The sequence below is a fragment of the Macrosteles quadrilineatus genome, unplaced genomic scaffold (assembly GCF_028750875.1).
Source record: "Macrosteles quadrilineatus isolate MER2022 unplaced genomic scaffold, UCM_ALF_1.0 Scaffold_9__3_contigs__length_116548681, whole genome shotgun sequence".
NCBI lineage: Eukaryota > Metazoa > Arthropoda > Insecta > Hemiptera > Cicadellidae > Macrosteles > Macrosteles quadrilineatus.
The window spans coordinates 103,385,848-103,457,936 of NW_026542602.1; the positions used below are offsets into that span (position 1 = coordinate 103,385,848).

General features: G+C 35.4%; 4 protein-coding genes across 4 annotated transcripts in view; 1 reads left to right on the forward strand and 3 right to left on the reverse strand.

The window, feature by feature from the left end:
- The first annotated feature begins 9,795 nt into the window (after positions 1-9,795).
- On the forward strand, positions 9,796-26,583 carry LOC129002895 (peroxisomal biogenesis factor 19-like). The gene is made up of 7 exons (XM_054431007.1): positions 9,796-9,958; positions 11,097-11,206; positions 13,147-13,311; positions 16,401-16,549; positions 19,764-19,940; positions 21,291-21,467; positions 26,191-26,583. The coding sequence occupies exons 2-7, from the start codon at positions 11,122-11,124 to the stop codon at positions 26,311-26,313; spliced, it is 876 nt and encodes a 291-aa protein (XP_054286982.1). The 5' UTR covers positions 9,796-9,958; positions 11,097-11,121; the 3' UTR covers positions 26,314-26,583.
- Positions 26,584-27,045: 462 nt separating this feature from the next.
- LOC129003871 (26S proteasome regulatory subunit 8) lies at positions 27,046-50,795 on the reverse strand. Its single transcript, XM_054432197.1, has 8 exons — positions 50,671-50,795; positions 47,088-47,232; positions 45,693-45,916; positions 44,630-44,822; positions 34,718-34,850; positions 33,753-33,906; positions 32,594-32,803; positions 27,046-27,282 (listed from the first exon to the last, which is right to left on the reverse strand). Exons 1-8 carry the CDS (start codon positions 50,689-50,691, stop codon positions 27,142-27,144), a joined length of 1,221 nt encoding a protein of 406 aa, XP_054288172.1. The 5' UTR covers positions 50,692-50,795; the 3' UTR covers positions 27,046-27,141.
- A 2,026-nt stretch (positions 50,796-52,821) lies between these two features.
- LOC129003992 (uncharacterized) lies at positions 52,822-55,873 on the reverse strand. The gene is made up of 2 exons (XM_054432359.1): positions 54,523-55,873; positions 52,822-53,465 (listed from the first exon to the last, which is right to left on the reverse strand). Exons 1-2 carry the CDS (start codon positions 55,837-55,839, stop codon positions 53,301-53,303), a joined length of 1,482 nt encoding a protein of 493 aa, XP_054288334.1. The 5' UTR covers positions 55,840-55,873; the 3' UTR covers positions 52,822-53,300.
- A 6,835-nt stretch (positions 55,874-62,708) lies between these two features.
- LOC129002639 (DET1 homolog) overlaps positions 62,709-72,089 on the reverse strand; it is a 17,196-nt gene continuing 7,815 nt past the window's right edge. The window contains exons 2-5 of the mRNA XM_054430588.1: positions 70,778-70,927; positions 69,328-69,461; positions 68,975-69,181; positions 62,709-63,565 (exon numbers count right to left, since the gene is read on the reverse strand). Coding sequence (XP_054286563.1) covers positions 63,382-63,565; positions 68,975-69,181; positions 69,328-69,461; positions 70,778-70,927 — 675 coding nt within the window. The 3' untranslated portion in view covers positions 62,709-63,381. The remainder of the gene's footprint in view (positions 63,566-68,974; positions 69,182-69,327; positions 69,462-70,777; positions 70,928-72,089) is intronic.

Here is a 72,089-nt window from a genome sequence, read left to right on the forward strand (position 1 = left end):
GTTATGCATGTTTACTAGCGCTACTCAGCAACAAAAACCATTTAATTTATCTCTAAAATATATTCTTAAGGTGCCCTGAGCAGCAGCCTAAAAATTCGATGTAACTTACCCATATAGGCCTAATATAGTTACAAAATGCTCATACTCGCATTGTGACATTTATAATTCGGCTTATAATTCTCCAACAGAAAATTCATCTGCAGAAGAATTTTATTGTACTCTTACCGTTTCTAATAACATCCAAACACAGAAACCTTGCCTAAAATGGTACCTGTCTTGACAAATTATTTTCAGTGGCCTATATTACGGACCGTGGCCCACTGGGTTGGTAACATTATTGAAAATAACACGTCGATTTTGGCTGTAAAATAGCCCATTGAGTAAATACTATTCAAGCAGCTACTGTCATGACAGAAAGGTCATATTCCTTTTAAACTAGATCACACCATCCTTTATAAGATACGTTGATTAACAATGCATGTAAACGTAAATATTTACGTAACAGCCAATTATCATTATTTTTGCTTTTTGGAAATGCCACATTACTGTGTCATTCGCATTATTTGTTGCCAATGAAGCTGCACGACCATATAAATGAGGAGGCTCCTAACAATCCGTAGAGAGATTATATTGACAACTTTATGTAACTGATAAGGCTGAGACAACTAACTATGACATCCCCCATGTCAAGGAATTCCAGCTTTAACAGTTACCTCACAACCAATTTCTCAAAACTGTGCTAGAGGGTTATTCATTGGCACAGAAGTACGATATGAACTGACGCGACGTGACAAAGGAAAAATCAAACTTAACACTGTAACGGATATACCTCCATTTGGAGTTCAGAAAGTGTCTTCCCAACAAACAGATATTTTTTCAAATAAAATCGTAGATTAATCTGCATTATACTGAAATCACGGAAGTGTTTGAAAAGAAAAGATTCACCAATACGATTTTAATACTATTTAAACGTTCTCCCAAAGGAAGAGATACCAGATAGCTTAATAACAACTCCGATGACGTAATGTATGGGAAATAATTTATTCATTAAATGATCGACCATATCTAACGCAATTAATATCATTATTGTTTTTACACTTACTAATCTTTAAACAATGCTAAATGCTCGAAATATGTATAATTTCACTCAATTTTTCGCAGTTAGATAAATTAGCGTAAGCCTTGAAAGTAAGTAACCGTCGATTTCGACGGGTTTCACCTAGTTTATAATATTAGTAAGATATACTGTATTTAATGATAAATGTCCTTGCCGTACCAGTTTAATTCAGACTTAGAGGGGTTTCCTTTGCCAATCATCATAAAGTTTAGTCCATGTTTCCTACAAAATAGTAGCACTTCGTCTAACAATCTTGTTCATTGTTTGTGGAAATCTTCATATTGGTGCTGTAGGTGTTCCTCATTATATAGGTTGATAACGATAGTACTTTTTTATCTCTGTTTCTTCTACTTGGTGGCGTTCTATGATTTTGCTATGTTTCCATGGTTAACAAATCGGTTCTTTCAATGATTTCTCAAGAAATGCAGTAGTATGTCATTTCATTTTTCTTATTTCGTAAAATAAATCAAATTGTCCAGGCTTTCTCGGTTTTTTACATTGTAATATGTACGAATGTAAATTTAAATAGTAAATATTTAATTTCAACAAAATCAGTAAATGTACCCAATGCGTTTCATTGAATTGAAAACTAAATAACAGCAATTAAATTATACAGCTGATCAAAATGTAAACAATTATGTTCTTCAAAAGGATAACATGGGATCCTTAACAGCCATTTGGGCAGAGCCCAAGAGACTTTTTCAAAAATGTAAGGCCAGTTTGCAAATCTACGTGACACGCTCTTTCCAATGAGACGTCAATGGATAAAATCGGTTAAGAAATGGCGGAGAAGTTCAACCGACAAAGTTTCATGTAGCGTATTAATTATTTAGATTTTAAATCCATTTTGTGCTTATTTTTGAACCTATTTTAATTTATAAATACCTTCTTTTTTAAGCTCTACAAAACGGTTTAAAAATAAATTGCAAACTTTTTGTTTTAGGGGAAAAAACTGAAAACCCCCATTTTTTACCCATAAAACCCCCGTAAACCCCTGTTCCCATGGTCCGATTATGCTGGTTCGCGAACTCGTTAGAATAAACGTAGGTTTACACGTTTTTACCAAATTTCATCAAAATGGGATCATTTTTGCTCGAGTTATCGCGCTAACGGATACACATATACAGGGTGATCAACTCAAGTAGGCCACCATTGGGATATCGGAAACGGTGAATTAGTGAAAACTTTAAATGGGGGACATTCCTTTATTTTTTGTGGCAGTTCAAAATATGAGTTAATATTTTGAAAATGGCGGGCAACTTTGAAATTTCTTATGGAACACCCTATATTTTATCATGTTTTCGGATAGAACATGCAATTTAAAAACTTTTTTATTATTGATATTTTTTCGATAAACCCACTCGTTTAAGAGTTACAGCCTATGGAAAAAGACATCCGGTGTACATTTTACATCATATAGCTCCTAAACAAGTAGGCTTATGCCTTATGCCTCTTTAGCGAGAATGCGAAGAGTAAATAAGTCAAATAAGTCTTAAAATTGCATCCACATTCCAAAAAGACCATAAAATTAGTTAAAAATATTAATTCTAATATTTCAAAAATTGCGGCCATTTTCCAAAATGGCGACAAACTTGAAAAGTGGAAAACTGTGCATTTTATGGTCTTTATGGAATGTGGATGCAACTTTTTATTCTGTGTTCGCTGGTATTAACAGGAAAAAGTTGGATCAACAATTAAAATTGTCAACTGATCAGCTGATTAGTTGACGTTCGAAGCATTACAATTTTACTTCTTTTCTCTCAATCCTTGAACCTCATTGGTCCGTTGCCTGTGTTGTTATGAGAAAAACTATGCTGTTGTGAAATGAAACTATGCTGTTATGAAAGTAAACAGCTGTTAAGTGAAACTTTTCAATTCTAAGAACTAAACTGAAATGGCTACTTTAAAAAACTGTCGTATTTAAAACGGTAGTAGGTAATAGTATATTTCATTACTAGGACCGAAAGTAGCATTTTCCGTCGCGCGCTCAAGTTTTTGTGTGAGGCGAAGCCGAACACAGGGAACCCCAATTTCACCTGCGAGGCGAAGCCGAGTATGTGAGAGCTATTTTCACGTACGAGGCGAAGCCGAGGTCGGAAATAATGGAGCAAGTGCCGGATAATAACTTTCGGTACGAGTTATGAACGATACTTTTCATCACGACGCAAAAATACACAAACACAGATTAGCAGACCTCAGTAATATTACAACTATTCTATTTCTCAATTAATTTGATTGAACATCAAAATAAAATAAAATCTTCTAAAAGAAAACCTACGTATATTTCTCAATAAATTTTGTTTAAACATGAAAATAAAAGAATAAAACATCTTTTAACAATACATACAGCTGATTCAAATCATTAAATACCGTAACAAAACACTAGCGCGCGTAGTGAATAAATGGAGAACTAATTGAGAGCGAGGGAAAGTAAATTTAGAGCGAGGGAAAATCAGCTGATCGATTTTCCCTCGCCCTAAATTTGAGCTTGCGAAATGATTACTTTCATTGATGTCAGCCGTTATCGAAAATAGTTACTTTCGTTACGGAGTGACGAAAAAACATTTTGGTGAATGTTCCATATAGGTAATACGCGTATGCAAAAAAATCTCTCATGGCCTCATGGCAAAAATAATACGATCCTGATGAAATTTGTAAAAACGTGTCGTGTAAACCTACAACGAATGAGTCCGCGAACCAACACAATTGGAATACACGAAAATGAGTTTATGAGGGTAATAAGAATAAGGTAAAGACTTTTACATGGGCATAATGAGTGAATTTCCAAACAAAATTTAAAATGTTTTACCAATTTCACCAAATTACCAATTGTTTTTGAACCAATTTCAAATAGCTTATGTATGGCATGCAGGATAAGGAATTTTGTATATATTTTATGTATTTCTGTAATTGACGTAACCAATGCATAACTTATGTAAATCTAGATAAATAAATGACTTATGACTTTAGAGTAAAATACTCCCGCCGCAGTAAACCTGCAGACTAAGCGAATTTCCATTTGCCTAACTGGATTTACACTAAAATGTCTCCTTTAAAATATCTCATTTATTCCCTATTTAAATAAAATTAGTTTAACGAGTACTTAAGTTTGCTGCAACAGGGAGGGTAAAAAGGTATTTGTTGTAAAATGTAATTGTTTAGTATGAAATGAATGCATTTTCCAAATTTGATCAAAATATGCTCATAAACAAGCAAACTACAACAGTTTACTTATCTATATACTATTATAAAGAAGAGGTGGTGTCTGTGTGCGTGTGTGTGTGTGTGTGTTTGTATGAGCTAATCTCAAAAACTACTGAACCTATTGGGCTCAAATTGCACACACATGAAGCTACAGTTCCGAGGATACATATAGAACTATTCCCGCTTCAATATTGTCCTAGGGCTATGCCCCGTGGGCTTTCAAAAATCGGAGGTGAGAGATTTCAAAGTAAATTTTGATTGATGGTATCCATGACAACAAAGAACAAACCTACAAAGTTTAAAAATGTAAACAAGCAATACTAACTGTCAAATTAATTTTGATTTCACAATTCCATACAGCTGGTTCAAACATTCATTTAAATACTGCATGAATATTAGAACAGAGAGGGTAAGGATCATATTTAAAATAATTATGTCACTATCCTGAATGTAAACATTATTTAACATTACTTAAATGGAGCTGTCAAACCATACGCTAATGTCATTTCATTATTTATTATTATTTATTATTTATTATTTATGTCATGAGAGCCAAAGCCCCCTGACTGCATACCCGGTACCTATCCGTTAGGACATACCCGGGCCCCATGATGTAGGCCGAAGCTTACGCATCAACCTTTAGCACATCATGGGCGGATGACTTAAGGTCATCAGGCTCGCCGGCTGCCGAAGCAGACCCTTCGGAAGGAGGGTTGCCCCTCAATCCTAACCAGGGATTCCGGCTGCTTGTTTAAGCGTCACTCCACCTGGGTTCCACTAGGTCAGGACCTAGAGGTCCATGGTAGAGCGCCCCGACGCATTTAGTGCAAGCAACACTCGGGACCTATCTAATCCCTGACAGGCAGAACCCGCCATCGATAGCCAGGAGGAAGGGGACCGTCAGCACGCTGACGGGGGGAACCCCAACCTCCCATTTACACTACTGCCCGATCGAGGCCTTACCCATTGCTGGGAAACCAGAGATAACCAGAGCGATAGATCCCCAGATACCCCTGGCGGGCTCGGACCCAGGACCCGATCTACTTCGTTTGCCCGTCAGACCCAACATCACTGCCAGGCCATCAGGGTTTCCCAAAAGGAGGCAGGTATAGAAGTGGGACCCACCCGGATGAACCTATCCACCAGAGGTGGCGACACCCTTGACTCAATTGAGGTTCCGGGAAGAACCCCCCACACTCAAGATAACCATACCGTCCGTGCTCAGAGACAGGGATTGGTTTGCATAAGTGCCTACAAACCGATGCCCTCACACTGCGGAAAGTTACGTTGCCCTTGAGTGTCCCCGTGAGCTACGGGTACTTGCCCGTTTTCACCTCCAGGAAAGGTTACTTCCAAAGTCGAGGATTTGCCCACTGAATGCTGGTCGCACACAACAAGCAGGCCGAAGCCCAAAGAACCACAGACACAGGTAGGTTAGAGATTATGATGCACTTCCATCTCTCCTAGAGCTAAACACCCCTCCATCCTGGATAAAGGAATGTCACTGGGACCCAATGCCCAGTCGTCCATGTCTGTGGCCAACTTGAAAATGCCGATACCAACACGGAGCATTTACCTCCCCTCTGGGGGCTAGGTATTTCACCTCCCAGGTCGAGGCTACTTCCAAAGTCGAGGATATGCCTCACAAAATGTCAGTCGTACACAACAGGTAGGACTCAGTCACAACCACATTATATTATAGTCATTTCATTATAATAGAATTCTTTCAGTTACATAATTACAGGGTGCAGCACTATTATTTTTTTGCATTTATGACAACAGCTAATTTGAACCAACTAGCCACAAAAAGCTGTGGTACACAATGAGACCTTTACTTTTTTCTATGGTTCAGGGGCAGTGGTAGAACAAAAGAACCAAACTTTCTTAAACCATGTCCTCACCCATAACTGCAATAAGCATTTTATACTAATAAGTATTTTATATGCCAACCCCGTACGAAGGACGGGTACTTTGCTAGTTCTCCATAAGAATAACATAGGAATTTAAAATTTACAGATTTTTGGAGTTTTCTCTGTAACCATTAGGCACATAATAACGCTTCAATATACTAAATTATTTGTTTTTTTAAGCTCTACATAATGGTTTGGAAAGAAATTGCTAAATTTTAAGTTTTTAGGGTCAACAATAGGAAAAACCTATTTTTACCCCATAAACCCCTGTTCCCATAGTCCATGCTGGTTCGCAAACTCGTTCGAATAAACGTGGGTTTACACGTTTGTACCAAATTTCATCAAAATCGGATGATTTTTGCTCGAGTTATCGCGCTATTGGACACATATATAAATATAAATATAAATATTTATATTTATATGTGTGTCCAATAGCGCGATCTATATATATATATAAATTTGAACGGATGGTGTTTTTGGTCTCTAGGGACCTCAAAACAAAAAAGTAAATCGGTCCCGGGTCCAGGTCTTACGATGAGTACTACGGTAATAGCTTATTCCCTATATGGGAAATTCGCTAAAAAAGAAATAATTTAGTTTATTGTTGCATGCCTACCGGTTGAGGATGTATATAAGTAGTTCCCAAGTTCTTAAGGATAATAACAAAACTTTTTTAGTGTTCTTGTTCTTGGATTTTACTTAATCAAATTTGGTAATCTTTGTTTATTTCATTTTATTTAACAAAGAAATAATCTGACATTTTTAAGAAAATACGAGCTGCTATAAGCAGGTTGTTTTGTTCGTGGTATGTCTATATAGTAACCGAGCTTCACAACGGGAGGAGAACGTGGTTAGAGTTGCAAGTTTACATATCTAGGCCTGTTATGGATCTAAGATTAAAAACTTAATTTTAACACCTATCCTTGTGTGTAATAAAATTCTTTACATCTTACTACACAGAAACAGGTACTTTTCCTATTCCATCCATAGGATGGGAATGGGAAGTTACCCTTTGCCATGCCTAAACACGGAAAAGTAACGTAATGTACTTTTACGCCACACTACATTATTTTGACGAACTTCCCACGCAAGGATTTAGTCAAGAAAACAGCTGTTTGCCGCCAGCTTATTCAATTGGGGTTTCATTGCGTACTGTACTACTATACTGTAATGAGTGTTACCGGACACCAATCAGCTGATTATACTGTATTTAGGTGGCAATGAATGGTTATAAACAAAAACGTAATGAGGAGTGATTTTTAGTCCTTTAGTTGGTGGGAATATATAAGGATTTGTACAGATTTATTAGTATGGCGTAAACTAACGTACGTAACTCTTCCAAAATGTGTGTACCGGACTCGTATGGTAATCCCGTACTCGACTTCGTCTCGCACGAGAACGACCACACTCGTCCGGTAAACACACTTATTTTCAGGACTAGTAACGTAATATACTATTACAGTGTACTTAGTCAGCTGTTGAAATTAACAGCTAATTTCAGCGGCCTATTTTATTTTCAGAAAAAAAATCTAATTTATGTTCTGTCCTAAATAAATTGTGTCGCACGAAAATCCCGTACTCGGCTACGCCTTCTATAAAACACCTTACCGCTTACCTGGCTAGTAACCTAATACAGTAGGCATATACTATTTTTTTATACCTACTGCATTTTTAGATAAGGTGTTTAAGTTTCTTAAGCAGCCATTACAGTTTACAGGTGGTTCTGATGTGTGTTTGTAAACACTGTAACAACTCTATGATTTATTTTAAATACCCCCCGCAGCAAACCTGCAGACTAAACGAATTTCCATTTGCTTGATTGGATTTTCACTATCTCCTTAAAATATCACAATATTATTCCCTATTTCAATATAGCATTAGTTTAACAAGTACTTAGGTATGTTGTAACAGGGAGGGTTTTAAAGGTTTTTTTTTAAATATTATTACATGTAGGTAGTTTAGTATGAAATAAATGCATTTTCAAATTTTGATCAAAAGATAACGTAATATACCTTATATATATACCTTATAAACAAGCTAACTAAAACAGTTTACTTATTCTCCATAAGAATATCATTGGGATTTTAAATTGAAAACAGTTTGAGTTTTCTCCGTAACCATTAGGCGCATAATAATGCTTCAATATACTAAATAATTTGTTATTAAGCTCTACAAAATAGTTTGGAAAGAAATTATTGCAAAATGTTATGTTGTCATTGCTTTTTATGGATCGCCATATTGGCAATGGAAAGGTTAACAAAAGAATCAAAGCATCTGCAGTTTGTTTAGGCAAATTAACGCAGTTGTTTAATTTCCTCATTTCCGGTGTAAGTTGCTGATACAAATGTACTACAACTCATTTAATATTTCAAAGTGTAACAATGAACAACGTAAATTTGTTATTTGGATTAATCTGTTTTAACATTAAGCTAGCAAGTTAAATGAAAAAACTATGTACACCCCTACAATGTCATTATATAAACATATATTTCAAATAAATGTATGATTGAAAAAACTTTGATGGATACCATAATCATCCTCTAGCAAAGTTTGGCCTAGGTAGCAAGTTTTAACTACCTTCTTACACGAAAAAAAAACAGTTAATAAATCATAATACAAGTGCGACAAATAAATGTCAAATTATTTTAAGCCTTCAAACGGCAGAACACATATTATATACACAAGATAGTTGAGATAGCATTGACAAATTTGAAGGAGACTGCAAGCTACAAGCGCCGTGAATAGAAGTCGTTCGGAGTTAAAAAAAGAACGACTCTCATTATACTCAACCGATCTGTTCAGCAAGAGCTGTTCACCTTCAATTTGAATCTCCCGCTCTTTGTCGATCTGTTTTGCTTGTCGACATTTTGCGTGTCGATAAAGTGGGAAAATTTACACAACCGTCCCACATAACAGACATCCCACATAACCGACATCCCACTTTACAGACATCCCATATTACCGACACTGTCGACATTTTGAGTTGTCGACATAGTGGGACTATTTCAGTGTCGATCTTTTGGGATGTCGATAAACTGGGACCCCACGAATGAAATAAGGGGGATCCATTCACGGCCACCTTTACCGTGATCAATTGCATGGTTCCACCATGGATCCGTTAAGATTAATTAAGCCAGAATAATAAATTTAAATATAGTGGGAAGTGCCTTAAGTGGTAGAATGACGTGAATACCCTTACCGCAGAGCAAAAAATATTGTATTCCTTTACAAAAACAGCACAACGTTCAACTTTGCTAATATTATTTTTTTAAGGACATTTTAAAACAAAAACGGAAAAAATATAATCATAATTATTTAAGTTTATTTCTAATTTAAACCGTGAATAATTTAATCTAATACCCTTGAGAGATGTATAATCAATAGTCCATACTTCCAAAGTACATGTTCCAAGTAAAAGTAAAAGCAATGGCTAATAGCACTAGTGTTAGTGGTGTTATATAGTCAATGGTAAGGCTGTTGTTTTTTTTTTACGTCAACTGTCTTTCATCATATGTTATGCTGGATTTGTCAGTCAACTCTTCTTTCTTAAAATTGTAAGTTAGGTTAGGCTTAGGAATTTCTGTGGATGACTCACGGTTTTAATTGTGAATAACAAATACAAAGTTGTGCAATTAATTAACCAATATTACAATTTAAAAAAAGTCGCTTCCTCTATGATAAAAGGGATGATAAATTAGAGAAATTTAATATCTAACTTTTACCAAAAGTGAGTAATTTAAGTTAGTACCTTCTGTTATTAGGCCTAGTCTTAAGTGTTATTTTTTTCAAGATTAGTAGAAAAAAACAAATAGGTCATTAAAACAAATAGGCCTGAGGGCTATGAAATTGTTGTAGGACTAAACTAAGCAATATCAGGCCTATCCTTTAAAGAGTACTAGCCTAACTTAGGCCTAATGCTAAAATAATATAAACCTAGCACATCTGTGTGTTAGATTCAGGTGCCACTAAGCAAAATTTTTATTTTCATATTGTATATGGCCTAGTTGTACAAATAATAACACCGTTGGGCTGCACTTTACTTTAGGTCCTACACTAATTCGATTGAAAATATCGATCGATATATCGATTACCTAATCGATTGTTTCATTCGATATATCGTTTGGTTAGTTAGGTAAGTTAACCTAACCAAACGATATATCGAATGAAACAATCAAATAATTGATATTTTCATTCGAATGAGTGTAGGACCTAAAGTAAAGTGCAGCCCATCGTACAACTGACCATTGTCGGCCAATTTTCAAGGAGCTTGGTATCCGGACCATACATAGCCAATAGGCCTATGTGCTTAACATCCTAGCCCACCTGAAAGAAAATGAGTCATCCTTCATGACAAGAAGAATGCTGCATGATTACGGGTGGTATAGAGCATTTGATCTTGACCTGCCCCGCTGCCGACACAGTCTCACTAAACTCTCCTACCCATTGCCTGCTATTCGGCTTTTCAATACGCTGCTGACAGGAATTTGTGCTCTTGACAAAAAGCGAGAGTCAAGTTAACGCTACGCCAGTGTTTAATCTTTGTACTCCTGGCAAGAGTTTTTTACGTGCCTCTTGTATTTGTAATTAATACACCTGCCATTGTTGCTTAATTGTATATAACTTATGTAAGTTACCTATTATAGTGTTTTAGCAAATTTCCCTATAGGGAAGTGGCTATTAAAATGATGTGCATATTGTTGTAACATCATCAGCGTTAGCATCATAAGTGACATATGGCTGAAAAAATCCCTTAACGTTTGAAAAGCCTACTCAAATCACTGAGTTCACAAGAAGTCCTACAGCAGCAACGTTAATTAAGTAAGAAATATCTATATATATATATAAAACAAGCCATATATTTACAGGCACTAAGATCTTTAACCTTGTATCATGGCAGAGAGTAATGACAGTGAAAATCAAGCAATAGCCGCAGAGGTTCAACAGCCAGAAGAAGACATAGATTCCTTGCTGGATAGTAAGTAATGTACAGTAGCTGATTTAGCTTTTAAAATAAATTATGCTTTCTAAAACCATCGTGATGACAACAGTCACAAGACAAGTGTATTTAAATATATGATATTAGGGAAAATCACAAAAGATGCAATAACCTTTTTCATACAGTCACCTGACAAAGTGGGCTTCGATCCTTGCACATATTGTACAGAAAGCCTTACTTTGTGTGCACACCAGTGTTCCAACCAAACAACGCAAAACGCATATGATCCATCGATGAGATAATTTTTTGTACGCTGGAATCTCCCTGTAAATCTAAATAAAATCTACAGTTATGGTTTTTTTGTAAATGGTGCAACTTGGGTCTTTCGATCGTTGATGGTACAGGGGCAGCGTATTGAAGTTGTGAATGAATATATATGATATTTTAACTCCTTTATTATCATGGGAAAAAATTTCAAAGCAAAATAGAAAGTAGCCTATAGAAGTTAGCTATTGAATTACTGTGGCAAAATCTCATAAATGGCAATCAATTCCTACTCAGTGCCAAGCAGTTGTGTTGTGTTTCAACTCAGTCATACTATCAATTATTTCTCATGCGCAAGTGTGGGGTTTTATTGATAGCGATGCAGTAGAGTCTGTTAACAAGTTTTTTATCAAGATATTATTTAGACTTCCAAAAAACATACAGTACTGAAATATTTAATTTACGTCAAATCATTAACAAATAAAATATACTTTATTCAAGCGAGTTACATCTGAACTATCTATTAACTAATAAACAAGAACTAGTGGCTTGTAGGGACATAAGTCCCTAAAAAGCTCAAATGTAAATCAAATTATTCTAATATTCAAACATACTTTATAATCCAATTATCTATGTGTCAGGATATATATCCTAGTACAACATATATTTTGTTCAAAAAACAATTTGTTGTTTGCTTTTGTTGCTTGATGTTATTTTAAATAAAATTGCAATAACTCCAGAGGTTTAACTCTGCTAAAGGCAGCAAACATGTTTGTGAATAAAAAATTGGCTTACTAAGGTAGCTTTGGTCTTTTGGTTAGTGATGCAAAGACTTCCCAGATTGAAATATTAGAAATTGTCTTCGTCAAGTATGAGAAGGCAAATGAAGGTGTGTTGAGATAAGCTTAGCTGTTGGTCAAACCGCTAAATTAGCACCCTGACCCAGTTATTATTTCTAAGTTTATACTCCTTTTGTAAAAGGTTAGAAAAATTAGTGTAAAATAAAGGAATCCTATTGACCAAACTTAACCCTAGATTTGTTTCTGATCAACATTAAAAAGATATTATTAGCCTGGTGTAAAACATTCCTCCTAAAGGTGCGATTGATTTTACATATTCTATGAAAAAAGGGCCTAATCGAAGCCTGATTACTAACTATTTTGCGAATGGTTATGTTTCCATTACCAAGTTATCGAAACCAATCACGAAATGACTTTTCATTAGCATCTTCAACATGCATATTTTTGGATTTTTTATGAAACGGAAAATACCTCTACGTTTTACCGTTATATATGGATGGTCTAATTAGACCTTTTGGGATTTCGACCTTCAGCAACACTCCCATACCCACCAAAGAGAATGTTGTCAGTCATTGCTGGTGACACATAATAGGTGACTTACCTTCCTCCAGTGTTGTATTCCATGTTGTAATAATTTAAACAGTGACCTATAAAACATTTAGTCTGTGTTGGTAGTTTGAGTCTTGTTTTTAATTTAAAACTGTGAATATGTCCACACAACTTATGACATCACATTTCAGCTATAGTTTTATGCAACCACAATGGATTCATTACACAGTTTTGTTAATTATGATGACTATTATCAATAATAAAACTTAATTGTGAACTGCAGAACTTGTCTGTAGAATATCTCAAGACTAAATTTATCTGTACGGTAAGCTTATCATGTGTAAAGGACTACTTGCCTGTTTTTAGGTGCCCTTGATGACTTTTCTAAAGTATCTCTGGAAACATCTACGCCCGCAGTAAAGCCAGAAGAAACTGCGGTGTCCCAGGAAGCAGAAACGGAAAGTATGTGGGCCAACATGTTGAAAGAAGCAATGCAGGCCGACCCGAGCATGAAGGAGATGTTTGGAGAAGGTAAGCGTCAGTTGTTCCAAGATATTATTTTTTTGTTACACTTTTAAAAATAAAAACCTCAACTGTCCATTACAGACTACTTTAGGTCTGTGCTGTGACGTAAAGTCAGTTAAGTATTGTTATATTATAAGTCATATTGACAGGCCAGTGGTGAAAAAAAGTAATAACATAGTTCAAGCTGATGGTCTTGAACCAGCAGTGTCTGGCCTATCAACCCAAGCTGCTACCACTGAGATACCATGTTCGGTCAGACCAGAAAGTCTTTTCATAGTTGCAAAATAGAGGTTGTTTCAGGGTGTCTACCAACCGGCAAATCCGGGAAAACCGGGAATTGTACTTAAATTTTTACTGGCCATGAAATGTACGGGAATTGTCCTTAAATGCCAGACAATGTCCTTAAATTTTTGATGGGCCATAATTTTATTGATCGCTAGTTGGTTAGGAGCACATAAAAGGTTTATCAGATGTTTGTTTACATTTTTATAATTTATTACTAGAGTAATTATGCAATAAAAATCCCATTAACAATCTCAAACCCATTAATATTTTATCACGACAATCAAGTGTCAAGTCAAGTACTTCCAAGAACTGTTGACTCAGCAGCTAGCTCATAAAAGTTGTATCACTTTTATTCCTTTACAACTTCTTTTTTTATTACTAGGGTAATTATTATTACATCCCAAACCTATTTTATCTTGAAAATAATAGCTTTATAATGGCTGTTAAATTTAACTTCTTACTTGTACTTTCGGCTTGAAGATTCAATTTGGCGACCAGTGCCTAGTGCCATAAAACTGTTTATGGTTTCATATTAAACATGTAAATAATCTACAGTCTTATTATGTAAGTTAACCCTTTTTTATGGACATTTTATCTTTCAATTGACAAAACCACAAGCATTGTTGTTTGCATTGTTTTATCACTATGTAGGCCTGCTTGGTTTCAAATTATGTCATTGCATTTTCTGTATCTTTGTCTTATATTGTTGGCTATTCAGGTTTCAATGTTTTTTGTTTCCCATATATTTATTTATTGAGTTGTATGCTTTAAGCAATCAAAATCTTATGAACTAGAATGATGATAGTAACTTTGCTGCTATTATAACCTCATTGTTTGTTACTCAGTTTATATAGGCCCTCCTAAATAATTAGGTCTAGGCCTGGGTATTTTGATTCTTGAAAGAGCTGTATAATATATTAAGAAAATGTAATTGAGCCTAAGATAAACAACTAATGATAGCTATGTGTCGATATTAACTTTACAAATGAAAATACAATAATCTTACTCTGTGCTTATTGCTTATTAATAGCCGCTTACCATACCTTGATTTTGTACTAAGAATTGAGTAACAATATGCATTAAAGATTTTTTTTTTCAAAAGTAGTCGAGATCCTAACGTTGTGCCAGGGCGAATCATGCCAAATTAATCCGCCTGGATCGGATAAGCTATGTTATGAAGTTTACGTGATGGATGGAGATATTTGTCGCTATCGCAGGAGACAATGATTGCGTTTCTCTGTTACACTATAAAAGCTTTACCTAAAGTATAGGTAGGCCTATGTTTGTTTACTTTCAATAAATTTCTATTTTGTAATTTTTAACTCTTATCTATTATTATTTACTTTTCTCTCTGGTACAACTACAGTGAATAACAAGATTAATACAGTTTGACAAATCAGGAAAATTATTCGGTAGGCCTAATGACACCGACAAAGGTTACGGCAAAGTGTCCTTAAATGTACGGGAATTGTCCATGAATTTTTTATCCAGAATGTAGTAGACACCCTGTTGTTTGAACCAGTGTCCACAATTTGTCCTTTATTTTTGTTCTAAAAAAAATACAAACATATTGCATGTAGGAGAAAGGAAATGGACTCGTATTCATTGACAGATCTTTAATTCATAACTATAGTAGGCTATACGAAACAAGCATATCCTAAATTAACCTCAAATTAGACTTAATAATTCAATCACGGGTAGGTAGGCCTACAGCAACTAGTATAATAATATTATGAATGTGAAAGTGTATGGATGTTTATGTATAATTCTGAAGTTCCATCACACAAAAACTACTGGACCGATTTATATGACCGACACGAGCTGATCAAATTTCTCAAACCGTGTCCTCCTCCATTGCAAACGCAGAGCACAAGTATAACTGAAATAAGCATTTTATACTTATACGCCAACCCTGTATGAAAGATGGAAGGTACTCTGGTAGTATTTTATAATTGTATAAAGAATTTATGAGATTAGACTCCTGGGTACCTATACTTAAAAAAACAGTTTTTTTTATATATTGCAGGTTTGGAATGGTCTGATATATTTAGGTCTTAATATCTATGATCTTGTAAGATTGTTGGGGATAAATTTATCTTTTTATTTACAATTCTTTCTTTTAATGAATTTGATTAATTTGTCTATAATATTATTCTTTTCTTTTTTTTAAGTTTATTTTTGGCGAAAGTGGATTTATGGAGATTAAGGGATTATTGTGAAAATTGTTTTCCATCATTATTATTAAAAAAACGGGATCATATTCCAAACTCCCAAACGTCAAGAAAACACTTTTTTACTAATTGTGTTGGAATATGTCTTCAATAATCCCTCAAACACAATCGTAATATTGTTAGTATTACGTCGCCTCTGTAGGACTTTGATGCAATATGAATAGGCCTAAATGACTACCGTATAGTCCGTTCACAAAATTTAGTCGGTTTGAGACAGTTTTGTGGATCCCCCCCCCCTTTTTAATGCATGTTACAGCTGATTGATGGTTTGAGCTTATTAACAGCTAACCAGCTGCTGTTTCATATGTTTGTAGATGGTGGAGGGGATGGAATTGCTTTCCCTTCCCTACAACCATGTAATTTTTTGAACAGAGTTTAATAATGTAGACACATAAGAAAAACCAATCAGAGGTTCCTCTTACATCTGTATCAAAAATTATCCATCCACCAGCAAATTTATCATGATATAGCCTATGTAAATTTAAGAACAGACATTGGCCTATGATTGGTTTTTCTATATTACACATCATTGCAATACATTAGGGGAAATTAGTTAACACATTTGTATTATGTCACCAGGTGGTCCAACTGAGAACGACTTTTTCCAAGATTTTTCAAAAATCGCCGAGGCGGCAGTTAAAGCGATTGAAGGTGACTCATCCAGCAACTTTGCAGACATAGTATCAGAAACTCTGAAAAGCCTTCAAGACAACAGTGAATTATCAAGGGTGAGTAGTGGTGAACTGTTTGTGAACTAATGTCTGGTACGGTAATGTTGAAGGTGTACATTTTATTTAGGCCAACATTAGGATTATACAAAACAAGCAACAGGTTGAAGTTATTACTACAAGAAGGTTTGTTTAAATGGATAGTTAGGATTTAGTCTACATAAGAAACGGCGTATCGAGTATGTATGAGAAAATAAAACTGAAACTGAGACATCTCACCTACTATTTATACAATTCATAAATACAATTTTTTGTGATGTAATTATCACACATCTTGCAAACTTCAAAACTAATTATGAACCCATCATTATTTATGTCATGGGGTTTAATATATATTATTTCTAAATAAATATCAATGTTTTGGGAGTACGGAGTTTGACAAATATATTTTTTGTCATACTGCAGCAAAAGCAGCCGTTTTTTATCCATGCACTGCTGGTCTAAAATAGCATTTTTACTCCCTATAGAGTAAAAACCAGCTATTGTAAACAGTTGTAAATTTCAATTTTAGCAATCGCATGGATCAAAATATTTATCGATTGATTTATTAGGTAAGCTTATTGTTGCATTTTTGTCATTAGTTCGATTTATCGATGGTATAATGCACAATAACACAATCGTAACAGACAAAATGATTGAATCACTTACTAAACAGCTGCTTATTTACATTAGCAGAATTGAAAACAAGCTGGAAGTCGTTTGAGAGGTTATCTTTACATGAAAGTATTTTAGTTTTCTAGCTTAGTTTGGCAGTTAATGATGCAATATGACAAAAAATATAGTTCATCACACGGGCAAAACGTGTCTTTTCAACCCTCGCTCATTTTCCGACCTGGGCTTTGCCTCAATCGTAATACTTGAGCTCGGGCCGAGAATAGTCACTTTAAGCCCTAGTGATAAAATATTCTATTCTTACCAGCAAATGAGTGGAACTACATTGGAAAAAACCCATTCTCAATCAATTGAATGGTTTATTAAAAATACATAGGGACCGAGCTTTGCTCGGAGAATATCATTAGTTTACTGTATAGTCTGGAGCAGTCTTTGCTCAATGTAATTCATCAAAATCTTCTTTATAACCTTTAGTCTGTTAGCATAAATAAAATTAGTAAACAAATTAGACCTACTAAGCCTATATAACTAAACCTTCTGACACATCTGTTTGTTTTTACAATTTAATTTTTACCAAGTTGATAAGACTTCTCTTTATAAATTGTTTAAATCCTTTAATCCTTTTTTCACAAAATTTATTCTGGAAATATTTTTCTAGCATCTGTTAGATAGCCTACCTCTAATTCAATCTTTTAGATGTAAAAAATTTTGAAATCTTGATTAGATCGTATTTATTAAAACAAACAATTTTAATTCAATTTTTTTTTTTAATGTAACATGATTTTGGTCACATTTTTAAAATATTAAGTTAACTATATAAACTAAGCTACCAATGGTTCACCCACTCTAGGAACCCACCAAACCTTAATATAAGATAATCCCCATTCCTCATCTTCCATAGCAGGCTAGGTACATACATTTTTTATATGTGTGTGTATATACATGTGTAAATATAGAACAGTGCATGTATAGAATATAGCATGTACACGACAGAAACATTATTGCATGTCAAACAAATAATCTTCCTGTTTTAATTATTCTTAGTTTATACTTGTTTTCATGAGGATGTTTTCAGTTTTATTCCTAAGCTACATTATCAATAGTAAGTTTGGGTAAACCTCCAATTAGCCTCAAAGTGTTCCAGTGTTACGATTAGTTCATTGCTTAAAACTATTATATTTACTTTCAGGTCAGCTTCTCCTTAGCTGAAATAAAGTTGTTCACATTCTTGTAGGATACGGATAAGTCACCATTTATTTTTTCTAAAAGTTCATGAAAAGAACATTTTGAGAGCAACTATCTAGGTAAACACTTTATTATGGTCCGTTCACAAAATGTAGGCGGTTGACATTTTTTTGCGCAATGTTCGTTTTGCACCTGATTGACGTTTCGGCAAACCCCAGTTGTTGAGCTATTGTTTTAAAGGAAGGATCAAGTGGAGGGTATAGATTTTTCCCCTAAAACCACCTAAATTTTGTGAACTGAGTATAGTTAATTTCTAATATATAATATATAATTAACAGGAATATTCATCTGTTTATGTTTCTAAAGTCACCCACCTAATTAACAATGATTGAATTCCCAACACTGTAATTGATTTAGTTGAGCAATGCATGTATTGATAACATTATTTTTCCAATAACTGATTAAGACTGGTCAATGAAAACAATAATGTCCGACACACAATCTGAAATGATCTCATAATTTTGATATCTTAAATTATCTACAGGCATTATCCTAAATAACCTACTTTAAATCTAATGGGTTTTGATATGGAGCGTGTGCTTTAGTCATTGTTAGATTTTAACATGGGGAACAATATGACTAAGGAACGGCTAATGTACTTAGTCCGAACGGTATGAATTTAAAATTATTGTTGCAACTAAAAATAAACATTATAGTTTTTAGTGATCATATCTAGCAGCATTTTGATCCTAGATGTAAAAGAGACATATTTCATAATTCTGTAATATAGAAGTTTTTTTTTTATATAGTATTGGCTTGTCTCAAGATTTAGGCTAGTAGAAAAAATTTAACTTTTGATTCCTGAATAACAAAATCTTAACCTGTTTTTGACTTATACTCCTAATCGGTAACAAGGGGTGGTTCACAAGATGATTTGAGGATTTTGTGTTGGTGGTAGAAAGAGAAAACAATGTTACATTTCTTTTGGATGTACTGTACAATAATTTCAATTACGACCAATAATAAAATTACAGTCACAATAATCTGACACTTATCTAAATTTAACAGTTAGCTGTTAACAATAAACTCACTAAACATTGTGTGATAATGGGAGGGATCAAATAGTAAAAAGTAAGTGGATGGTACATGACATTGTTGTGCAAGAAGGTTCAAAGTGTTGTAATATAATATCTTGCTTTGCTGATTTTAGCCAAGGGTTCAGGGAAAGTATATATTTTTTATACTTGGAATTTAGATTCTTTTTTTTTAAATAGGGATTTTATCAAACAAAATTAGTTGATACATTTCTTGCAGGTTACTCAATATTCTTGTTTCCAAAGTGTTCCAGTGTTACGATTAGTTCATTGCTTTAGTATTGTTATGATTTCTCCTAATGATTGCTACTGTTGTTTTATAGAACCAGTTTGGTGACCCAGAGCAGATGGCGAGCCTGTTTCAAGACATGGGGTTGAACAGTGAAGCGCTGGGCCAGGATGGTAGTGTAGAGGACATTCCACCCTTCCTGCAGAACATCATGCAACAGTTCCTATCTAAAGATGTCCTCTATCCTTCCATCAAAGACTTTGTTGACAGGGTAAGAGATTGTGTTTAACTTAATTATAATCCAGTAATTTATTACAGTATGAGGAAATGTAAATTGTGTAAATCCGTGGGATCGTCAAACAACACGCCCATTCCAGAGGCGCATAGTCGAAAACTACAAAACGTCCTTGGCTTTTCCTTAAGACTTTTAGTTCAACGTTTGTGTATAATCTTTTGCTGTAAAATGCTTTAGGTTTTTTAACAGTCGTAATTATCCCATTGATTAGTAAAATACTCCAAGTGTATTAAATAACCAATGTTAATTATGGTATTCATTGGTCCCTTTCTTTTGTACTGCATTACGTAATTTGATACCGTACCGTGGATGATTTATTATTAGCATATGTCGCACTTTATTATTTATATCTTTGTAAAACTGTCTACTGGCTACCTAGCTATCTATAAGACAAAAATGTAAAAAATATTAAAATTTCTGGTGATAGTGGTTTAAATAGCTTATTCTTGAAACCCAAATGTTGTATTCACAACTAGTTTCGACCTGCTAGGAGGTCATCATCAGGTGTGTACAAGGATGATATTACTTCATATGAAGGTCGTCAGTAACAGTTTTTTACACTTACACAAACACGACGAATAAACACATAGCGCGCACACATATATGGCCGATAAAATATGACATTGAACTCGACAAGCAGGCCTGTGTTGAAAATGCGGAAGTTTATCGGCCATATATGTGTGCGCGCTATGTGTTTATTCGTCGTGTGCTTGTGAAAGTGTAAAAAACTGTTACTGACGACCTTCATATGAAGTAATATCATCCTTGTACACACCTGATTATGACCTCCTAGCAGGTCGAAACTATATGTGAAGACAACATTTGGATTGCAAGAATAAGGTATTTAAACCACTATCACTAGTTATTATTCACAATCCGGAGGCTGTTCACACCACAATGAAATTAAATTTCATTTAAAGTTTTTAACAACAAATTTTCTCAGAATAGAGGCTAGCATGGATATTTATTTTTAGCCTGAACTGAAACTAAGATATTTCTAACAACTTAGAGGAAATCATTAAAGCTATTTTGAAATCATCAAGTGCAAATGTTGTTATAGTATAGATATACTCATACTGTATATTATTTTCAAGTAGCCTAGCACACTGTGTTAGAAACTATGTAGGATTTGAATTAAAATTTGCTACAGCTGGTTTATATAGATGTGTTGTCTACTCTTAAACTCATTGGTTCCTTACCTACTCTCTAATTCTTAAACATGTTTTACGTCTTGTGTTACTATGCGATGTTTGGATGTCTTGCAGCTACTCATCGAGGCTTACTACGGTAGTTATTCATTTAACTAGTACCGTAACTCTTTTGCAGTATCCTGCCTGGCTAGAAGCCAATAAGGAGTCGTTGACACAGGCACAGTTTGATAACTACACAAAGCAGCTGGAACTGATGAAGAAAGTGGTGGAGGAGTTTGAGGCAGAATCTGAGGAAGACAGTGCGGAAGTGAAGAAACAGAGGTTTCAGAGAATCATGGGACTTCTGCAACAGGTACTGTTCACCATGTAGGAAACGTTACCATGGATGCTGGCAATTCAAAATTATAAGCAATTTGTTAAATTAATGTATGATTACGTGGATTTGTAAATTTGGTATTGTAATAAACTGGTTTTCAAAAAATTTCTTTTTTTGTAGTTGAATTGGAATGCAAATTATTTGGTATTTCGTATTTGTTTGATTTTTTATCTGTAACAATATCTAAATTGTTATATAATTTAAAATTTCCCAAAAATGTACCTTTCCAAATAATTAATTAGTTGAATGTATTTGTAGATTAAGATGAAACTTTCTTGTTTCTAAGATTTAAAAGTAAATGATCAAAGGAGATTTTAGCTAGATAGTGGAGCAATTAAAATAACACATCAATCGCCAGCCTGCTTCTTAAAAACGTTCATTTAAACTTTTTCTGCTTTTATATAATATTTTCCGCTTTTAAATCAAGGTATTATTCTAAGTATCTTTGGAAGGAAAGTTGGGTTTATTCAACTGGAAAGCTGTTGGCAACTGTAAATTATAGGACTTCACTTAGTGCCTCAATATGCGTGGCACTCAAGTGCCTCACCACCCCCACTGCCGAAAGGCCACTTTTAGCGGGTCATGTTATCATATGGAGCATTTTAAGTGACGTGATCGCGGTGGCAAGGCGCGGGGACTTCAGCCGGGATTGGCCACTCGAGTCGCGCACCCTCGCCACTGGTGGCAAGCCCGATCAACTGTCTGCCATCAGCGGGCCATGTTCTCATATTACACGCAGCCACAGTCGTGGGCCTCATCTCAGTCACGATTTTTGCGTCAAAATTGGATTATATTTATTATATTATATTATTATAATAATGGGTATATTAATGTCAAAACTATTATATTTACTTTAAGGTCAGTGCTAGCTTCTCCTTAGCTGAAATAAAATTGTTCACATTCTTGTAGAATTCGGACAAGTCACCATTTATTTTTTCTTTTTCTAAAAGTTCATGAAAAGAACTTTTTGACATCTGAAAAAATAAAAATAAACTTCTTGTCATCCTCTCTGAGATAGTGCGAAACTCCTTTCGAAGGTCTTTCTTTTAGTAACGGATGGACTCCAATACTTTTGTTTAACCTACGTTTACAATGCTTGAGTAAAAGTAGAAGTAATAGTTCATCTTCTTCACTTGACAACTACATCATTCACACTGAGAAACTACATACAAGTCTGTATACAAATCATATGGTCGGACGCGCGACCTCGCCACACTTGTCGATACCTCTAGCCGCCCCTGTCGCTGCTAGAAGTAGCGACTGAGCAGTCGTGGTCACGAGCCACTCAAGTGGCCGTGCAAGACTTTTATAGCTGTCTCCAAGTCCAAGGCGAATGAGAGTGAAAAATGAAGTCAATTGTGTTACATCAGTTGGGATCGAATTGGCCTGTCATGTAGTCTTGGCCCTACAGTACACAATGGCAAAATATGACTGATTTAATTAAAGCAATGCCCACTCTGAGGTCGGTTTTATGTATGTCATCACACGTTCTGGGGAGTGAGGTTAGGTGGGTCTTGCATCTCAATAATTCAATCACAAGTTTTACTACCACGTTCCTAACAGGTGGTGGGAAGGAAATAAAGAGCTCAGTGTTGAAGTTGTACTAGAAAGTGTGATGCCAAACATGCCGCATTAACTAATACAACCATTTGACTTTAGAAGGAACAGGCAACAGTATTGGATGCATAATATAAAAATAGCTTATTCCCTATATGGGAAAATCGCTAAAATGTACTGCCGATATTTAGAGAATGCCGTGTTTTTGTATGGTTATTGGTTACGGATGAAATGAAAAAAAATGTAATTTAAAATTCCCACGTTATTCTTATGGAGAATAAGTAAACTGTTGTAGTTTGCTTGTTTATGTATATACTAGCTGTAACCCGCGGGCTTTGCCCCGTTTAACTTCTTAATTTTCAAGATTATCTCGTTCGCATGGCTCAATCACGTCCTGGTTGAAGTTTGTTCGCTACGCTCACTCACCTTTAGGTTGGAGCTCGTTCGCTGCGCTCACTTGCCTTCAGGTTAGCTCGTTCGCTACGCTAACTCGCCTCCAGGTTGAAGTTCGTTCGCTACGCTCACTCACCTTTTGGTTGCAAATTAGCTGTTGTCATAAATGTAAAAGAAATAATAGTGCTGCACCCTGTTGGTAATCCTTGTAACTTTAATGCTATTGAACATCATAGAACAGAACCAACTTGTTTAATTGAAACAGCTGTTAAGATTCAATAATTCCATTTCTCATAAGGTTAACATGGGAAACTCCAGAGCCACTGGGGCGGAGCCCGAAAGGATTTTTGAAATAAGAATATGCCTATATGTTAATCGGGAATGTGATCTATCATCATGCCAAATTTCAGCGCAATCCGACCAGTATTTTTCGCGTTCACTTGTCACAAACGTACATCCATACATCCATCCATACATCCAAACTTTCTCATTTATAATATTAGTAGGATTATGATCAAACTTGGCAAATCTATTTCTTTTATACTAAACTATTAATGTTTTACTAAAAAAACTCACTTTATTACCCTCCATGTAGCAGCAAACCTAGGTAGGCTACTTGTTAAACTTAACGCTATTGAAATTATCAAATCAGGCAAATGGAAATTCGCTTAATCTGCAAATTCGTTTAATTTGCAGGTTTGCTGCGGCGGAGGTATTTTACAAGTGCCGGTACTTTAAATAAAATAATTTAGATTATTATTATTTATGATGTTAAATATTGATTGAAATTTAGTTTCTAAATTCTCATTATTTAATTTTAAAATCAGCCCTTCCTACCACCCCTTTAATCAGCCTATCTGTAAAATTTGTTTGTCTGTAAAAAAACTGGCCATTATGTCCTTTGCATACTTTTTATTTTCCATACTCTGAGCATTATAAGAGTATGAAAATAAAAAGTATTTACAAAGGACATAATGGCATGTTTTTTACAGACAAAAACATAATTGTCCTGACACTTGTTTGCTCATGTTGGTTTGTCATTTGAATAGTAAAAGTTATATTGTTAAAAAGATTTATAAATTGCATCACAGTCTTAGTTTTATTTTGGATATTGAATTCGTCATTAAAATCACCATCCAAGACAATATTATAACTGCACCATTTAGAAAAATAGTGTAATAGTTGTTCAATGATGATTAAAAATGCTTGGGTATTTCCATTAGGGGAGTGGTATACAGAAATTACAATGGTGTTTAAAAATCATCTTTAAAGACTGCAGAAGCTTCAAAAGTTAATTCTTTACAAAACATATTAACATCACAAATCCTAGATTGAAATTTATTATGTACAAATATAGTGGTACCTCCTCTGATATGCTCAGACCTACACAAGGCACTACTAGCTCAATAGAAATTTTCTGGAAAGCTTTGATTAACTCCATCATATGAAAGCCAATGTTCAGATAAACATAGAATTTTAATATAAGAGTTAATAATAAAACTGTCCAAGACATTTTTCTTTAATTATTCAAAACTTGCATAGTATATTTGGGTAGCGGATTTCTATCCCCCTGGGCAAAACTGACGTCACAAACCAAGGCTGCAAAATTTTTAGTTGCACAACATCAGTTTGATGGATTAAAGGTGCAATTAAAATTAAACATATATTTTCACAGTTGATTCAGAACACACTAAATTATAAAAACCTAGAGTGTGTGCGGGCTTTAATTTTACCCCCGGACTTGTACCCCCTTCATGAGGTCAGCTCAAAATATACGGCCCGGAATTTTACCATATGGCTAGATATAAAAATAAGTGATAATGATTAATTTTATTCTTTTAGTTTTAATTTAATAGTAAACCTTTTATTATTAAGTAGATTGTCTTAACCACAATAAACGGACATACCAGGGGGTAAAATTCTGGGGGGTAAAAATTCGGGCTGAAATTCCAGGGGTAAAAATCCGACCATTTACTCTGCTTTTGGATTGCACTTTCTTGATCACTTTCACCACTATGACTGTATTCCGCGAACCACCTCGCTGTACTGCTGATGTCCGGGGGCAACTCTATGTGTTGTGGAGCTGCACTGGGATGATGGTGGTGTGTCTGTTTTGTGGGTAGAGAAATTTCTTTGTGTGAATCGATTGAGTATTGTTGGGTATCGGACAATGAAATGTTTGTTGGGTCTTCATTGGACAAGAGGCGTTTCAAGGTGAGAACAAAATGTTCGTAGTTTAGTCCATTAAATAGTCTTCTTGCCGATGATTGTTTGTAGGTAATAATATCTGAAACTGCTCCTGTCTCTTGACGAAATTGAACAATTATTTTAATGAAATTTCGGTTGGGACTAAATCTGTAACACATCCAAGAGGAGAGCAAATTAGCTGTCAGAACTTTTTTTCCTGAAAGCTGTTTGAAGGCTTCGGCATAGTCTTTTTAAACTGGTTTTCCATTATAGGCTAAGTTTGGTGACCAAACCATATACTCCAGCACCATTTCAACTTGCTGATATGAAGATCAGCTGTTTCACTAGCCAGGATCAATTAGAAAAACTCACAAACTTGTCAGCTTGGTGACTTGTTGTCTACCAGACAAATCCTTCATCACTTCACTTACAAGAGCTTGCTTGACATGAGCAAATTGACAATGGTTATTGGTATTTTCGACCCGCTATGTAATTACATATCAAACAGCTCTAGTGCCCAATTACAATTTGTTTGTTTAGATAACTCAAATTTTATGTACAGATGCAGGGCTTAGGGCAGCCACCCATGGAGCTCATACAGGGAGATAGCGACAGTCCTCTAGATGAGACAAACCTACCTAGTTTACCTCCAGGACTGGACCCTCAACAATGCTGCCTCATGTAGCCAAATGAGCATCTAGCCTAGTCTACAACTTATTTTCACTAAAAACCAAAACAATATAATTTAACTGTATTGATTTATAGTATTTTCAAGCTCAAACTTGCTAGACAAAGTTTATGGTTATTTAGCATGTGCTCTTTTGTGCAATTCTTTGAGATTTGCCAATATGTTAAGAACGAACAGCAAGACGAAATGTGGATTTTTATAAGCATTTTGTACAACATTTCTTACCAAAGTGTGATAACAAAAAATAAATATTTGTTTTTGATTGTTGCAAGGATTTAATTATTACCACCTTTTTCACTGTATGCATAACGTGCCACTCATCCTACACTCATCTCCATTCATACTTGGCTTAAAATACCTACTTTGTATGGTCGCCATTTAATAAGAAAGTATTTAAGTAAAGTAAAGAAAATAATACTTTTACACTAGTACATTAAAATTTTTAACAATCTGAACCACTGTTACCTAATTTAATTTTAAGAGTGCTGATCCTTTCACATATTTAAATTTAATGGAATAGATCAGTCGATAATAATAAATCAAGGTGTTGCTAGAATCAATTGAGGCAGCATTTAATTGAATTATCCCCAAATGAGAGCTATATCAGTGGTGTTGTTTTGATGCCCCTTCTTAGTAAAAAGTAAAAAAAAATCAAATCAAAATCTCCACTCATCCTGTATTAAAAATTAAAACAATAACTAAGGCAGGGACATTAAATAATTCACATCATACATGTACAAAATAAATTTAATTGATCTAAATCTATTAACAAACAAAAACATTAAGTGAATTAAGGAAAATGAATTATATGAATAGATAAAGCGTTCATTTCCAGAGCTTCTTGATGGACATGTTCTTCTCTGAGTCCTTCTGCATAACCTTGGCGACAGCCATCTCAAAGTCCTCCTGAGTGACATGAACACGACGCTCACGTAGAGCGTACATCCCCGCCTCAGTACAAACTCCCTGTGACACATTGAATAAATTATTGTATTTCTATTATTTAATACAAACTTTAAATACAAATTTATTCCATAATTAAAAAAAAAAAACATAAAAATACAAATTAATTGCAGTGTTGGCTCATGTCAAGTGTACTCCTATTAAATAAAAAATATTAACTGGTTGGTTTAAGGTCGATTTAGTCAGGCCTACTTTTTGCATTTATTTCGACTTCTGGTACTGAACGAAATTTGTAAATTCTTTTCAAATGATTTACAAAGTACTCTGATTCAAACAACGCAAGTAGCTATATTTTATAATTGAATAAAAGGGTGTCAAAGCTTTTCAATTAAAAAATTTTTGATAGGAACTAAAATCCCTAATAATTACTAAATTTAAATCAGGTTGAAAATACTCTACAAAATCTATGAACTTATCTGTAGAGTAGTAACTTTACCTATTAGTAGTAGGCCTACTAATTTATTGAAACTCCTTTTTACTGGAACACTTATAACTTGCATAAAAAACCTCACCTGACACAAGAGATCAGTTAAAACGAGATCGGTTACGATTGACAACAAGTAAATTTAAACAATGAGTTATTGTTTATACCGGACGCGTTGCAGAAAGTCAACAGTCCCGGAAGGTCAAATAATTTATACCTGTGCCGCTAGGTCAAAAACTACAATGTTTGCAGTGTCTGTAGATCAAAAATCCCAGTAAGTCAAATAGTACAGTCCGAGCTAAAAACATGGTCTATGTTAAAGCAATTGACTTATTGAGAATTTGACCTAATGCAACAGCAGTTTTAATATAACGAAATAAGATAAAATATAAGTTCAGTTTCGCTGAGTCAACAGTGCCGGAAGGTCAAAAGTATAATCTGTTAAAAACAACGATAGTCCTCTCGACGCATGACTTCAATAATTTCGTGTTTTGGTGTACTTAAAGTTGTGCTAAAATTTTGAAAATTGGCACAGAGCTTCTTGGTTAGTCCTACTCGATGACTATTTTGTTGGAACTTTAAACTATTTACCGATCTAATTAATAAAAATTGATATGTATGGTGAAATAGTTTTAAATCGTGATTTCTAACATGAAAAAGTTAGCATGCGAGATTTTTTTTTGTTTTTGGGTTAGAGAGGTTTTGTCTGTGGCAAAGTTGTAGCCAAAAGTGTGATGCGTAAAATATATTTTTTTGAATTTCTTACAATCAGTGGTTCAATAGATAACTTGGGTTGAAGAGGACGGCAAATTTAGCATTTCGCAACGCATGGAAAGAACTACATCGTACGATGCGACTGCTGAGTGGACTTTTAATTTACAGTTCTAAGGACATGAAGAAGATGAAATACAGATCACCAGTACATTCATATTATTTATAAAACATCTTTCTGTATTACCAGCTTACATTTTTCACTTATATTAATAAGAATACATCATAAACAGGGTGTTAAAAATAAGCGGGGAGATACTTTACCTAGTAATTCCTTGGGTCAAAATAAACAGAAAATGAACGATAACATTTTTTCCAAAATCGTTTCGTTAAATTAGATATCCGCCAATTTGTATTTTTTACATACAAATATTTATCTTTACACTTTTTCAACCGATGTTTATGAAACTTGGTATGTATGTTAAGGTAGGGACCCATGTTATAAAAAAAGATTCATCTCGATTCACCCTAAAACTTCAAAATTTAACACTTAACTACAATATAATATACTTTACTACACCACAATATTTACGTATCACCATAAATCTTTAATAAAATAAAACGTTCACATTTTTTAAATCCAAAATAAATCAATATAATCTTTCTTTTTTGAAAAATATAGTAAAAAAAAGGTGATGTTAAAATAACGACAGGCGAGTTTCGATCTGGGTGTTTCAGGTTTGAACACAGGTTGTTGGGTGTTTCAGGTTGTTTTGGATTTAACATTAATTAACATTAATGTTTAATCCTCCTAGGTTTGAACTGATTGAGAGGAATACATGAAACCGTAGGGGGAGGTAGCAGCAAGTGCACTAGTACTTACTAGTGTCCAATAACAATTTAAATGGATTTAACCAAAACCTTTTCTATTTCACTTATTTTTAGCTGTATGGTATTTGTATGGTTGGCATTTCAAAAACAGGTAAAATAGTATTAAAATTATATAAGAATGTTGTCTTAGTATTTGTGGTCCATCCCCCTTAAGGGATAAAAAAGTGACAATAGCTTAAGACAGTAGATATTTATGGCTATTATTGATATACCAAGTCTCACTACTTTATCTATATTTTTAAAAAAATATAGCCAATCCAGGACTTTTTCAACCATACTGTATAACGCCAACACGAAATTTTTCCGTTGAACTCCTCCGAATTTCTTAGGCGATTTTGACCATTCATGTCTCATTAGAAAGAGCGTGTCAAATACATTTGCAAACCAACCTTACATTTTTTAAATCCCTTGGGCTCAGCCCCAGTGGCTCTTAAAGAACCCATGTTATGCCTATGAAGAACATATTGATTTATTTATATTAGGATCAGCTCAATTAGTTGCTGTTATGCAATTCAAGGATATAATGTAGGCTACATTATTAACATGTTACTGATTTGTTTGAAATACTATATTTACTATTTCAATTTGGGTTTGCTGGATAATTTAATCCATTTTACCAAACAATAAAAATTAAGGGACAAAGTACTATATTTCATGAGCAATCATCGAAAGGACCGATTGAAGTCCTCATCAACCAAAAGAATGCCTACTAAAGCAAATAAAATTGAGACGAACATGTAATGCACGAAATCAGGTGGTTCTTAAGTATGTGAAAAAATGTATTGTTATTCAAAAACAGACGGAAAACTTGTAAACATATTCGTGATAATGGGTGTAACATGGCTACATTATCAATGACAAACGTGGACAACCTTATACGAGTGTGAGTAAGTCCGGAAAACAACTCTAAAAAACAATAAGCAATAAATTGCAAGAACCGTTGCTTATATCATTGGGTATACACGTATCTACTGACGTGTACACTCAATGCTTATATCGAACTGTTATATGTACATCGTGAGTATTTCCATTAGTTGTTCCATTTAGTTGTGTGTCCATTAGTATAATATTTTAGTTGACTCTTTTAAAGTCAGCGGAAATTGTAACTGTTATTACCCTTGAAATAATGTTTGTGTAGTATGCAATCCTACCAATGCTTATAGAATCATACGATTACAATTTTCTGGTTAGAATATGTCGCATAGGGTGGTACTACTGTATCTAGTTTTTTGAAATTCATCCGCCATTTGGCCAAATATGAAATTTCTTATGGAAAACCCTATATTTTATCATGTTTTCGGATAGAATAGGTAATTTAAAAACTTTTTTACCTTTGACATTTTTTCGATAAACCCACTCGTTTAGGAGTTACAGCCTATGGAAAAATGACTTCCGGTGTAATACTTTTAATACTTCTAATACTTTTTAGTACATTTTACATCATGTAGCTTATAAACAAGTAAGTTTATAGCAAAAATGCGAAGAGTAAAAAAGTCTAACAATTGCATCCACATTCCAAAAAGACCATAAAATTCATTAAAAATATGAATTATACTATTTAAAAAATGGCGGCAAACTTGAAAAGTGGAAAACTTTTTATGTTATAGTCTTTAAGGAATGTAGATGCAATTCTAAGACTAATTTACAGTTTGCAATTTTGCTCTAAACTTACTCGTTTAGGAGCTACATGATGTAAAATGTACACCGGAAGTCATTTTTCCATATGCTGTACTCCTAAACGAGTGGGTTTATCGAAAAAATGTCAAGGCTAAAAACGTTTTTAAACTGCATATTCTATCCGAAAACATGATAAAAAAACTAAAATCATATTTTTAACTGCCACAAAAAATAAAGGAATGTCCCCCATTTAAAGTTTTCTCTAATTCTTACCGTTTCCGATTTCCCAATGGTGGCCTCCTCTGATCACCCTGTATATATGAATTTGAACGGATGGTGTTTTTGGCCTCTAGGGGCCTCAAAACGAAAAATTAAATCGGTCCCGGGTCCAGGTGTTTCTATAAGTACTACGGTAATAGCTTATTCCCTATATGGGAAATTCGCCAAAAACCTAATAGTTATATAGAACAATATTACATTCAACCAGCTGTTAGTTAAAACAAATTATATGGGACTAAAACAAATCGATGATTACAAAGATCCCTTTAAAAAATAATTTGAACATCCTACTATTTTACTATGCATATTTAATTAATCCTCCATACTCATACCTAAGAATTAAATGTATCAATGGTCATCATTACACATAGTATAAATAAGTCAACTCTAAATAATATGTGTCTTTACATTTGTTTCCAAATGCTGAATTTGTGTCACAAATGCTGAATGTTTACAGCTGTTATGTTAAGCAAATTATATTGTACTAAAAGCTAGCTTAGAAGGTTAGCGTCGGCTGCTAGACTTTTTAAAAATTAAAACTTAATTTCTAAAAAACTGGGACCCTTAATTATAATTATGGCTTTGACATTCCCTAGTTCTCAAAATTATCTTTCTTTCATCACAAAAATAATGAAAATCCGTAGACTGGTTGATTCAGAATGTGAAAAACCCCCATTTACGTTTTAATAATATATATGATAGTTGGACAGGTTTCAACCCTTCCGAGGCGTAATACATTTACACAGTTTATGTGTAGACTACATTATAACTCATAAAATAGTTCTAAAATTAAATGGATCTCCTTTTACAATCGTATATAATAACCAGAAATTTTCAGATCGTCCTTGCGTGTATTTCATGCCACTAATTTTGACGAAAGGCTTTTTATTACATCAACTATACCTATTTACAGTGTTGACCAAACAGTTGGCAAGAAGCATGAATAGATAAGCGATGTACCAAATATGATAATTTTAGCTCTATTCTAATTATGACAAAACACGAAGTAACTAAAAGCGAGTTTTGTTGGTGTAGTAAGCGTTGCAGGAGGTCTACTTTACACTGAATCGACGTTCACTTTTATTGCTTTTGATCTTCCGGCACTGTTGACTCAGCGAAACTGAACTTGTATTTTACCGTATTTTGTTATATTAAAACTGCTGTTGCATTAGGTCAAATTCCCAATAAGTCAATTGCTTTAACATAGACCACGTTTTTAGCTCGGACTGTACTATTTGACTTACTGGGACTTTTGATCTACAGACACTGCAAACATTGTAGTTTTTGACCTAGCGGCACAGGTATAAATTATTTGATCTTCCGGGACTGTTGACTTCCAGCAACATTCCCGTTTATACCTACTAATATAAAAAAAAAACAAAAAAAACTGACCTTAACTTCAGCGCCAGAAGCACCAGGCATGAGCTCTGCAATCTTGCGCAGATTGATGCCTCGAGTCAGGTTCATCTTGCGAGAGTGAATGCGCAGAATGTCCAGTCGAGCCTCCTCATTTGGTGGGGGGAACTCAATCTTGCGGTCAATACGGCCTGGCCGGAGCAGTGCCGGGTCCAGAATGTCAATGCGGTTGGTTGCCATTATAACCTGAAAAATTCAAAGAGAAGAACGATTTAAGAGGAACTGAACATTAAAAAAGAATATAATATCTAGAAGCAGTTTTCTTATTAGTGAAAAAGTAGGAAAAATGGACTGATGGATTCCTTCCAGGTGTGGACAGGCCTAAAATGGATGCTAGGCTGGGCTAATCAGAGATAAGTGACATGTTTTGCAAGATCAAGAATTATTGGAAAAGTGCATCCCAGAAGTCCATGAAAACCATCTTCCAGAAATGTTAAGTTTCTTTCAGCATTTTCTGATAAGTAGGCGAGTTTTCAAACAATTTTGAATGGATGTATGTCCACTTTCTGGGAGTCACACAGACCTTGTGTACAACATTAGACATACAGAGAAATGAAATGAGCCATAGATTAACACAGTAAGGTGTCACCTCAGCGTCCCAACATTATGTAACTTGGTGCCAGCCAAACAATGTTAGCAATCCACACAAATGTAAAACCTCGTATGGGGTAAGACTTCTTTCTCTTGTAATGAATATCAGAGTGAAAATTGGGAGCATTGAATTCATCAAAATGTTGTGTGGAATTTCAGAAAATCAAGAAAATTCATAAAGTTTAAGCGGTTTTGATTTGAGGAAAAGTCCCTCCACCACTTCTTTTGCCTTACATATGTTGTAGCTGATTGACGTGATAAAAATCTCAGCTGTTAAGCTATTGTTTTAAAGGTAGGATCAAGAGGAGAGACTTCTTCCCCAAAAACTGCCTACAGTTTGTGAACAGAGTATAGTTAAGTTATTAACGTATAGCTTTGACAAATGTCCTGTAATTTTATGAATGACATTCTGTAGTAAATAAATACATCATAATAATTCAGGTGTAAAAAGACATGTTAAACATAGATCTGGAAAATACTTCAAGGCACTTGCAAACAACTGGCTTGCAAATGTGTTAACCCTTAACACCCCAGACTGCAGTACCTTGATGTTCTTGGTGGCCTCGAATCCGTCCAGCTGATTCAACAGTTCCAACATGGTTCTCTGCACCTCAGAGTCACCTCCACTGCCTGACTCAATACGAGATGAGCCGATAGAATCTATCTCATCCATGAAAATGATGGACGGTGCGTGCTCTCTGAACGAATAATAACCACAGATGAGCCATCACATAATATAAGCTTGTAAGCAAAATGTTGTACCTAATCAGTGTTTTAAGGAGTCAAAAAGTTGGCCTTCATTATTACTAAACATGATATCTTAATTGTAAATATTTAATAAAAATATAACACATTTTCCAGCATATAATTTGTCAAGATCTATAGAAATTAATTAATTAATTCAGTGCTTTTATAGAACAGGTTGACTTTAAGGTTAGGTTAGGTTATGTTTTATTTTTATGTTAGGGAATTTAAATGTTGGTAAAATTCTATTGACAGACATTCTCTACAACAGTACATCAACATTCAGCAACCGACAGCAGGACTACCAACATTATAAAACGTACATTATCCTATGTACAAAGCAATGTACCAATCCATTAGGCTACATCTTTATCACTAGATTACAATGATATATATATATATATATATAATAATAATACAACAGTTTTAGTAGTGTAATTAATTGTACAGTTATATACACAGTTACAGTAATATATTATTGTAAATATTAAATATTATTTTAGTTTATCCTTGACACAGTGTATCCAGAAATTCTGGTCAACGACGTCGCAGCAGGTATAAAAGTATAATACAATTTGTAAGATTCTTTGACATTAAAATTTTTTTTCAAATTAAATCAAACCAATTTTAGTACCAAATTATAAGAATAATTCCACATTGTTTCCACGTGACTAATCAAAAACCTACATTACTACAATAAAAAGTGAAATTAGTCGATATCAAAGTTATTGAGTTGCTTGTGATAGGCTCGGTTAACATTCATACCTTGCCATGACGAACAGCTCTCGCACCATCCGTGAACCTTCTCCAATGAACTTCTGTACCAACTCTGAACCAGAGACTCGGATGAAGGTACATTCTGTGTGGTGAGCTACGGCTCGAGCCAGCAGCGTCTTACCTGCAATAGGTCTACATCACAAACTGATCTACAACTTTATTTTATTTATACATGCAAACGGCTTAGCCAATACAACTAGTGTCTTCAGTAAAACAGATCAGAGAAAAGAAAATAATTGGCAAGTATCGAATCAATGTAGAATATATAAATATTAAACTAAAACTTCTGAAATACTGAACTAAGCTGAGCATACAGTGAGTAGTTCTTGTCATGTTGTGGGAAAAAGCTTCTCAACTTGTGGTACACCGAAGCCACTGCAGTGGTGATGGCGGCGTTCTAGGTAAGATTATTATATGTCAAGATTGCCTGGGCTGTTGCCTCAACTTTGTTCATGACCCACCGGCAACATGACGTTTGTGTATAGTAAACTTAATGACTGACTTGAAATAATAGCACTTAAGCTACATGAGCAAAATAATTAAGAACATAAACTCATTTCATACATAATTATTTTTTACAAAACCAAGTTGTGGGATGTGTATTGACAACAAAGTTTTTGTTGTAGGGTGCTCACGTCTGCTCTGTTCCAACTTTTTAAAGTTTTTTTACAATTACCTCATTACCTCCTCCTGTATGTAGTGTATGATGACTGTCTTTGTTAACATTAATTATTATTGTAGTTGCTGTGTATCGCTCACCCTCTTCAGATCCATTTGAATTTGTGAAACGCCCAATTGCATTAATTAACATTTTGATAAAAAGATGTATATAATTGGTGGGGAGATAATTATCAATGTTTTGGTGGATTCAAGGGAGCACTTAGAACTTAATAATGTATTAAAGAGTTACTAGTGTCCCTGTTGCTCGAAATCGAGCAATTGCTGAGTATTACAGGCGTTATTTTAAAACGAATTTCAACCAAGTCAGCAAGTTTGCAGCAAACTGTTAAATTAGCAAACTTATTGCATGTTTGCAATTAACATATGCTCTTCTTCTCACTTTTGATTTCTGACAACAGCTGGAGTTTCATAACAATTTTTGTTTCCAATGTTAATCTTATGGAGAAATACGAAACTTTAAAGGGCTCCATTGCCTCACTCTCTCATTATTTCCCTAAACAGAAAGTTTCCTGCACAACTTCATGTTACGCTCTTTAAAATGACACCAAAAACATGACAATCGGTTCAGTAGTTTCGGAGGAGTAATTGTCACAAAAAATCTGCTTGCGTATTAAATAAGTAATAGATGGTATGAAGTATCTTGTAAAATTTTCAACTAGAGTAAATTCTACAACTGCCACTTGTATACATAATTTTATCTCAAATATTCCTACAAATTTAACTAAAACTGAAGGTTAAATTTCTAGTTTATCTGATCATGATGCCCAAATTACTGAAGTAAATTTACCAAATTCTTTTAGAAATGATAATGAGTATATAACATTGCATAAAAGAAGTTTTACAGAACAAAATATACCAACATTTTCAAACATGTTGTCTGTACAAAATTGGTTAAATAATGTGTATTGTAACCCAGTTGAAATTAAATTTGGCGTATTTCTAGATATTTTTTATTATTTTAATGTATGTTTTCCAAAAGAAAAAAGTAGGAAACACTTTAACACTAAGAACAAATGTTATAACTTATAATTTGTAGGAGTTGCAATCGGAACTAACAAAATTTTACTGAACTAAGCAGGTCGTCTCATGATCTTAATTTAAGTAGGAGTGTCATTTAAAAAGATGTTTGACATTTAGACATATTTTATTTGCACATAACATAACATTCTTTACATGTGTTACATACAGAATAGGTGCATTGTCAGAGTTAAAATTATCAGGATATAAAAAATAAAATAGTAATCAAGATGATAATATAAAATTAACAAAATTGAAATGATAAAAACTATTCTAAACTAAAGGGACATTGTGAAAATCTGCAATTAAATAAAAGGCTCTGTCAATTAAGAGTTCACCTATTTTATCTTTAAAATAATTTTCATTTAACAATATATGGTTTGCAGGCAGCACATTGTACAGCCTCAGCCCAGCATATAGTGGACTTTTTTGACAGTAAAGTTCAACATTATGAAAAACAAATTAGAGAATCTTCAAATGTTAGTAAAACTACTTGGAAAATGATTGGAGAAAAAATTAATATTCAAAATAAGCACATTTAAACAAATATAGCACTGAACTCTGATGGATCATAAATAAAAGATCCTAGTGTAATTGGCAATATGTTTAATGATCATTATATTAATCTAGTTGAGACAAATGTAATTCCTAAGTTAAATCAAGTTGCAGCTTCTTCCAACATTTCTTTGCCTAATTATAGGCCTACTGATAAACTTTTTGTTCCTACTAGTATAGCCTCATCAGCTGGAAAAATTAATCATGTCCTTCAATAATAAGTTTTCAACCGGTTATGATGATATTCCTATAACAATCATAAAACATGCCAGAACCTATCTGTTACTACCGTCACGGCTACCTTTAACTCCAGGCCGCGGCCTGGTAGAATTGGCAACGTTGCAAGTAGGGTTGTTTAGTGTTGGACATCCCATAAGATTAAAATGGCAGACAGGTGACATCAGCTCATTGATTCACACTTTATTATTAGTTGCTTTTGATGTGTCAATGAAATATAATTGTAAAATAATGATTAAATCAATAACACAACATATTAACAAATGGAAACGTGCACACGGTTTGGCCTAAACCCGGAGAACGACGAATCAGAGCTGAAATCATACGTCGATCGATACAGCCAAACATTGCATATCTTTTTTAGTTTAAAATTGAAGATTTGTTTTGTAATCTTACGAATTCTGTTATAGTTTCCATTTTGAGAACCAAATGTAAAGGTTATAGTATATTACGTTACTAGTCCTAAAAATAAATGTTTACCGGACGAGTATGGTCGTTCCGGTATGGATTACCGGACTTGTATGGATTACCATACGAGTCCGGTACACACATTTTGGACGAGTTACGTACGATAGTGTACGCCATACTAGGGATGGACGGGTCCCGAAATTTCGGGAATTTTTCGGGAAAAAAATATTCCCGATTATCGGGACAGGATTACATTTGACTCGGGAATTTTTCGGGACGGGATTTGGTCCGATCGTCGGCAATTTTTCCGCTTCGCGAGTGCCGATAACGCCGTTATTGCTAGCGATAGGTCCGCGAACGCAGGAGACGAAGTCATTTCGACGATTACGCCGTGACCGCGGAGTCATAACGACGATCGCGCCGTGGCCGCGATTATTGGACCGACGATCGCACCGTGACCGCGAGTCATAACGACGATCGGGCTGTGACCGCGGAGTCATACCGACAGTCACGCCGTGACCGCGGAGTCATAACGACGATCGCGCCGTGACCGCGAAGTCCTACCGACGATCACGCTGTGACCACGAGTCATACCGACGATCGCGCCGTGACCGCGAGTCATACCGACGATCGCGCCGTGACCGCGGAGTCCTACCGACGATCGCGCCGTGACCGCGGAGTCCTACCGACGATCGCGCCGTGACCACGAAGTCATACTGACGATCATGCCGTGATGGCGGAGTCATGCTCACGATCGAGCCGTGACCACGAGTCATGTTGACGATCGCGCCGTGACCGCGAGTCATACCGACGATCGCGCCCGTGACCGCGAGTCATGACGACGATCGCACCGTGACCGTGGAGTCATACCGATGATAACCCCGTGACCGCGGAGTCATACTGACGATCGCGCCGTGACCGCGAGTCATGACGACGATCGCACCGTGACCGTGGAGTCATACCGATGATAACCCCGTGACCGCGGAGTCATACTGACGATCGCGCCGTGACCGCGAGTCATACCGACGATCGCGCCCGTGACCGCGAGTCATGACGACGATCGCACCGTGACCGTGGAGTCATACCGACGATAACCCCGTGACCGCGGAGTCATACCGACGATCGCGCCGTGACCGTGGAGTCATACAGACGACCACCCCGTGACCCGCGAGTCACGACCAACCTCATTTTTTGGTTTTTATAGATCAGTGCCACAAATGGTAAAAATTGATTTTGTATGTCTTTTTTGATAACTGCAATACAGTACTTTCTTTTTATGCACAGAAAAAAATCCCGTCCCGAAAATCGGGAAGGAAATACAAATCCCGTCTCGTCCCGTCCCGAACTATAAATTCAATCCCGTCCATCCCTACGCCATACTAATAAATCTGTACAAATCCTTATATATTTCCACCAACTAAAGGACTAAAAATCACTAGTCATAACCTCTAAGAGAGGTTATGTTTTTGCTTATAACCAATTATTGCTACCTACGCAAATACAGTGTAATCAGCTGATTGGTGTCCGGTAAAACTCATTGCAGAACAGTATCACGCAATGAAACCCCATTTGAATAAGCTGGCGGCAAACAGCTGTTTTCTGGACTGAATCCTTGCGTGGGAAGTTCGTCTAAATAATGTAGTGTGGCGTAAAAATTATTATTACCTAATTATTATGAAGTCAGAAATATATCTATGAATTTGTCCCTGAATTTTAAGACAGTAATGCCCATTTCCCGGAATCTCTTTTTGTGTAGCGAAAAGCGACGCAAAAGCCATTGCACTGTTGTATTGCCTTATGTTTTTTATGAAGTTCGAATCATGTAAAAACAATTCTTTTAGTTCGTCATTTACTTGTGGTTGTGGCATGTCCATTGTGGCAACATGCTTTGAAATGTCCATTTGAGGCCTCCTCTGCGAAGTGAAATGCGCCACAATGCATGCAAGGATTGTGAGAAACAACACTCAACTGATTTTCCAGCGTTCTTCTAAAGACAGGTTGTAAAACAGCTTCTGGATTTCTTTCACAGTTAGGCCCTACATGACGTTCTCTTTTGCATTTCTTAACCCTTTTACCGCCACGGGCCGATTAGATCGGACTTACCTGAAGTCGTGTAAACCGCCACCGACCGATCTCATCGGCTCGCAAATTTGACGCGAAGACCGCCGTGGGCCGATATGATCGTCGCTGCAGTTCAGTGCGAGAAACGCCACGGGCCGATTAGATCGTATTTTCGTATTTTTATTACTGCGCGGTTATTTATAGACCGATTTCCATTAATTTCATGTCTTGTTAAAGGCATGGAATCATTATAAATGGCTGTTCTTTTTGTTTTTATTGTTAAAGGTAGTTTTTACAATATACTAACGTGTAAAGTCGTTTCGATCAAGTAGGCCGTGGTCTCGCGCCAAACGTCTTGGCGCCACGCTGTCTACGCCACCTGACGTTGGCGGCAATCTGTCTGTTGGCGGGATTTCTGTCATTGTCTTACTGTTTACTGTTGTATGTGGTCAGTGATGTTGTGATTTCGCCTTTTGTTAGTTATAACAAAGTTTTATAGTAATTTTTATATTGTGCTAGTGTTAGAAATGAGTAAAGGTGCCCCGCTTCGCCCTTAAGTGAAAATACACTTGTGAACCAGATAGTTGCGAGTGGATACGAGGTACTTAGTGACAATGAAGACCGTGATTCCCTTCTTGACGATATATCGTCTTCCGACTCTGACGACATTGTGGATGATACAGACAAAGATCCGACGTATAATCCGGATCCGCAACAAACTCGTTTAGAATCCCTGCTATCTCTGAACATGGATCGTGGGCGTAGGCCTATTGGTTTTAATATAAATTTACCTGGACCTTCAGGTGGTTTAGTGTCTCAACGATCTGAGGAAAATCAAACCATGGCATTAGATAGGCCTCCAGATGTTGCAACACATAGCAGTTCAGATGAGGACGACCCAGGCATTCCAGAGAATATGCAACGCATTGAAAATCGTTCGATCGTTCGAGGAAGAGGACAAGGTTCTAGCATTGGACGTGGACGTGGTCGTGTACGTGTACGTGGGCGTAATCAAAATGGACCTACAGGACCCAGAGTACCGGCACAAACTTCTGATTGTGAAAGTAGTGAGTGGGAGGAAATAGAAGACGGTCAAGATCCTGGCTATCCTGAAATGTTTCCTTTTACGGAAATGGCCGGACCCAGACATTGTCCCCCCCGAAACTCCAGCCCAATAGCTTACTTCTATTTATTTTTTACCAATGTGTTGTTGAACACATTTGCAGTAGAAACAAACAAATATGCACAAGGGTATTTGAGTTATCGTGAGGGCAATATAAGCCCCAGAAGCCGACTGCGATCTTGGGTAAACACAAGCGTGGAAGAAATGAAAGGTTTCATTTCCGTAATCCTAAACATGGGAATCATCAAAAAACCTACTGTCGAGAGTTACTGGTTTACCAGTTCTTCCCAATCTAACTCCTGGTTTAGCAAGTTATTCAGTCGAAATAGATTCGAAATTTTATTGAAGTTTTTTCATCTGGTTGACCCAAACACCCTCCCAAATCAGAATGAGCCGAACTACGACCCATGTGGGCGTTTTCAACCGCTAATTGACCATTGCAACCGTCTTTTTCGCCTTTACTATATCCCTTATGAAAAATTGTCAGTGGATGAATCCTTGGTGGGAACAAAAAAACGGATTGCCATGACACAGTATATCCCCAAAAAGAAGCACCATCGGTGGGGCATAAAACTTTGGGTCCTGTGCGATGCTCTAACCAAATATTGCTCACAGTTTTACTGCTACAAGGGTGCTAGGTACGAAACCGACCGTGCAAGGATAGATAAATATGGATTAGGGGCGACAGTCGTGGTAAAACTACTCGAGATGGGAAATCTTCTGAACAAGGGATATCACTTGTTTTTAGACAATTTTTTTGATACAAAAAAACTTGCCAGATACTTGTACAGCAAATCTACATACCTAACCGGAACACAAAGGTTGGATCGCAAGGGTATTCCTCGCCAACTCAAAGGAAAGTACCCAGTTGGTAAAAAGGTTTATGTGAGGAAGGGAGCGGTTTTGCAGATGGCATTCCGGGAGAAAGCTACTAACAAATCTCAATTTATTCTACTGTCAACAAAATCTGTGGCAAGGAACGTAAGGTATGCAATACGAAGATCTGGCAGGGTTGTGATCAAAAATAAACCGGACATCGTCTACCAATATAATAATGGAATGGGGGGAATAGACGGGACGGATCAAATGTTGTATACATATTTGGATGAGAGGAGATGTATGAAACATTGGAAGAAGGTTATTTTTAATATATTCGGCCGAATGGTACTTAATGCCTACGTGTTATACAAACAAAACACTGACAAGCCTGTTTCCCGACTACAATTTCAAATCTCCATAATCGAGGCCCTGGCAGATGAATGGCTGACAGCCAAAAACGCGGCAAATGTTCATGGTGGTGATGGCGGCGGTGATGGTCCCAGAAACAAGAAAGGGTTTGGGGTGGAAAAACTCGAAGGACACAAGGAAAAAATATGCTGTGTATGTAGTGGCAAAAATAACCCGGAAGGCAAGAGAAGACGCAGCAGAACCGTATGTGTCAACTGCAAGGCCGGTTGCCATTTGGATTGTCTGCCCCGTCACAAGTGTCAACAATAGACATAAACGCCTTTGTGTATGTAAATATGTAAATATTACTCAAATTTGTTAATTTTACTCTTTAAAAACTGGTTGTGTGTTCCTTTAATTTGTGTGTGTGTCATTTAACTCCCTGGACATAGAAACATAGAAACTTCAACTCCAGGAATATTTTGGTGAGTTTCAGCAAAATAATTTTCAAAACTATTTAGAATTAGAATTTAATTTTATAGTGCTATGAGGAAGCTTGTTTTTAACTGGAAAATATTTCTAGATGTAATAATTTCACGTAGAAAAACTGCAATGGCTAAATTGTTACAGAGCAATAATTGTACCTAGCAAATATCCCAAAAATGCCTTTTTGTGAAAAATACAACTTTTGTTATTTTTTAATAGTATATCTTTATTTATGAATATTTCTTCTTAGAAATGTTGTTGTGGTCTCATAAGATAATTATGTTTCCGAAAATGTATAGTTTATGCATAAAAAAGTTATATATATACACGTTTTAAAATTTTTAAATTGAAATTTTATAGTAAATTTACAATTTTTTTAAAACTTTTTCATATTTATAAAACTAAAAAGTGGTATAAGCTTTCCAAACTATATATGTACATGTAGAACAGTTAAAGACAAACAAAACAAACAAAAAATTAAAGGTCTAGCTATTATTTACGCGGAGTTATGATCGTTTCAATAGATGTCGGCAAATTAGTGGATTTCGCCGCAGCGATTCTCAGTCGTGTCGCCAGCTGATGGGTTGGCGACCTTCAGACAGTCAGCTGACGTAGCGCTCGGCGGTCTTCGCGCACAATGTTGCTTATGTCCGTGGCGGTAAAAGGGTTAAGTCTGTTTAATTCCTGGACTTTCTTCCATGTCTTGCAGGTCTTCCCCTACCCTGTCTAGTTACTTCACTCATCATAAAAACGGAAAACAAAAAAAATAAACACAATTCATTTTGAAACATTATTTACCAACATTGACTTTTGGGATAAATGTAAACATTGCAAATAAATAAGTAACAGCTGATAGAATGCAGACGTTTTTCAGTCCCCATGCATTTCTTATGGTGGATATTTTACGTTTTATCTCGTTTTCTGATAACTTTATGGGAATTCTGCTATTCTTCCTGAGTCCCTGGGGTCAAGACCTTTAATTTAAGACCCCTCCCAATTTTTCTGCAACTTACCGGACGTCCACAATTTTCTGGTAAAAATTTGGTCTTACAGAATTATATATATACATTTATAAACATAAATTTATTAAAATATTGAAAATAAAACATACAGAATTGAAAACCAAAACAATATCAATTGAAAATCTATATCTGTACATTTTAAGTGGAGTCAAAACTCAATATTTTCATAGTCCAGTAACTAAGCTTTCGCAAATACACAAATACCATTAGCTGCTTCCAAACAAAACAGCCGTTTCAACGCTACTTGCGACGTTGCCACTTCGAAGGTCGCGGCCTGGAGTGGAGTTAAAGGCAGTCGTGCAACTGTTGTGTCATGTAACAAATTCATCTTTTATATCAGGTATTTTTCTGGACAAGTTAAAGATTTCTAACGGCCAAGACTCCATTAAAGGCAGATGGCTGTAAAGAAGTTGCAAACGATCGCCCACTGTCATTACTTCCTGTATTTTCCAAAATTTATGAACGAGTTATGGCTATTCAGTTAACAGAATTTTTAGAGGGTAACAAACTGTTAGACAAAGAGCAGCATGGTTTTAAGGCTGGGAAATCAATACAAACAGCCAGGATTGATTTTATTGAGTCAGCTTTAAATTCTTTGGATAAGGGTAATAAAACAATTGGCATTTTTATGGATCTTAGTAAAGCATTTGACAGCGTATCCCATTTAAGCCTACTCGTAGTCCTTCAAAAACTGGGGATAGAAAATAGGGCTTTACCATAATTTGACTCAGATAAAAAAAAACAAAAAAAAAACAGAAAACTGTTGAAGTTAAACATCTTAATCATTTTAATCAATCAATACACCATAATTCAAATATCAAAGATACCTATTAAAATCGGAGTCCCTCAAGGCTCTATTCTGGGTCCATTACTTTTTCTGTGTTATGTTAAGTGTTTGTCTAGCATCACACCTTTTGATAATACCACAATGTATGCAGATGATATAAATTTGCTGATATCACTTACAACTTTTGATGACAAGCTTATGGGAGAAAGTATGTGTCAGAATGCTGTGACCGTTTATTTACCATTGTGATGGAAAATGTCCGCAAAAACCTTTGAACAATATTAACTCACCATCACCAACAATGAATTTCAAACTGAGATATGTAAGTAGTCTAAGACATATACGAGTGTGCCTACCAGTGCCAGGTGGGCCGTATAGCAGTACACCCTTGGGTTGTGCGATACCAAGAGCGTCAAAAAGTTCTGGGTGTTTGACAGGCAGTTCTATTACTTCTTTGATCTCCTTGATCTGCTTGTCCAGACCTCCCACCATCTCATATGTAGAGTCAGGGACCTTCTCCACCATCATAAGGGAAACCAAAGGATCCACCTGAGAAATCATGAGACATCAAAATCCACAGCACTTTCGTCGGATCTATGGAGAAGGCCTATCTACAAGACCAAATTTCATAGTGTGATTGATTGTTACTGTGTGTTGGAAACAACGGTGACACTACATTGACATGTTAAAATATGTCAATCGTTTTAGAAACAATACAGCATTTTTCAAGGGATCCCTGACGTGTGCAACATCGACCAGTATCAACTATAAGCAAGAATGAGCCAAAATCAAGATAGATCAACATCAAGAATATAAAGATGGCCACCATGTAATATAGGTCCACCTTAAGTCCTAACTGAAATTCTCATAACATAACTTTTTAGCAAGTTAAGAGAATTTCGAAGGTACCAGAAGCGAGACTATAGCCACTATAGGAATGATGCCATTCGTCTACAGAAACTAGTACCTTTGACTATTGATACAACTAGACATTCCATCCCCATGATAAATTTTTCGCCAGATCTTTAATCAAAATCACCTTGACTGATTGTGCTGATCTAAATAAATTAATAATTTCTGTTGAATATGGAAACTTTTTTTACCAAGTCAAACTAATGGAAAGACTTATTATGGGCTATGGAGATAGTTATGACCAAAAAACTTGATCAGAAGCCTAAAATAAGGTAGAAAATGAAATTTTACACCCTAGAGCATTCTGTGACTGGCTCACATAACTACCTTCTTTTTCAATACAAAATTGGCGACGGCTGGTCAATAAAGATGGGATGTCTACTTCAGTATCCAATTATAGTCAATGAATGTGTTAATAGGCACCTGATACAAAAACTAACGAGTCATATACTACTAGTACTAAGAAAATATTGAGCCTACAATTTAATAGACTGTGTCTTGCTGTACCTTATTGGGCAAAATCTTATGGAGAGTGTAGCTCTCGTTGCGCAGTGCGACACGTGAGTTAGGTGTCACGTCGTTGATATCAATGTTCTTGTCTAAATCTACGACAAATTTTCCTTCAGGATGAACTTTGACGAGAACCTTCTTCTTGTCCATCGGCTTTACAACTTCCCCTACGTACGAGCCTTGCTCTTGTAGCAGCTGTAGCTCCTCACGCAACATTCTCACTGTAAAACAATAACTTTCAGTAAACACAACTACAAAGTTATTATATATTTTTCTCATTAAAAACATTTACATTGCATACACGATATAGGTAGGATATTAAATAATGTTGTGACATCAACATTTGTAAGCAAAGGAAATATTAACGTACAATACAATATATTGGGATTATAATTATCAATTAAGATGGGGACACCACCTAGGTGCGTATTTGAACCCAAATATGAGTGAAGGATGAGCGTAGAATAAAGATGATTGAGATGCCTTATGTATATGTGTTCCTGATTAAGACCAACTTTTTTGTTAGCCAGGACTATTTATAAAAATCCAATGATCAAGGACAGCTGGGTCCAGTTTTGAACCATCAAAAAGCTTTATACTCTTCTCAGGGTTGAACCGGCGACCTTTTGAATACTATGCGAGCACTATAACCACTGAGCTATCCAGCTAATTGAGGACTTGTGTGATGATTAGGGAATAAATAAATAAATACCTATTGAAATGCTGTAGTTAGCTTCTTGCAAGAGAGAAAAAAATATGCCTGTGTCGCCAACTTAGGTTATTTCAAGAAAGGATTAGTTTTCCTCAAAAAGATTCTGTCTTCAATTTTTTTTTTTTCGATACCGGTAGGCTAGGTTAGTCAGTTGAAAGTTAAAAAAGAAAACAAACTGGTAAATGAGAAAATTGTTAAGAAGAGACATTTTTTTATATTTTAATGGACATATGTCGTCTTTTAAAACGTGATGAACGGTCCTCAGTAGAGACCAATTTTAAAAATGTTTTTTTTATTTAGCCTAAGCTACTTTTTTAAGCATGAGTGAAATGCCTTAACTGTCTTAAAAAATGAATAAACATTAGCCTACTTCACCAAATAGCTTTTAGGTAGATTTAACAACTAACCAGGCCTACTGAAAACAATTTTTTTCAATCTCAATAATCATCAATACGATTACCAACAAATAGTTCATAATGCTGCAAATATCCGTTATAGTAGGCCTAAATATTGCTAGGGAGCTGAAAATATGTTAAGCAAATTTTTAATTTTAGTACCTAACTAAATGACAGCGGTAAAAAAATATATGGCTGAACAAATTAATTAAAATAATTAGACATCTCTTTAGGCTTAGGCCTAATGGACCACTGAATGCAATGTGAGGTTTGTATCAGTTGTACCTTTAGCGTTGAGTTCGTTCCGTTGGGCTTGGAGACGTCTTAAGTTTTGACTTTTCTCTGCAACAATTAACTGAAGCTCTTCAATCTTTGTGATGTAGTACGGCCGGAAGCCCTCTCCTTTGGCCGACTTTTCATCAACCTCCATCTGTTAAAGATATAATTTATTCAAATTTGAAAACCAATGGCCTTTAAATAGAAAAGAATAATAGAAGAAGTGGAATATTTATTGGCAATCTCCAATTTTATAAACTAGACATAAATAAATTATTTCTCTCAAGTGACTGTAACATAATTCAAATACACTTTTTTACAATAATCACCCAGCAATAAATATAAGTACAAATGTATCAATGACAATAAATATATATAACAACGACAATAAATATATAAATAGATAACAACCACAGCAACAACTATAACAAGATAAATAGTCTAAGAAATATGAGGCAAATCAACATTAATATATACAGTATGTGGATGTCTGCAACAAGTAAGTCTAGGATGATGGTGACCTGAATAATACCAGGCACAGGATCATCCTAGGTTTTTGTGGCCCTTTTTGCTGTTCATTGGACAGTCAACCTTACATTGAGGATATTGTGTAGCAGCACAATGTCAGCAAAAACCTACGACTCACAAGAGACTGGAGCCAAAGATGTGAAATGAACCACAGAAGGGAAATGTCTTCAATTGGGACGTGCCGGTAAGGAATTCCGGTCCTAGCCCCAATCATTTGAATGAGCCTTCTATGAATGCCCTCCAGTTCTTCAATTAGGCATCTTTTGAATCTGGCCCACCAATGCACAGTCTTCAGAGCCATCATATCGCTTAAGTGTCTAGAATAGCGGATGACAAAGCCAAGCATTCTATTTGCTCTGCTGCAGATGTGAGTTATGTTACTCACATCGGGGTTTAGTGAAGGTGCCAAAATGACACGTAGGTCCTTTACCTGCTGAATTCGGGTTAAGGGTTCACCACACACTGTATATTCAAACATTATTGGAGTATGACAACAATGGAGCACACTTCTTGATGTTAATTTTCATCCTGTTGGTCTGGCGCTGTGGTCAGCCATGTGGAAATCTTCCTGAATGTGTATGCAGTCGTCTTCTGAAAATATGATAGAGAAGATTTTCACATCATCAGTAAAAAGTAGAGAATTCCTCTGAAGAGCCCCAGGCAGGTCATTTATAGAGAGTGAAAAGAGATAATGGTTGAGCAATGATCCTTGTGGAACCCCAGAGCAAAAGATCAACTCAGGCGAGTTTGCGGACACAAAGTTCTCGTACATCTTTCTGGTTTGGAGGTAGGCCTAGCTGGCCAACCACTTTATTTCTCCGTTTCCAAACCCCTGGACAAGCAGCTTCCGCAGGAGGAGAGTGTGATCCACCGCGTCGAACGCCTTGGAGAAATCCAAATATACAGCATCCAACTGACTGTTCGTGACAAAGGCTTCTTGAATTGTTGACTGAAGAAGTGTTAAGTTGGTAACAGTAGACCTTTCTGCCATGAAACCATGCTGCTGAGGACAAATTATGCTAACCAGTTTGAGCTTGATATGGTTAAGAAAGATGTCTTCAAAAACTTTGGCCACGGCAGGCAGGATTTGAGTAAGGCATACTACTATAGAGTTGGTAACATAATTAATAGCTCCTGATTTGTGGATAGGAATGACATAGGCCGATTTAAATGCTTTAGGGTAAATACTATTTGCCAGTGATGCATTGAATATATCATAGATCTGTTCAGCCAATAAACTGTGACAAAACTTTAAAACCGTAGGTGGGGAATTATAAAATTATAAGAACGTTCTTATAATCTTAGATGATGTTATGGGCTGGGTAAATACCAACGATCACATAAGAAATAATTATTCTTTAATAATAAATTGTTACCTCTTTGACTATAATAATGTGTTGACAAAATTACTGACCAAAGATTTGATAGAATGTTTCTCATAATCAAGACTCAAATTGATACATAGACCTTAAGTTTCAAATATGGGTATACCTATCAATAGTAGGCCTACAACTAAAAATATGTTTTGTTAAAAATAAGCTTATTCAACAAACCCTTCCCCCTATAACTTAAATTAAATATACTACATAAACATATACCTACAGACACCATTTTCAAAGTCTTTAAGTATGAATTTGGACCAATAGTATATCAATATTTATTTAGTACCAGTAATTGTTGTGCATGTAATTTGCATAGTAGGTATGTTCTAATTTTCTAAACTAAAGTAAAATATATAGGCTACACAATACACACCTTCCAATCGGCTACACGACAATAATCATTTTACGTTGAGTTTCTTGATATTTGATAAAAATATAAATATACAACATGCATGGCTTATTAAGCCTTAGTGTGTAGCTGAATAATCATAAATAATTAATTAAAAATGCAGGTAGGCCTATTTTACATCTCTAGGCTATAATTTAGAGATATGACGTAAAATTTGTGTAAATAGGTCTTTGTTGTTTATTAACCTTGACAATGCCTTTTGCATGTACCACACGGATAGGGCCTAAGTTAATACTGTAAATTAAAGATCCTAATTTCATTCAAGCTATTTTTATTTCCCTAAATCCCCTTTAAGATAATGTATAGGCCTAAATCAATCGGCCTAACTTATAATTCTGATAGATCCTAAAGTGAAACATAAAAAAAAACTTCACTTTATTTTATCCCAGCCTACCTTAGACGAACCGAGGCCCCACTAGAAAAACAGGCCATGCTGCAGTGCGGGCAGCTCAACACTACGTCACAGTGGTGGATAGTTGTACTAAGTAAAATCTTACCATTAAAATCTGACAAACAGCCGGCTTATTTACCTAAAACATATGGAATATAGCAGTGAATCTATCAATGAATCTATCCACTAGTGTGACGTCATGGATCCTGCAGCATGGCATGTTTTTCTAGTGGGGCCTTGGACTAACCAACACAAGTAGACTTCTCATCGCATTGTAAAATTTGAAGCTCGTTTATCTTGTCTAACTTAAGTTTAGTTAATATTGGTGACATTGGACGCTAGTATCGACAACATTTATTTTTGTATTAGCTTATGTAGGGTTAATTTCTGTGCTTTAAGTTTGAACTTGTTTAGAATGTTTTTACCCACAGCATTACATGATTTTACTTAAGTTAACTTAACACTGAATAGGCCTACATTAGGTAAGCAAAATACTTGACAAACTTAGCCTAGAACAAACCCTTGTTTTGGTAATAGACTAACTTAAGCCTAGGCCTGGAAGGAAATTTGCTACCAAATTGGATATTGTGAGAATTTTGGGCCATTTTAACTGAAGTAACTTTGTCCCACTCTGACATACTTATTGATGTGTACACCCGATACTTTGGTATTAATCGATAGCTCGTTTTATTTAAATAAGCAAGTATCATTCATAGAGACCACACTTTGAGGTTAGCCAAATGGAAATGACAATGGTTTTAACAAAGAATGGAATCGGAATGTTTGATACTCAAAATTAATTTCAAATAATTATTTTGTTAAAGAATAAAAGTCTAAGAAAATAAAAGGGCTTCTAGATTATAATAAATACAAATTATTCACCTCAAAATTTGTGTTTGTCATTGTTGTGGAGTTCCCAGCAGTTAGTTTCGTTCGTTTCTCTCTCTACTAAATCTATTCTAGTTTCTTTTCTTTTCTACCGACCCGAGACCCGACCCCGACAGCACTAGACTAGCACAGTCGAGTCAGGTCAGCAGGAAGGACTAAGGAGCACTTAGCAGTGAGCAGTCTCAGACTAGCGTCTAGCGGCACAACCTTCCACAGTGGTGCACAGCTAAGTTGGATTGTGGTGGGGATAAGGGGGAGATGAGCCGCGGAGGGAGAGAACTGACAACTGACAAACTAACTGAGAGGAGGAAAGGAAAGAGACGTGTCCCCAAAACAATACGATATCACTCTAAAACGTTATTAAATTTACTATTACTTTATAGATGTACTTCAATAAAAAAGGGTTATTATTCACTTTGAGTAATACTTCTTTTGTCTATTTAATTAATAGGTATGAGAAGTGTTAATAACACCAGAAAAATGTTATAATTCTAACTAAAACAATACATCCTAATTATATTAAATTGAATGATTTGAGTTATAAAATATAAAATTAAAGGAAAATAATAGACGTGGGCTATAGTAATATCTGTCAGGTAGTCATTAGCCTAGGCTACACTGACACTGCTTTAACTTATCACTTTGTTTAACTATCTCAACTCAGACCTAGATAAATAAATAATACTGTAGTAAGTTTAGGCCTTATTTTCTATCAAAAATTGAAATCTGTGAATTGAGTGTGGCTTTAAAAGAAATCAAACTTATTATTGATTTCCAAGGTTTGACTTGATCACATTTTGATTTTGGGTAACTGTTGGCCAATTTTGCTAAAATGTTAGATATTTTTATTTTGGTACCTACCTGTCTTAACTTAGGCATACTTTTAACTAAGAAGAAATTATTTCTTATGGCAACAACCCTGTATTGAAATATTCTATCTTCAATCATTCGAATTAGCATGTGACTAAGATTAAATAAAAAGTGTCTATACGTCTAGTCATTGCCCAACCTACCAAAAATATAGGCCTACTGTACCTGTATGTCTTTTTTCCCTAAATTTTATAAGACCAATTCTTCTGGTACTCTGACTTCTGAGGATGGAAATCAATAGGCCTACTTCTACCACTTTGCACTACTGTAGATCATTTTACAATATTTTGTTTTATCCTGAGTATTCCCCACATAGTGTTGGAATAGAACCATCATCAAACTACTCCCTTGTGTTCTTGTGTTGGTTAGTCTATGGTTAGAACTTACTGCACAGTGTTCAGTGAAGAACAGAACACATTGATTTGTACCACACCGGTCGTAGACTTTTAACATTTGTTTTTGTTATTTAAGTAAAAATATTTCAATGGTAACAATATTTATTACAGTAAATAATAATACAAAAACTCGTGTTTAATAATGCTTTGCATTTACATTTTACATAACCACATATCTTTAAAATTGTTGAGGGTTTCCATGAGACCTAAGATTACATGGTGGATAGAAGGATGGAGTTGTGAAAAATGTAAAACTTGTAAATGAAAAAACATTTATATGTACATAGTCTTACTAGCCTATTATAATATACACATAAACTTAATCATCTTTAAGCAAGTCCAAAGCAATTTTCTTTTGAAACAAATCAAATCCATTTATTGCCATCAACATTGACAATATGGATAACAAGTTTTTAAGTCAAGCAGTTAAATGGATCACAAATTTGCACTAATAAGTAAATAAATAAAAAAGATGTCAATTTAGTTTTAGATTACATACACTGAAAGATGTGATAGAATGGATATCTACTGAGCATTGCCTATATGAAATTTGAACACTTGTGAATTGGTCTTTGACTTTTAAAATCGATTTGTCAACGAGTAATCTAGTCACACATTAGCATCAATAAAAGATTAAAAGAAGTCTTTTATAAAAAAAAAAAAAAAAAAAAAAACTAGGTATAGACATCCCAAGAACAAAACAACCTGCGCAGAAACAAAAAAATCACGTCGTTCGCGCAAGTGGGTGTGACGAACCCTACAAACCTGCGCGGCGCGAATAGGCCCAGGGTTGTTTTGTTTCTGGGAAGTCTATAGGCCTAGTAAAAAGGAATAGAGTTGTAAAATATGTAAAACTTGTAAATAAAAATATAAACATTTATATGTACATAGTCTTACTAGCCTATTATAATACACAACTAAACTTAATCATCTTTAAGCAAGTCCAAAGCAATCTTCTTTTCAAACAAATCAAATCCATTTATTGCCATCAACATCGACAATATGGATAACAAGTTTTTAAGTCAAGCAGTTAAATGGATAATAAGTTTGCACTTAATAAGTAAATAAATAAAAAAGCGAGTTAATTTAGTTTTATTATTTACATACTCTCGATGATGTGAAAGAATGAGTATCTACTGAGCATTGCCTATATGAAATTTGAACACTTGTGAATCGGTCTTTGACGCTTTGTCAATAAGTAATCTAGTCACACATTTGCATCTATAAAAGATTAAAAGAAGTCTTTTGTTAAAAAACTAAGAAGTAAAAAGGGATGGAGCTGTATAATATGTAAAACTTGTAAATAAAAATATAAACATTTATATGTACATAGTCTTACTAGCCTATTATAAAACACTACTAAACTTGATCATCTTTAAGCAAGTCCAAAGCGATCTTCTGTCGCTCCTCATTGGTTAATTTACTTGGGCCTTTTACATTGAGTCCCCTCTTCTTCCTTGTACTTAAAAACCTCCTCTGTTTTTCGATTTTGGAGTTTGCAGGAAAACCAGGGTTGTCACTTTTCTGTAAAAAAATAAGTAAAATAAGTATAAAAATTATTAATAAGACCTACATTCAAACTAAATCTACAGGGTAGCTGCAGTCATGGTACTATTAATTAAGGAAAATTGTACAGGGTGAGGCAAAAAACAGATAAATTTTCTGCAGCGAAACGTTGTCTGAGGGTGGTCAACACAATGCCATTCGGCTATATGCAGTCATAGAGCAGTGGTCGTTTGAGTTACGTGCGTTTGCTATTGAGTCGGATTTAAATAGTAGTGAATTAATTTATTACAACTGAGTGGCAGTTTCGCGCATTCTTTCAACTAAGGCGACATGGAGAAGTTGTGTTGCGTAGCACAATCATGCGGTGGGTGCTACGTACGTTTTTTATACCGTAGGCCTACCCTGTATTTGAGTGAAACAAAATTCCATTCCGGTACTTAGGTATTAGGTAGAAGCCAAACTACCTAATAGCAACAGTGGTTAGGTTAGCTTAGGTAAGGTTATGATAAATATGTTAACCCTTGTAGTGTTATGTGTCGCTTTTGCGACTCACAAACACTGTTTACGGCGACAGCTCTGCGCTATTATATTATTATTATAAGTTATTTTATTATTATATATTTGGAATCCTCATAAAATTCTGAACAAAGTGGCTATTTTAAAAAATTTGTAGACTTATAAATTATAACAATTTATTGAGCGCAAACATAAATTTTTTTCATTTATTTTATTATTTTTGAGAAATGTTAACCCCACAAAAATTGTTGAACATTTCTTTTGTAATGTTTTATATGTTACATTGAAGCCCATAATTTTCCAAACAAAATGATATATAAAACAGTATACTTTACATTGTTTTTAAGTTTCTAAGATACATTTTTTAATAAAACCCTGCGATTGTGCAATAAATGGGTGAACATTAAGACCAAAACTAGAGACATTTGGAGGGTTAAGTAATATTCAGAATATGTCAGTTATGTATATATTAAAAGTACTGCCCATAAAATTATTGGTTATAATACGCAAGGACCACCATTCCTTATAAAGTAATTGAAACAGTGAAACGCTACTGTACCTGCAATGGTCTTGCAGAAGCCAACTTCGCTGCTTTCAGTGTAGGCATTAGTTTTTTAAAATGACTTTTCACTAAATTCAACTCTTCTTCTGTTTCAATAGACTCTTCTACCATAGCCTTTAATTCTTCTAATAGAGCCTTCTTTTTTTCATCCAATGATGAACTAGAACATGCAACAGGCATATTTTCACTGAGTTCATCCAGTAATGTAAATTCCATTTTGTTAGCACTTTCACAATCCACATCAATGATTAAATCTTCCTGATTTTCTGTTAGGCCTACACTTACTTCATCTTCAACGCCACACATGGATCTGCATAATAAATGGATGTGTTTGCACATATTGTTCCTTATGCTATTGTCAATACAGGAACAGTTGTACTGATGAAAACACGACTTGCAGTGTGTACATACCAACTGACAGTTTGTACAATTTTGTATTTTTTTTATCGTGTAAAATTCTTCATTTTTTGATGACAAAACTTGCCAAATGCCATCTGATAATTTTGTAATCATTTCACTGTCGAGGCTTAGACTTGACTTGTGCCGGTTCCTTAGGCATTGCAGTTTCCGAACAAGCTTTCCTTTTTCAATCTTGATAATTAAATCAAATAGCTTGTCTTTGATCAGATTGAGGATAGCAAAAAGGGTCTTGTCAAGACGTTTGACTTTTTTGCCTTTCAGATAACAATATTTTAAGACCTTATTAAAATTTTCAATTGACATATTCGTGTTTATACCTGAGTTGATTCTATGGCAGTATGCCCAACATTTCACTTGACTTTTCTCTTGGCCTACATACTGCTTAGAGAAATATTCTCCAAATGGTTTGGTTTCCTCATCATCAGCCAACCTTTTGATAACTTTAGGCAACAGTACGTTAAACGTATCTTCGTCCAGCTCATACAGCAATGTAAATAACATTTTTTTTACTTCTTCTCTTTTTTCTTTATTGGTTACTTTTCCATTTAAGTTTGTCCGCCAAGCTTTCTGGACATGCCAGGTGCAGAAAAGACGCATACTTGGGGGACCCATTGTTTTATGCCATGCAGAAAAAAACCCTTCTTCCATATCGGACATAAAAGCTTTCGGTGTGATGTTGCCAACATGTTTTTTTATCTGTTCAAAAAAAATTGTTAGAACATTTTCATCCCCTCTATTTGTAAACATGAAGGAACAGGGGAACCCTTCTCGGCACTCATCCAGGACTAATAGAGTATACAATTGAAAATTGTAGTTGTTTAGCCCATGAGTGCCATCAACACAAATAACGTCGTTTCCATATTTTTTAAGTATTTCACTTTGTGCATTCGTCATAAACACGAGGAAAAAATCATTCTCATTAAGTTGGGGCAATTCATTATTGGATACCCCTTGAGGCTTGTATGTTAACAAAGTGACATCTTTAGAGGTCTTGAGTTCTTCAACCCAAGCATCCACACTAACTGGATCAAAGGGGTGTTTCATAGATTCACTGTTGAGATTGAAACTCTGCTCTATATTCAATATATCCTTTTTGTTCATCAAATGTATTCGATTCAGTGTGTTATTTGATAGACTGCCCCTGACCCCTTTTAAAATTTCGTCGTGTGGAATTTTTGTTGCAATCTGAGTTGCAATTAGTTCTCGTTCTTCCCTGGTCAGATGAATATGCTTTAATTCTGGCTTATGTCCAACATGTTTTGAAGTGTAGTGTACTTCTACTGTTTGGTCTTCCAGTATTTTAACTTTCATTTTAGCTGGACAGAAAGCTCCGACTTTGCATGTTCCCATAATTTTTAAATGGCGTTGCCTGTTATTAGTCGAGTGTCTTTTTCTGTATGTACCACATCGGTGGCAGCGAAAAATCATAAGTTTTGAGGTTGAGAGTTTTTTAACAAAAAAACTAATAGTTTTTCGTTCAGTTTCCTTTTTCCATGCAAAAAAACTATCTACAGTGGGGAAATTTAGTTTTTCAACTTGAACATGTATATTGTGTGTGACCAAAAAGTGGTTTTTTATATCTTTAGTAGCTTTTGGACCTGTTGAATGGAAAGTACACATGGGACATTGTCTTTTCAACACAAGTTTCGGAGGTTCGCCATGATTGTGAATTTTCCTCTCATGGTATCGAAGGCGATGCACATCTTTATACACTGCACTACACAAAGAACACTTGTGTCGGGGAAAACTCCTTTTCGAAACTTCTTCTTTGGCTATTTTATGAACCTTTAGTGTATGCCTCTTTAAATGAAACTTGTGGACAGTCTTGTAGCTGCATTTGTCACAGTTAAAATACTGGTCAGACTGTTGTAGATGAACTAAATTGATGTGTCTCTGCAAGCTACACTTTTGGTTGTACTTTTTATCACAAAGCACACAAGTGTACTTCGTCTTGGGCTTTTCTTCATCCTTTTGTTGATGAACTGCTTTTACATGGCGGTTGCGGTAGGCTGTTTTGCTAAATTCTTTGCCGCAGAACCCACACTTTGCAATTGATTTCTCCATCTAAAAACAAAACAAAATATTATTAAAGATAGTCAAGTATTAACTTAACACACCTCTCTGCAATGATTAAAGGCACAATTTTATGAAACCATATAATTTATTAATCAATGCCACAATCAGTTTTGTCCTTTAGGCACATATGTCTAAGAACATAAATGTGACATTGGAAAGACAAATGATAAATTAACATTCACACTTTCAAAATAGCCTAACTTAATAAGTTAGGCCTACTTTTCTGTGGCCTAATATAAAAAGGATCCGGCTACTGTTGTTAATGTTTGTCACTACCAAACATGTAAGGTATAAATATAAAGGCCTAACTTAATAAGGTGTAAAATATCATTACAAATTTATTATTAGGCTAGGCCACATCATAAGTTACTCCCAATTAGGCTAACAATAATACTCACACAATTAATTAAATTGTGTAGGACCTACATTAAGTTATTATTAGTATGTATAAAAGATTAGTTTACGTTTGTTAACATGTTGTATTTTATTTCTTTAAGTACAAAACATTGTCTGGGTAGCGGAGTGGTTTTAGTGCTCACCTTCAAATCTGAAGCAAGATCGAAGCGCTCACCAAATCCAAACGAGATCGTCTCCAGACATTTATAATTGTTTATTTACATAAGAGGTCGAAAGCACCTTATTTTACATTTTAAAAATATGCTTAAGTCTTAATATTAAGAATAGGGCCTAAATGGACGAGTCCAGTCCAAGTCATGATGGTGACTAAGACTGCAAAGGGAAGGAAGGTACAATTATAGTAATGTTATTAGTTTCCTACCCATTAAAGTGTTTTAGGCTTGAATAACTTGTGTCTTCTATATTGGCAAACATTAAATACTTGGACTAAAGGCCTGAGCATTTTATGACATTTCTCCCAGAAGGGTTTTGTTTAAAATAGCTAAGTTTGAGTTCAAATTGATGGTAAGTTACCTATTAATTTGTGGATAGCGCCACCTGTTTTAGATAGGCAAATTATTTAATTGTCATATTTAACTTCCAATTCAATATAAAAGCAAGCAAAAATATTGGAAAATATGGAAGCCTAGACAGAATGGAAACTGTTCTTAGGTTTGTAACTTCGTATTTTTTTCTTGTTCTGCCCACTCATATTGTAATAATAAACTAAGTAGTAATATTTTTTCTACTTACCATGTCATATTTTAATTATTCGTACAGGCAAAAACAATAACATCTTAATTTGTGTCGTCTGTCAGAGTGTCGAGCTGAGCTGGAGTTGAACTTGTACGTAGCTTGGACGGCTGGACGCTTGTACTTTGTACGTTCCCCCCAAGCAAGCCGTCGCGTCGGCTGTGTCGTCACCTCCCCTACCTCCCCTTCATAACCCCACCACCCGACTTAGTTGTGCACCACTGTGGAAGGTCGTGCCGCTAGACGCTAGTCACTCACAGCAGCAGGCAGCAGACAGGCAACCAGCAGTGTTGCCAACCGACCTCTTTGGTTTTCCCCGCATGGAACGACGGAAATCCTCGATTTTCCTCGCAAGGATTCTAAAATTACTCCCAAAATCCTCGATAGCATCTAAAGATTAAAATAATTTGAAATTTCCCCATATTTACATGATAATATACGTTTCCACCTATTCTTTTTTTACTAGAGGTGCAAATTACCAAACAAAGATGCATTAACCAGATTAACCTATCGTACTTTAAAAAATACCCCCGCCGCAGCAAACCTGCAGACTAAGCGAATTTCCATTTGCCTGATTGGATTTAGACTAAAATGTCTCCTTAAAAATATCACATTTATTCCCTATTTAAATAGAATCAGTTTAACACATACTTAGGTTTGCTGCAACAGGGAGGGTAAAAGTGTTTTTTTATGTAAAATGTTAATAGTTAGTAAGAAATAAAAACATTTTCCAAATTTGGGCAAAATATGTTAATAAACAAGCACACTACAACGGTTTACTTATTCTCCATAAGAATAACATGGGAATTTTAAATTAACAATTTTTTGGAATTTTCTCCGTAACCATTAGGCGCATTATAACGCTTCAATATACTAAATTATTTGTTTTTTTAAGCTCTACAAAATAGTTTGGAAAGAAATTTCAAAATTTTATGTTTTTTGGGTAAAAAATAGGAAAAACCCATTTTTACCCCATAAAAGCCCCCATAAACCCCTGTTCCCATGGTCCGATCATGCTGGTTCGCGAACTCGTTCGAATAAACGTAGGTTTACACGTTTGTACCAAATTTCATCAAAATCGGATCATTTTTGCTCGAGTTATCGCGCTAACGGACACATATATATATATATATATAAATATATATATATATGAATTTGAACGGATGGTGTTTTTGGCCTCTAGGGACCTCAAAACGAAAAAAAAAATCGGTCCCGGGTCCAGGTCTTACCATGAGTACTACGGTAATAGCTTATTCCCTATATGGGAAATTCGCTAAAAAATTAGGGGCTCTGGTAAATAGTATGTGTGAGTATTGGTCTAGCCAATAGCCATAGACCAATCAACACAATGGAATATATTTAGGCCTATCTATGATTTAACGCATGCATTATAATCAATGGTAAAAGTATGTTTTCCATCCCTGTGCCCTGACATTTTTGTCAAATCTGAATAAGTAGTTTATCTTGGTTAATTTGTGGGTGTGCTGATGTCGACGTCGAAATTCTTTAATAAATCATAAACTATTTTTTTTTAGGGTATTCTAATTTAGGTAAGCTCGTAATCACGCCTTATACGTGGCCGTGGCCGGGTCGTGTCTTAATACTATGCAAATAAGAAAAACCCCTGTGTTTATACGGTACCTGAAAAAATACATTATACATTATATAATACTTATAATAATAATAATATTTGTTATTAACTTTGAAAATTAACAAATTCTAAATTATTGAAATGGGGTCGCCATTTTAGGTACGTATTTTTACCCAAATTTGAGTGAAAGATGAGTGTAGAATGGTGTGAGATGATCTGTGTAACTTTGTTACTGACTAATATTTCATCAGCCAGGATAATTGATTTAAAGTCCAATCATCATGAACAGCTGAGTAATAAATCATAATTTGTTAGGTTCTACCGGGTTCTACTACGTAGGCCTACGTGAAAGGAAATTTGAACTGAAGGCAACCAACAAACGACAAGTTTCTGTACAGGTGAAAATGCTAAAAAGGTGTGGTAGTTTATTGTTAAACACATATCGGCCCCAGTCATATCCTCAGTAGTTCAATTCGAATTCACATTCACTTCATAATTACAGGCTTATAGCACACAGCTCAGCTGAGCTGACAGCGACAGCTGGAGCTGAGCATAGCATTACTTCACCTCACTTCAGTCAGTCCAGTCCAGTTTCCAGTTCGGCAGTTAGTTAGTTTTAAGTTCACCCTCATTTCATTGTCTTCTTCTTCATCTACTTGTTCTTAGATTTGATTGGTTGATTCATTGTATCATTGATGATTGACTTTTTTCAGTTGCGGACGCTGTTCATTCAATGCTTAGATTCAGAGGGATTTTCAATATATTTTTAAAGAGACCTAGGCACTGAGAATACTCGATTATCAGAAAAATCCTAGGTGCTTTACCTGAAAATCCTCGAAAATACTCGCAAAATCTGAATCCTCGCATAAATCCTCGCAGGGTCTGGAAATCCTCGAAAAACGAGGATTTTCCCCGCAATTGGCAACACTGGCAACCAGACACTCAGCTCAGGCACGGCCACCTTTAACTACAGGCCGCGGCACAACACTACAATAGACTCTGGCCATCAGCTCCCATTCCCGTCTGCTCTCGGAGCAGGGCCCCGCGTAAGACGCTTAGCGTCTCAAGCGTCCAGGGGCTTCTTGGACAATTGGCCTATTGTGCATTAAAATCAATGCTTAGCAGCCACTAAGCGTCCATTTCTCATTGATGGACGTAACAGACACGTCTTCAATGTAATCAACATGGACAACGTAATCATGGACTTAAATGTCTAGACGCAATAGTCGCGGCCACCAGTGATCTCGTCTGTTCCCAGAGCAGACTCAGCGTCTCAAGCGTCAGAGGCACTTCTTTCTTAGGCAACGGGCTCAACGAAATCAAAGCTTAGCAATCACTTATATGAGCGTCCATTTCTCAGCGACGGACGCAACAGACGCGTCTGAAGAGATCGTCACAGAGCGGGGATCGCCGGGTATCGATCGCTTTAGATCCCATCACATCCAACCAAGAACGTGTCTATTAATATTGACAGTTGGCTGCTACGTGACTGTAGTGTATTAGTGCTCTTATTATTAGTGTTAAGAACAAACTGTTGAAAATTCTGTTGATCGAAGAAAAATATGAGAAAATTCTGGACATTGTAAGTGAACCTCGATTGTGTACTCACAGTCTCTGTGTAAGTCGTTTAGTGCAGGATGAGCATACACTGCTTCAATCAACTTTTCATCTTCGTAAGAGAAAATAAGACTGTGCACTATTCTTGCAAGACATCGAAACTTGAGAGCACGGGATACAACACTGCAATAGACGCTGGCCACCATCAGCGACCCTGTTTGCTCCGGAAGCAGTGTCCCGACAGCGTCTCAAGTGTTAGGAGCTTTTTGGGCAACGGGCCCATTGAAATCAATGCTTGGAAGTCTGAGCGTCCATTGCCAGCGTCTATGGCACGTCTTGGACAACGAATGGAGAGTACAACAGGAACAGGAGGTAGAATTGGCACTGAATGAGAGAACTGAGAGACCCACGTTGGCCGCCATATAGGTAGGTATTACCACATAGTATTTGTTTTTACTTAACTAAGTATACATTGGAGCTAGGGGAGTAGAGGTTTGTGGGTTTGTAATATTCATGAGCCAATGACTGGTATCAACATAAAAAAAATGACAGTGTGTGATTTTTTAGTAGAATTGCCGTTTTTATTATTACTGGATTATCATTATTAATCGAGATGGGGATGCAACCTAGGTGCATATTTTATCCCAAATATGAGTGTAGAATGGTGTAAGATGATCTGTACAGCTGTTGATGATCGGCTGTTTTATTAGTCAGGACCATTTTAAAGACCAATGATCACTAACAGGTGGATCCAGTTTGTTATTCTGAATCGAATAACATGGTCAAAAGGGTTTTAATGCAAAATAAGACTAATAATAAGGAACGTGAATATTTGTAATCTATAAAAGTATATACATTTATTTTACACAAAAGGGATATTCAAAATAATACTTTTAAGATAAGGCACAAGCTTCAAGCAAAGGGTAAGATATATCTCTTTAATTTTTGTAAATCTTATGTCTGAATAGAAAAAATCTGCTATTTGATTATTAAGATTTGTCAATGTATTACAATAAGTGGGTTTTATTTCTGTTTATCAATGATGGGGTATCACAAAATTATACTATAGTTGATAACATGAAACCAAGATTATTATAGACATTATTTTTACAATTACATTTCAAATAAAAGTTTATTCAAAAATACATGTGTCTTAGCATTAATTAAATTTTATGATAATCGTTTGATGTACCCTTGGGGTCAATAATTAATATTTCATAGCAAGATTATAAACTATACAATCAATAAACAAATAATAAAACACAAATAACAATTTGTCAATAAATAACAATTAATTTAAGATATAAATTATAAAAATTTTGTAATATAAACATTGATTTGAAAAATACTAATAAGTAGCCTACAATAATTATAGATACCAACAAAAATTAATTGTTCCATAAAACAGCAATAAAAAACAATTTGGAAAAAAACTGAATATAAAAAAGTAACACTACTGATAATTTTAAGTATGTTAACACTGTACATGAGGTAAAGTTTTCCCAATGTTTTAAACCAAACCCAAAAATTAACACAATACACTGTATAATGGGTATTCCAAAAAAGTAGTTAAAAAACTTACACAATATTTTTACTACTTTACGACACAGCCAAGAGCATATTAAAGTATAATGTAATTTCAAAAACTCACTTAGAAAAACATTTTTTATCCAACAAAATATTTTAAACAATCCTAATTCCTAATGATAAATCACATGTAAAAAATATATAGCAACCTTAGAAACATTTAACAAACTTTTCAACAGCACATTGTGATATTACTTTTACTATATTACATTATATTACATTACTATTTGAAAATATTACTGATAATACACCAGATTTGTAACTAAAATGATTTTACAGGAGTAACTCCATCATACAATCATTCAAACTAATAAATAAAATAAAAACTCTCAAAATATCTTTGAGGGTAAAATAAATACATGCAAAAAAGTTGAGCATTTAAGTCAATAAATTACACAAAATGTGAAGTGAAACGATTTTAGATATCCACTCAATCTTATATATCCTAGATTTCATGATCATATCCAAACTAACTGTCAGACATGTCTGATATGGAAATTGACAACATAGTCTGCATTGGTCCGCTGAACACTGATGGCGAATGGGTCAGTCGGATGAAACGTGAATGCAACAAGACGTCTGGCTGAGGGAGGAGCACTCTTGCCGAGGACTCCTGCGTAAATACGGAACTTCAGAAGTCCTGAATCTCGGGAGTAAAACCTGTAAAATTGTTAACCGTTAGTTTTTTGTTATTTAAGCTTTGATATCTATGCTTTTAAAATAGAACTGCTATCTGGGTACGCATTTTAAGGTGTATATAATTTAAGAATGTGAGTAAAAAGAAATGAGAAGGTATAAGTAACGTTATAACTGACTTAGATCAACAGTTTATTAAACCAGAATCATTATTTATTATTTAACACTTCATTGGTGTCTTTAATTTTAAAACATGATCAGTGAGACGGTGACACACATTGTTCTCGGTTTCGGGTTCGGTGATCCCGGGTGTTGAAACATTAGACAATTGTTTTTATACTATATTAATATAAAAACGTATTAAAACCATGTATAATCAATAAAATTGTATCAATAAAAAAACCACACCATCATTGACACGCGGAGTTTTTTCCTGGTGTTGAAATATTAGCCCAACTACTTTTGTACAGTAGACCTCTTAACCGACCTCGCATTAACCGATAATCCGATTATCCGCCCTTGATTGTAAAATATTACAGTTTGTTTTAACCGCCCTTGCTTTGAGAGCAGTTCGGTCGAACCGCCTTTTTCTATGAATATTGGCATTTCCGCTCCCACGCTCGGTGATGGGAACTATACGCTTATCTCCACAGGATGTGACTAAGATAAGATAAAATATTTTGTATTTACGCCTATCCCAAAAAATATTCCATATAGCCAGTTTGTCATCATTGTTTGTAGCGCAAGCACATCTGATTTTTTATCTGTTCGGTAAATTTATAAAATCGTAAAGTGTGTTAAGATTTTTATAACAGATTATCTTATCGCTAGAGTAAACAAACAACGCAGCTTGTAAGGAGGGCAGGGGGGGTTAACGACTTCAAGGTCAAGATAGTTTTTGTGACTCAAGCTTCCAGTGAGAGGCTATAAATAAACATCCTTGTCTCGTAACAAAATGGTTGCTTGTATCTTTAATTTTGTCAAAATTTTCTTTATTGTATTACAATAGATTTGAGAAGCATCAATTAATATTACCGTAGTAAAGTTATTAAAAAATAAGAATTATAATTGACCCTTGCCTACAGCTATAATTTATTCCACTGAAAGTATTTGACATAACCGTGTTTTGTGTTTATTTGTGATATTTCTATCTTTATAAAAAAATTAAATAAATGTAGTTTATTTTATAAATAGTGCAAGTACGACTTCAAAATATTGCTTATACAATTCCAAACAGCAATTAATTATTTTATGATTTTAGGGATTGCCCGTTTTAACCGACCTTTTGAGTTATCCGACCTAGGTCTGGTCCCATTAGGGTCGGTTAAGAGGGGGTCTACTGTATACATATAATAATACAAAAACGTCTTAAAACCCCTTAGAATCAATAAAATTGTACATGGAATCAACAAAACTCTTAATTTACATATTTATAAAAATACTAGCTGACCCGGCGAACTTCGTATCGCCTAAGTTATAGGTTTCCCCTAAGACAGACCGATGGAAAGAAAGTACCGTTACGTTTAATTTTCAAGATGATCTCGTTCGCATCGCTCAATCACGTCCTGGTTGAAGTTCGTTCGCTACGCTCACTCACCTTTGGGTTTCAGCTCGTTCGCTACGCTCACTCACCTTTAGGTTGGAGCTCGTTCGCTGCGCTCACTTGCCTTCAGGTTAGCTCGTTCGCTACGCTAACTCGCCTCCAGGTTGAAGTTCGTTCGCTACGCTCACTCACCTTTGGGTTGAAGTTCGTTCGCTACGCTCACTCACCTTTGGGTTGGAGCTCGTTCGCTACGCTCACTCACCTTTGGGTTGGAGCTCGTTCGCTGTGCTCACTTGCCTTCGGGTTAGCTCGTTCGCTACGCTAACTCGCCTCCAGGTTGAAGTTCGTTCGCTACGCTCACTCACCTTTTGGTTGCAAATTAGCTGTTGTCATAAATGTAAAAGAAATAATAGTGCTGCACCCTGTTGGTAATCCTTGTAACTTTAATGCTATTGAACATCATAGAACAGAACCAACTTGCTTAATTGAAACAGCTGTTAAGATTCATTAATTCCATTTCTCATAAGGTTAACATGGGAAACTCCAGAGCCACTGGGGCGGAGCCCTTTTAAGAATTTCGAAACGGGAAATAGTTTACGTCCGATTCGCATACCTACAGAATTTACACACCAAATTTCATAACGATCGGTGAAGTCGTTCCGGAGGAGTTTGCAGACAAACACTGTGACACGAGAATTTTATAAAAATATAGATATAGCAAATAAAAACCACAACACCATGGGTGACTCACGGAGCTGGGCTCCATGCTACGCGACTCTTCGGGCTTCAACTGATTGATTATAGTCATTTTGTGGGGGAGATGTGAGATCAAAATAATGATCAATTGGTTCCTAGAAAGATACACAACTCCTAGAGCTGCCGGCTTGCAATTTCACATATTTTTCCATAAAAGCAAAAGCCCCCCGGAGGAAAACTCTGTGGTGTCACTGATGAACGGTTAAAGAGCAATGATCAAGAGTGGCTGGCCGCTGGCTTAGGTTCCAAACCATCAAAAATCAGCTAGCTTTCACAATCTAACATTTGGATTTTTTGCAAGCATATTGTTCACAAGAGAATTACCATAAGTGAAAATTGTCCCCCTTGAAGGTATTATGAAGATTTAACAATAAATTGAAAAACACTAATATATAAAATACCCCCCCCCCCCGCAGCAAACCTGCCGACTAAGCAAATTTCTATTTGCCTGAATCTATAACTTTGCTGAATTTTCTTGACTTTTGTCTATTGCATTTGTTGTAAATGTTGAAGGACAATAAAAACGTTTCTGATTTCTGATTTCTGATTATATATAAAGCCAAAAGTACCCATGAACTTTTGAGAAAACTACAAGTCACACCCCCATAAACCATATACTTAAAATGTTTGTCATGACGAGAAACATTGTGCAAAATTATCATTTTTTCATAAATTACCCTTTACGGTCATAATTGCTTTCCAAAGGGAACTTTCCATATACTTAATGTTAAAAAAACCTCAGCTGTTCTCATTTGTATGTTATTCTTTCAATTTATTACCTCGTTAAAATCTGTTGTGATTATTTGTTTGTAATGCTGTATTCTGTTATGTTTATTTCAGCTTAACTTAACCAATCAATAGTTTCTTATAATACTTATGAAGTTAAACGAGTTGAAGCTGTGGGTAACAGCTGGTTGATTTTCAATTAAATCTATTTAAATAACACTATGCTGCTACAAGGGAACTAATTAAGTGTGGTTTTTAGTAAAATATTAATAGTTTAGTATGAAATAAAGAAATTTGCCAAGTATGATCAAAATATATCCATAAACAAGCAAACTACAACATTCTCCATAAGAATAACATAGGAATTAAAAATTAAATTTTTTTTTGAATTTTCTCCGTTACCAATAACTGTACAAAAACACTTTGATATACTGAATTATTTGTTTGTTTTTAATCTCTTTAAAAAGTTCTAGAGATAAATTGGGAAATGTTTTGTTATGAGGGTCCAAAATTAGAAAACCCCATTTTTACCCCATAAAACCCCCAGTAAAACCCCATTCCCATGGTCCAATCATGCTGGTTTGCGAACTCATTCAAGTTTATCCCGCCTAACACCTTTGAACCAAATGTCATCAAAATCGGACAAAAATTACGCGAGTTATCGCGTTCACGGACACATATATAACTCTCTCTCTCTCTCTCTCTCTATCCCACTGTATATATATATATGTCTATACAGTATTATATAGGTATATATCTTCTGTATACATCAAATCCAATGTATGTTTGTTTGTTTGTTTGTCCTTTATGGACTCCAAAACCACTCGACAGATTGTAATGAAACTTTCAGGCATTTTTAAGCATTATTCAAGGATGGTTTGTGTGGAAGTTTGGTGCAGATCCGCCAAAAGGGCTCCGCCCCAGTGGCTCTGGAGTTTCCCATGTTAACCTTATGAGTACTCATATTTAAATGGAATTAAAGAATCTTAACAGCTGGTTCAACTAAACAATTTGATTCAGTGATGTTCAATAGCATTAAAAAGTTAATAGGTTTACCAACAGGGTGCAGCACTTTTTTATTTTTTTTTATTTATGACAACAGCTAATTTGCAACCAAAAGGTGAGTGAGCGTAGCGAACAAACTTCAACCTGGAGGCGAGTTAGCATAGCGAACGAGCTAACCTGAAGGCAAGTGAGCGCAGCGAACGAGCTCCTACCTAAAGGTGAGTGAGCGTAGCGAACGAACTTCAACCAGGACGTGATTGAGCCATGCGAACGAGCTCATCTTGAAAATTAATTAGCATTTGACATAAAACCACATTAGGACAGGACGATGTCTGTCGGGCCAGCTAGTACATATATAAAAATTTAAACGAATGGTGTTTTTGGCCTCTGGGGACATCAAATTTTGCACTCAGACCTTCACTTTCACCCATATAAAATAGCAATCGTCCAAAAACTTCAGCAAAATTCGTCGAATAGAGCGCTCAGACATGCCATGAGCAGCAGCTTGTCCACGCGCCGGGCGATGCGGGCTCGTTAGCACTGTTTGTCGCACTCGCTCCACGTTCTCCGGCGTCCTCACTGACCTTGGACGGCCTGTAGGCCTACGTTTTGCAGTTGATCCTGTGGATCTAAAGGTATCCACCCACATTTGATGGTGTTTCGGGATGTGATAGGTTCCCCACGAGCCACATTAAAATGCCTACGAAACTTACGTTGCGTATCAACAACAGAATTGCCATTTTTAAAATACGCCTCAACGACAAACGCGCGATGTATACCGGTCCACTGCTCTATGGCGACTGAAATGTCATCTTTGGCCTTGAGAATGAGCCGCTCCCCACCACCCTCCTCCACTTGGCTGCCGGACTGTACTCGCTTGAAAACCGTCAGATATTTCTGCTGCTCCCTGTATTTGTGCAGTAATAAAACCTTACCAAAATTTATGACATATTTATTTATTTTTTAATTATTTTCATAAACTATAGAAACTTGTATGAGTCAATATCATAATAAAATATACATAAATATCATGTACAGAATGTTTCATTATATATAGGCCTATACATTTTTTATAAAATCCTGTCTACTTTTTAGAAATAAGTATTGTTTGTTGTAAGTTTATTTGTGATTTATGTGTTTATAATATGACTCAGCTGACTGGAAACAGCCAAGTCCGCAAACAAAGAAAACAAGAATTCAATTACCTAGTAGCAGAATGCCAACCCAACAAAAAATGATACAGGCGAGTTAGCAGAATAGCCAACATCTTAAACTTTACATCTAAGTAAATCCGTTGATTATGAGCTTGAATATGTGTATTACTGGATCGGTCATTTAGGCCATGTTTACACAAGGCCAGTAGAGCAGGCAGGTTAAGGGACAGGTTGAGAGGAATGCAATACCTTATAGGATGTTCGCCACAAGCCTTAGGCCGTTCCATGACTGAGACCCACTTGTCATCGTAGCTGAACAGCGAGAGGTCGAGGTAAGGAGAGGACGAGTAACTCTGAGCACTGATAGGCAGTTGTGCCAACATACGCTTGGTAGCCTCTGTCGGACCACCAAACCTCGCACTCACGATCGTCTGTTTGAACCTCTGCTGGGCTAGCCTGTCGATTTGTAAACTAAGTAAATACCTTATCTCTATTTCCTTTTAGTCAATGTTAATTAATAATGAACTTTAAAGAGTCTTCATTGTGTTTTATTTATTTTTTGTTTATAAACAGAACGAGTTTATTTTTCTAAAATATCTTACCTTGCATAAAGATTATTAGATGGGGAGCAAGTGAACTGTGATTCAGAATGTAACTTGGCATTTCTAAAGTGATCACAAAACTGTTCAAAAAGTTTCAGGAGTTCTTCAGAAGTATTTTCGTATACAGCCAGAACCTGGAAACATAACATTTAATGGGTGCAGTAAAAGAATAAAGTAAAAAATAAGTAAATATTAAATAAATTAATAAATAAGTCAAGCTAATAAAGGAACTAATGAGCTTATCAAAAGGGACTATTGAATTATTAATTTTTTAATCTTATAAGGTACCTAATAGAATAAAAATTCTCTTGTTGCACACACTTATTTTACAAGCTATTTAAATATTTTTTTTTATTGAGGTAAATATTATTTTTGGTAAAATTTACAATGGTTTTAGAATGGCTTACAAGATAAGCGATCCATGTGACTTACCGTAACCTATAACGGTACCTTACTGTCATTAAATGACGGCACATACCTACTTATTATTTCCCTTATCAAGTTTAGGCTTAACTTTTGCTTAACCTAAAATATTCATGAAATAAAGAGGAAGACATTAAGTCAATAGTGAGCTTCGTTTAGCTTAGTTTTATGATCAGTTGTTCAATAATTGCTCCCTGCTTTATGCGATGTTTGTATCCAACAAAACAAAATTAAAGGAGAATAGAGCTAGTGAGTGAAAATTTAAGTACTAGGAGTGCTGCGGCACCATTACATCTTGCAACCATGTATTCTATTGTCAATGCTTCAACTAAGTTAACTGTTCAATGGTTCCTCCGCCAGCCACTTCCATCACTAGAGGTGTTTTTGCTTTTCTTTTGCATATTTATACAATTTACATCAATTTTTGAAAGCTGGTTGTTTTAATACACCTGGCACATTGGCCACCTTTTTCAGCAGACGACACAATGACGAACAACCTCTCAAACTTATTTCCTACCTACTTGGGGATATGTTGGTCGAGTTCTCATACGAAAATAAATTTCCACTCAAATTGCCAGTTTATATTACACCACATTTCCTCTTGTCTTTTAGACGGATTATCGACCTAAGGCCCCAATCTGAACGTTTATCAAAGTAGAAAAAAAACATTGCCCATGCACTAAGCCATGCTAGGTCGCGATCAGGCGTTGCCTGTATGTTTAACAGGCTATACAACTCTGTAAAAGACTTACATAAGCTAGGCCTATATAACTCTAGGAAAATATGATTCACCACGATAAATAGGATTTCAACAATTAAACCAATGGGTATTGAATGGGTCATATTGAATGTGAATGTGACTAAACGAGTTAAACATATTTTTCTGTGTTAGCCTTAGTTACATAGTCTATGGGCTAAGTTAGGTATCTTGAGATTGTAACATAACTAAGACCCTAAATATTAATAAAATTACCCTGCAAAAGAAAACAAAACAATTGAGAAAGCACTAATTAAGTATGTAAAATACCTGAGCCGAATTCATGTTATATACTACAAAGAATGAAGGCTGAGAATTAGGTTCTGTAGCTTTCAAGGTGACGACATCTTCACAGGCATACTTCAAAAGGAGATGTGATTCATCTAACAACTGCATCTTCCAAATTCTGAGACTTTTGAGCTGCAATTGAGTTAAATGTTTATAAATGTGATTGTTTGAATATTTACAATTTACAAACACAATACATAAAATGTGTTTAAAAATATCACTAAGTTATTGAATCCCAAATTGCCAAACAACTCTTCTTTTGCCCCTTTATTTCAGGTATCTACGCATTTAAACTTTTTTTCTGTCAAAATGGTAAAAATACTGGTCTTTTCTATTGTCAACCGTTTAATTTATTCTGTAAAGGTAAGTTTGTTCAATTTTATTATTAATAAAAAGTAAATAGTTTATAATATTAAAGGAACTACAATCCAATGTGTCCGTAAACCGGTGATGAACCTCTGGGAGCCCAAAACTCTTGCCCCAGGGCGGTACTGGTGAGCAGGCCTAAGTCACTGGTGCACCAGTACCTACATGTTTCCAGAAATATGCAAATAGCTTTTTCAGTTTGTCTTTAGCTCAGGAATGATTTAAAAGTCAGTTTGGGTTTGGGGACATCATGTGAGGGCTATTTACTTTGTCCCACAATCTCTTAGTGTAATCATTCACAATATGTTTGATAAAACTGTGTGGCATAATACAGAGTTTCTCGGCTCAAGTGAACCAATTTAGCTAACTTTTAGCGAATTTCCCATATAGGGAATAAGCTATTACCGTAGTAAGACCTGGACCCAGGACCGATTTATAATTTTTCATTTTGAGGTCCCTAGAGGCCAAAAACACCATCCGTTCAAATTCATATATATATATATTTATATATATATGTGTCCATTAGGGCGATAACTCGACCATAGGAACGGGGGTTTATGGGGTGTTGAGGAGAGTTATTGTATATATTTATGATTTGTGCTTCATTACGTTATATTATTAGCTAATTATTATAAATACTATATTTCATATGTAGTTTTAACTTAGTGTTGTGAAGTAGCAAACATGCATTCTCTTAGGGCAGTTGTCGGCTTTTAGCGCCGGTAACAGAGTAATAAACCATCGTCCTTCTGCGAAAGGACGGGCCCTTCCTCACCACTTTTAGAAAGTTGCAACCCCAATCGAGGGTGAGGAAGGTGTCTTTTATTCAGTCATAGTCAGTGTCTCAACTAGCACCACATTGTCAAGTTCGTTTGGCATAGTTTTCGTATAGGACGTGTGAGGCAGATCCCTCCACGTATTTCATTAG

What these genes read in the sequence shown, in the direction of transcription:
- LOC129002895 (XM_054431007.1), top strand. Translation starts at nt 11,122, where the DNA reads ATGGCAGAGAGTAATGACAGTGAAAATCAAGCAATAGCCGCAGAGGTT. An exon ending in CATAGATTCCTTGCTGGATA is followed by an intron (nt 11,207 to 13,146) that starts GTAAGTAATGTA and finishes GCCTGTTTTTAG; the next exon opens with GTGCCCTTGATGACTTTTCT. An exon ending in TCATGGGACTTCTGCAACAG is followed by an intron (nt 21,468 to 26,190) that starts GTACTGTTCACC and finishes TTTTATGTACAG; the next exon opens with ATGCAGGGCTTAGGGCAGCC.
- LOC129003871 (XM_054432197.1), bottom strand. Translation starts at nt 50,691, where the DNA reads ATGACAAACACAAATTTTGAG. An exon ending in GAGCTGTTCGTCATGGCAAG is followed by an intron (nt 33,907 to 34,717) that starts GTATGAATGTTA and finishes TTATTCGTTCAG; the next exon opens with AGAGCACGCACCGTCCATCA. An exon ending in CTTCTGGCGCTGAAGTTAAG is followed by an intron (nt 27,283 to 32,593) that starts GTCAGTTTTTTT and finishes AATGTGTCACAG; the next exon opens with GGAGTTTGTACTGAGGCGGG.
- LOC129003992 (XM_054432359.1), bottom strand. Translation starts at nt 55,839, where the DNA reads ATGACGAATGCACAAAGTGAAATACTTAAAAAATATGGAAACGACGTT. An exon ending in CTTCTGCAAGACCATTGCAG is followed by an intron (nt 53,466 to 54,522) that starts GTACAGTAGCGT and finishes ATTTTTTTACAG; the next exon opens with AAAAGTGACAACCCTGGTTT.